The sequence below is a fragment of the Camellia sinensis genome, chromosome 1, assembly GCF_055761805.1.
Source record: "Camellia sinensis isolate YWXY chromosome 1, ASM5576180v1, whole genome shotgun sequence".
Classification (NCBI taxonomy): Eukaryota; Viridiplantae; Streptophyta; class Magnoliopsida; order Ericales; family Theaceae; genus Camellia; species Camellia sinensis.
This window is the reverse complement of record NC_138961.1, coordinates 81710381-81782469: the sequence shown is the minus strand read 5'-3', so window position 1 is coordinate 81782469 and position 72089 is coordinate 81710381. Positions and strand designations below refer to the sequence as shown.

The 72089-nt window shown below is 35.7% G+C and overlaps 1 protein-coding gene and 3 long non-coding RNA genes across 10 annotated transcripts in view; 2 read left to right on the top strand and 2 right to left on the bottom strand.

The window, feature by feature from the left end:
- The window catches only part of LOC145789088 (uncharacterized), a 13123-nt gene extending 4611 nt beyond the window's left edge, over nt 1-8512 (top strand). For 4 of the 7 annotated variants that reach the window (XR_014336689.1, XR_014336691.1, XR_014336690.1 and 1 more), the window contains 7 exons: nt 3655-3870; nt 3952-4357; nt 4450-4646; nt 4723-5066; nt 5154-5203; nt 7131-7551; nt 8203-8512. Coding sequence is in view for 3 of the 7 variants with exons in the window: in XM_082880408.1 (XP_082736534.1) it covers nt 3655-3870; nt 3952-4357; nt 4450-4646; nt 4723-5066; nt 5154-5203; nt 7131-7186; nt 8203-8262 (1329 nt within the window). In the remaining 4 variants the exon portion in view is untranslated. The remainder of the gene's footprint in view (nt 1-3654; nt 3871-3951; nt 4358-4449; nt 4647-4722; nt 5067-5153; nt 5204-7130; nt 7552-8202) is intronic. The other 3 variants (XM_082880408.1, XM_082880413.1, XM_082880404.1) reach the window with 1 other exon arrangement.
- Nucleotides 8513-33601: 25089 nt separating this feature from the next.
- Nucleotides 33602-41342, top strand: LOC114303413 (uncharacterized). Its single transcript, XR_003643725.2, has 3 exons — nt 33602-33736; nt 38674-38709; nt 40781-41342. It is a non-coding gene; the product is annotated as an uncharacterized LOC114303413 (long non-coding RNA).
- LOC114303414 (uncharacterized) lies at nt 34707-37366 on the bottom strand. Its single transcript, XR_003643727.2, has 3 exons — nt 37120-37366; nt 35502-35570; nt 34707-34964 (listed from the first exon to the last, which is right to left on the bottom strand). It is a non-coding gene; the product is annotated as an uncharacterized LOC114303414 (long non-coding RNA).
- A 21678-nt stretch (nt 41343-63020) lies between the features above and the next one.
- LOC114284789 (uncharacterized) lies at nt 63021-68313 on the bottom strand. Its single transcript, XR_014336685.1, has 4 exons — nt 67782-68313; nt 67505-67636; nt 65417-65497; nt 63021-63316 (listed from the first exon to the last, which is right to left on the bottom strand). It is a non-coding gene; the product is annotated as an uncharacterized LOC114284789 (long non-coding RNA).
- Nucleotides 68314-72089: the final 3776 nt, after the last annotated feature.

The following is a 72089-nucleotide window of genomic DNA, read 5'->3' as shown; positions in this document are numbered from 1 at the left end:
GTCCAATTGGTTAAAACCTATGAAGCACGTGTACAGGTACTGGTATTGGTACGATACGAGTACGTTGGTATGGTAAATTTTTTTAAAAAGTAGGATATGGGTATGGCTGGGTGTGTTCGTAAAATATATATATATATATATATATTTTATTTGGAGTAATGCAAAAATTAGTTAAATGGTTTAGTTTGTTAAGATCCAACCTCCAATTAACATTTAATGCCAAAAGTTAGGTATAAACCAAAATTAAATGTCATTATATTAAATAACTTACAAACCAAAATTTTAATTTAAAATCATGCTAAAAAAAAAAAAAAATTCAATGAAACTAACTTCACCTTTATATAGAAGCAAGTATCATTTAGGTTTAGATACGGCTTGTGTATATACTAGATATATCTAGAATTTAAGAAGATAAAATTTGACATGTTTCATGTACTCGATACGTATGCAAAAGTAACCATCCATAGTATCAATACCAGGAAATGCCCATGCTTCATAGGTACTAGTAATGTAAGGCCCCGAAATAAAACAATAAACCAACCAAGACGATAAGTAAATGACAATTAGAATCAGAGTATAAAGTCCTTCTATTACATGAGATTCAGTTGTACAAGAGAATGACATATGCAATTATACATTCATGAGCTTATCCCTGAATCTACAGCATACAACACAGTATGAGATAGAAACTGGAAGAAAAACAAATAATAAATGCTCTAAAGGTTTACAACTTTCCAAAGTAGATTCTTGGTTACAACAAAAATGGACTTTAGGTCCAATACATTTAAAGCCCTTGACTATACAAAATAATTACAACAAAAGAGAAGTTCTTGCTCCCAATCATTCCAAGTCATATCACCAATACCTGAAATGTTTTCCGACATAGGGTGAGCCAAAGCCCAGTAGAAACAATCTAACACAATCTATAAATTTTAACAAAGATATAAGTATGATATGCATATACAATGCCCGTGATTTAAACTCATTTACAATTCTTTTCCAAAACCATGCTATCCCAAGCTTCTTGTCTCAATTCATTAATCATGTCTATTTCATTCAATCAACCATACTGAGGATACAACTCATTGGGTCTCAAATCCATATAGTTGTCATACAAACACATCTATTTGCCATTTTATGGAAATTTCGTCCGTAGGAATCGGCACCCATGTAAATGCTCGGTTTTCGAGATTTTCACCCTGGACACACAGGCCAACTTAATTTACTGGAGTCCATCCCTTTTCTCCTCCCAAACATGGAGTACATCTCCTTTCTCCTCCCACACATCATACATATACAATGTATTAAAACACAGTCATATTCAATGACAACCGATAAGAGATTAGCTTCAATTTACTTAATCCTCATGTAATTTCTACGACAATCATAGCTATCCTCCACTGATAGCCCAAAATAGTTATTTCTAAACAGATATACAATCTCTAAAACAGATAAATTATTCAATTTCCATAGATGAGAGGTAATACATATCTAACTCCACCATTGATATAAAGTTCCTCCAATTTCATATTTTTAATACCAATTTCATTTATTTATACAAAATAACTATTTAAAACATTTTAGGGCCAAACTCAATTTTCTTCCAAAATCCATCCTGAGTATCAAATCAATATATTTATCACAACACAACCTCACATCTAATCCCATAACCAATTTCAACACATACATTTAAAAACTCCTCTTTTGATTTTAAACCAAAATCCTAGGTTTGTTCAAAATCACCTCAAGTTCTAATATTTTTTACACATCAACAAATAACTAAGTTAAAATTCATAGAAGAGTGTAGAAAATCCGTACCTCGAAGCTAGAGATCAAGGAGAGAGTAGAGAAACCTCAAATGAACTGAAACCCACTTTTGTGCGGATGAAAAGAGAGCTCACGGCATGCTCTACCTTTTTAACAAAGGGAGTTGGGTAAAGAAACCACTAGATCTAAATGAAAATGTAGAGAGAAGATAGGTTTTAGAGAGAGAGGGCCTCAATTTTAGGATTTTGAGTGGAAAGATATGAAAAAGTGATGTAAAATGTTACTTTCACGAACTGATATACGCACAGTCCTCTCGAGCGCAAAAAGTGACGCTTGAGCGCAGAATGCACACTCCCAGTAGTTTTGCAGACAATAGACCAACGCTCGAGCGCAAGAAAGGCCGCTCGAGTTGAGACCGCTCGAGCGCAGAAAGCACCGCTTGAGCGTAAAATACACTCTCCCAGTAGTTTTGCAGATCTGCAAAAGTACTGAGAGTTTGCAAAGCCTGCTCGAGCGCAAGAAGTGCCGCTCGACCGGAGGAGCAAAGTCCTGGGCAACAAAAGTTTGGAAACTAAGCAACCAACCTGTTCCAAATGCAACAACAACACCACAATAGCCAAATTTAAAGAAATACAAGGGAAACAAGATATGACTAACAATATAAAACCATGAAACCCCAAATCCAGAGTACAGCAAGGGTCAGGTCAAAACCGGAATCGTTATAAGTAAAATTTACTTGATTAACTAAAGTCAAGATGGTCAAAGCCTTCAAAGAAATGTGGGTCCCTTCAAAATTGTGGTACTTAACCCATTTCAAAATATGGTTGACACCAAGATACAATTGTCAACTGTTTTGACAGTTGAGTTAGACAATTGAATCAACCCAGAGATTCTGGTCCCTTAAGGACACTTGTGAAAATTTCTTAAGAAGTTGGAAATTGGGTTGAAATTTGAATTCAAAATACGAAATTGTACAGATTCATCATTTTCTAGAAATTTAAATTAATTAAATGCTAATTTAATGGGGTTACTAAAATTAACATCCCTCCCTTGAGACCATAAATAGAGGCTCTTATTATTAAGAAGGGGACCTTTTGGCCAATTATCTGCCAAGGCTCTCAAGTACCTTTTGGCCAAGAGTTCTCAAGTACTCTTTTTGTCAATATTTTTTCTTAAAGTTATCTCCAAAAACTCTCAATACTTTCTTGAAGAATCATCAAGCATTTCAACTACATGTTGATCCTTCCACGTTCTCTAACATCAAGTACGCCCTACGCATCAAGGCTCTCAAAGATGCAACTTCAAGCTCTTATTTTAGAGATTATTTTGAAGTTTGGACTGAGATCAAGCTATTCAAGCCCTCAATAAAGTCTCTTTTCCCTCATTCTCAGTTTGAAGACTTAAAGAAATCAATCAATTGGTTTGATTCAACAAGCTTTCTGTAGTTGTTGGGTTGCAGCCCTTTTCCGAGATCAAATCAGAGGATTTGTTCTTTTGTAATAGGATAGATCATATAGGATTGTATCTATACCTTTTAATTAATAAAATCAAATATTTGCGCTACTTTTTTGTGCCTTTGTTGCAGGACCCGGAATTTATGTGTACAGTAGTGACACTCGTGATATTAGAGAGGTTGCTAGAAGTCATTATGATAGCATACTTCCATAAGATAATGAAGCTTTTAGGTCCAATTCTTTCGTGCCTCTTAAGCGTCTTACTGAAGTATGGGAAACTGATATATTTTTAAATTTGTCAGTTTTTTCCAGCATAAGAGACACCTTCTGTATTTGCTGAACAGATCATTGAATCTACTGTATAGTGCTTGAAGTTACTTGATTTCATCATTGAAAGTGTATAAATGACGAATTTAAATTTTCCTGTTGTTAGGTTAAGACTGTCTATGTGGAAGGTTTAACTGATGCTGGGAATACAGAGAAAGTAAAAGAAATCTGCACACAGTATGGTGAGGTTGTGAAAGTTCAGTTACCTCAGAGTCTAGGCAGCAAACGCAAATATTTTGGCTTTATTACTTTTACTTCTCGAGAAAGTGCCCTAGCTTGTGTGGAGGGGATTAATAATGCTCATATTGGACAAGAAGTCAAGGTAGTAAAGTGTTATTTTTTTTCTTCTCTTTCTTTTCTTTGCTTAGGGAAACAATATTTTTACCTGTCATAAATGTCTCAGGTTAAGGCTAACATTGCAAAGCCCCATTTTAAGGGTCGGCTTCAAAAGCAAGGTACTCGTGGGGGATTTAAGGTTAAGAAAAAGAGTGAAGTCCCATCAATGAAAGAAGAGACTGAAAGAGAAAACATAGCTGCACCTTCAAAGATGAAAGGTCATGCAAAGTCCAAACGGGCCAAAAAAAAGGGAAAGATGTTGACAGAAGAGGGGAACGCTATTTCTGAGACAGAAATTGGTGGAGGTAAACCAAATAAACCCAAAACTGTCACTGAAGGTCAACCTGTTCGAGCATCATCCAAGTTGGAAAGGACAAATCGCAAGAGAAAGAATCAACGTTTAAAGGCTAAAGGTCATGGAAAGATAGGAGCTGAGCATGGTCATAATGAAATGCCATCGAAGAAAAGACACAGTAAAGTACCCTGTAGTGACTTAAATTAGTTACCCTTTTGATTACTTTTATACAAGGTTCTGGAGAAAGATTTTTCTTTCATGAATATGCAGGCAAAATGCGGGGAAGGCAAAACAATAATTTCAAGAAGACAGAGAGAGATCCTCATATTAGAAAAGGACCAAACTACTGTGCAGATTTCATTGAATACAGAAATCCATATGCACCAGGATATGTTGCACCTGCTGTTAGTTGCCAGAGCCATGCATACAACACTGTATCTGGATCTAAAAGGTCCCATGCAGATATGGTAACATTCTTTTTCATTCACTAGTTTTGAAATTATCCATTTTCTGTTTTGATCATGTAAAATGGTTGCTTTCCAGGAGCCGCATGCTGGGTATATTGATCCTGTTGCTCGTAAGCAAAGCCGAAGTTTTTCAGGGTACCTTGAACCTACTGTTGGAATGCGGTATCAACCTCATGTAGGACACCTTGAAAGTGTTGTTGGGACAAAAAGCCAACCTCACACAGGATACCATGTACCTGCTGTAGGAAATCACAGCATATCTAGTGCAGGATACCTTGAACCTACTCTTGGGACACGTGGCCAACCTCATGCTGGATACCTTGAGCCTGCTGTTGGAAGACAAAGTCAATCTCATGCAGCATATTTTGAATGGTCTGTTGGGAAACACAGTCACAATCCATATGACGTTGCACTGAGAAGGTTTTTTCCATACACATTTTCATGTTCCGCTTTGAGTTGCAATTTTATTAATTTGATCAGTATACTTGTCACTTGTCTTGTTGACAGAGCTGGCGGACATGATCTGCATGGCAGTGGTTACTCTGCTTATGGGGCAGGTAATCCATTTGTCACTTGACTTATTTGTTCAGGCCCCAAGCCGCCAAAAGAAGTACATATATAAATAAAACCCAAAAGAAAATAAAACAAAGGAAAAAAGAATCTGATCCCAAGTTTCTTGATGGATGTCAAATTTTAATGCAGTTGGAAGTACCATAATGGTTTTTTTCTTTATTATAGTTGTCAAACAGTAAGTAGTTTGCTTGCAGCGATTTTTGTGGGGAGTGTGAATGATGTGGTAAGATTTGAATTACCTGAAATTATAACTTTTGCCTAAAGCATAAGCTTGCCTGTTGGAACTTTGCAAAAATTGGAGGGAATACTAAAAATTAGGGGTTACTGTGGAAGAACCAGAAATTTATCTTCTACTGTTATGCTTGGCTTAACACACAATAAATTCTTTATAATTCTGTTTAAAATGATGCCTAATTGGGAAGTAAATATGTAATAATGTAAGAAAATAGACAACCAATCACTTTGTATTCATTATAAGATGACATCCAAAGAACATGGACCTGAGTTTTCACAAGAAATTTTGGTCACCAGGATTTGAATTTCAAGTTTGAATTCACAATTGAAAGATTGATTTTTATTTGGATTAGAACTTGTTTGATGCAATCTGGTATTCTAATTGGAGCACAGTTATTATTTGTGATCTTTCCTTTTGGATGACTGTGTTACATGGACTCGCCACTTTGGGGCGAAGTACCCGTGTCGACACGACACGACACGGGTGCAGGTGTGAGATCTGTGTCGGATTCGCCTGTTCTCATTCGGACACGGCTCTTCACAGACACAGACAGCAAAAGAAATGAAGGAGGAGAGAGCAAGAACCTGGTTGAAGCTCGAAGACCTCCAGTCGAAGCTCTATCCGGTCGATCCAGTTGAAGATCGAAGCTCCATCAGTCGATCGAAGCTCCATCCGGTCTCTCTCTCTCGCCTTCTCTCTCTCCCTAGCGATCGCGATCGCGATCGCTTCCCTTTTTCTCCCTCTCCCTCTCTGTGTCGTTTTCCCTGGCTCTGTCTTCCTTCTCCCTTTTCCCCTTTTCTTCTTCCTTCTCCCTGACTCTGTCTAATCTATCTATTATTGTAACTATAATAATAAATAATAAACTATTAATAGTTAATAACTATAATAATAAATATTATTATAACTATAATAATAAATATTATTATTATATATCATATACTAATTATTATATAACATATAATATATTTATTAGATAATATATTTATTATAATAACTATAATAATAATAATAATAATAGTTAATAACTATAATAATAACTATTATTATTATATATTAAATAATAATTGTTATATAATATATTTATAAGATAATATATACTTGTATATATTAATAAATAAAAAAAACACATGTATGTAAAATAAAATAAAAAAATTAATTAGAACACATTGTTTAAAAAATATAATAAATAAATTAAATAATTAATGTATATTAAAATAAAAATATATATATATATAATATAACTCATCTCCATAGATTTTTATTTGTTATTTATATAATATAACTCATCTTCATATAATAAATATATATTTTAAAAAAAAAATTATTTAACGTATCCCCGTACCCGTATCCAAATTTGGATACATATCCACGTACCCTTAATTTTTAATTTTGAAGTGTCTGACCCCTAGATACGCACCCGCACCCGCACCCGATACCCGTACCCGAGTCCGTGTAACCTAGTTGGATGACTTTAAACGTCTCTACATGGCATTCTATTCGGGTTTTGCATGGGTTTTTCCCTTTCTGGTGTGTTACTGTTTAGCCTGCCTGAGTGGATCTGTTTCTCCAGCATTTTTAGTGTTTTCTCATTTGAGTGGCATATGATATATATGCTAATGCTAGTATTGTATGCTGATAATTCTAATTTTTACTGATAGTTGATGTTTTTACTGTAGGATCTTCCCATACACCTTCCTATGTTCTGAATTACACAAGCTATACTGTATATGAGGTCTCTCTCTCTCTCTCTCTCTCTCTCTCTCTCTCTCTTTCACACACACACATACACACACATCCACATCTGCAGACAGGTATGACTAATCTGCCGAGGCAAAAGAGCTCACGTCCTTGATTGTGGGCTCTTTGTGATTTGGGCCGATCTTGATAAGTATTTACAAGTTGGAAGTTGTGGTTGGACGAAACAATTGTTTAGTGTAGCAAGGGTGATGGACCTGTTAAATTATTAGATCTTTGATCCCCGTCTTGGTTGATACTTGATCTAACATTGTTGTCTTCTATGAAGCACGGGTGCGGCTCGCTTTGGTTGATATTTGATCTAACATTGTTGTCTTCCATGAAGTACGGGTGCGGATGCAGGTACGGATACTGGTACGGGTACAATATGAGATACGCCGATACGGCAAATTCTTAAAAAAGTAGGGTACGGGTATGGGTACAGATACGGCTGGGGTATGTCAATTTTTTTTTTTTTTTTTTTAAAAAAAAAAAATTTATAGCTAAACATCCAACATACAAATCAAAGTTTCAATATCAAAATTAAAAAGAGAACAGCTTGTCTAAAAAGTTATATAATTCATTTTTTTTCTTTTTTGACTGTCTAAAACAAGATGCAAAGGAGAGTAAAATCACGACTCATGGGTAATGGAAATAAATTACTTGATATTTTTTAAATTGAAAAAAGAATAATAAATTTTAGTAGTCGCAAAAAAAAAAAAAAAAAAAAAAATCACCTTGCCGTACAGTGTCGTACCCATGTTGTACTCACGACGTACCCAAATGTAATTGCTATACCTGGCATGAAGTCGGTGTATCCGGTATGCGTATTTGCACTTGGTAAGTACTCGGTACTCGGACGGCACCATTTTTGAAGTATCCGTGCTTCATAGGCTATCTTCCTTGAAAATTTGGAATGTCGCACACCGAACATGCCCGAGGGCTACTTTTTTGAGACCAACACTTGTCTCTTTATGCGTTGAACATTAATCATCTGCTTGTTAATGCATGCAGGATGGTAGCAGTGGAGCACAATTACCTCAACGGCCCAACGGGCATACTACCAAAAGATAGAGAGAGAGAGAGAGAGAGAGAGAGAGAGAGAGAGAGATGATATTTGAAGATCAACCTATTCTTGGAGATCTCTATCTCTCTTCGGTGTCACCTGGTTATAGAATTTCGTTGTGTTCAGGTGAGGTGGGTGGTTTGTCATGGGAAGTGACTGATAGTCTGTATATGCAATATTCAGTCCAGAGATGGGTAGTTTTGTGACAGAATTATTTTACTTTATAGTTGGTATTACCTTCAAAATCAACTTTCTAAATCCCGTCTTTTGTTTGTGTTTGATAATCTGTGGTTCCATGGACTTATATACCAAACCTATGAATGGCTCTCTCCGTCTCTGCCTCCCCTTTTTGTTTACACTAGCAAGTTGGTCTTTGAGCTGTGATAATAACATAATTAAAAATAAAATATTATTCATTGATATGCAAGCTATAGAATCCAGAACTAATAAGACATGCAAGTAAATTTCAAGAAAATTTCCTGTGAAAAGGTTAGTGTTATGGGAATAGTAAGTCCAATGCAAGTCTACTTTCTGGAAGGTCCAAACCTGCATTGATTTTATTCATTACATTGCAAAACAGAGGCGTGAGTTATGTCAGATAGTTCTGGACAATATTTAAAAGAGGAAATCTCAAATTAGTTGGATAGTCGCAAAAAATTACATTTTTATGAGGTGCGAGTCTGTCATGTATTTGGTGCAAGTTCTAACAAGATTTTTTTGTTTGTTTGTTTGTTTGTTTGTTTGTTTGTTTGTCTGCCTTGCAACTAAAAATTTCATGTAATAGTGCAATTATTTTAAAACTATTTTACTGATGAGCAATTCTTCCTCTTTGAAACCCAGATTTTGTGTTGTATCTATATGCTCCCATCACCTACTTGATCCACATAATAAATTTTGAAATAACATTATAAACGAAGGCAACTTTGATTCAAATAACATTTAAAGCTTGAGAGCGCTTTTTCCTTTTTTTTTTTTTTTGGAACAATTAAACCTTGAGAGCTTGACATGGCACTTTTTCAAATGGTTTTTTTTTTTTTTTTTTTTTTTTTTTTTTTTTTTTTTTTTTGAACTCTCTAAAAAAAAAGTGTAAATTGCAACAGTAATCCCTATATTTTGGTCTTTGTGTCATTTTGATCCCTATAATTTCAATTGGTTTGATTTTGACTTTGACTTTATGATTTTATTTCAATTTGATCCAATTTATTACAATTCTTAACATTTTTTTGTGAAAAATATGTATATAAGTGGCATATGTCATATTTTTTAGAATAAAATTATAAATTTACTAAATTCAATGAGTTAAACTCAACTAAAGCAGTGCTTCTTTTTCATCAAAAACGCTAAAGACATTATCAATTTGACCAAAATGACATAATTTAAAATTAATGGTGAAAATTGAGCCAATTGAAAGTTGAGAGACCAAAATGTAAAGACTACCGATGTAATTTGTCCAAAAATATTTTGTGTTAGTTCAAAGACAACTAAAATATGTTAGTTTAAGGCTTACTAACTTTTTCTCCAAAATAAAACTACCCTTAGTCTAGTTTCATTATTCCAGTACTCCTATCTATCACTACCACCTTTAGTCATTGGCAACAACTTTTCAGTGACCACTATTGGTTGCCGATAACCATTTTCTAGCAACTCTCTAGCAAAAAGAAATTTTTCACTAACTTAACACAATGACATTTCTTAGTAATCAGTTTTGGAAACTCTCTAGTGAAGTGAAATTTCATTACAGTAAGTTAAAGAAATTTCAATTTCCAAAACAGAAATTTTTTCAATTAATTGCTTAAATTTTCAAAAATTGAAAGTCAATTGAATTTTACTATGTTAGGACATTGAAATTTTACTTTTAGATGAAAATAATCAAATTTCACTGAGTGGTTAAAAAGTGCAAAATTGAAAGTCAATTGAATTTTCACTATCTTAGGAAGTGGTTAGTGAAATTTCACTAACCAAAGCCAAATGGAATTTCACAAAATAAAGTTAGTAAAATTTCACTAACCAAAATGCAGTCATATTAAATAAGGTCAGTCAACAATACAAAGACAGTAAAATTTTACTATCAAAACTAGTGAAATTGCACAAGGTCAATAAAATTTCACTGACTTTTAGTTTAAATCAATAAAATCTTACTAACTATAGAAATTTAATTGATTAAACTTAGATAAGTTTTATTGATTATGAGATAGGGTAGAGAAAGAATATAGAGTAGTGTGAGACAAAACAAATAACAAAAAAATCTCTGTCAACAAGGAATATATAAAATAATAAATGAAGAAATAAAAAGAAAAAAAAAAGAGAATGAGAAATGACAATGAAGGCAAACTATGTCCAAATTTGGATTCGTAACATGTGTTATAGAAGAAATAGAATTGGTATATAATAGCTCAGTGATGGCAATGATTATTTCAAGAGAATATATCTGACGCTATATGATGTTGGATACTAAAAGACTGGTCGTGGAGCGGTGGTGATTTTGAGTGAAAAGAAATAGATGATAGTGGCGGTGGATGTGATTGATTGTGGTGGTAGTAGATGCTAAGGCGATGTTGGTAAACGTCGTAGATGTAGCACAAAAGGTACATAGAGAAAAGCAAAGAGAGTAACAATCAAACATTGGTGGATAGCGTTTGAGGCGCCACCGGTGGAAAACGCTACAAAGAGAAGAGAGTGAAGAAGAAAATGGTAGAAAGAGAAAAATCTGTAAAAAAAGAAGTGTTTTATGATTTTTTTAATTTTTATTTTATGTCTATAGGGATAGTTTGGTCCTTTTATTACTTTTATAATTTGAAAAATTACAAATTTTAACTAGCAAACAAGTTGTTAGTATTATCAAACTTTAATACAAACATGTAGAGAGGGCTGTAAGTATCCCTAATTTTCTTTTTTCTTTTTTTGTGATTTTTGAAAAAAGTTACTAAAACAAGATTTGTCCAACCTCATACTCTTTTAAGGGTGTTTACCATATGCACTCTATTACAATTGATGTAACTTTATCATAAAATTTTATAATATCAATTATAAAATGTGTAACCCCGTCACAAATTAGCGTAATAAAATGTTCAAAATTTTGTAATTCATGTAACAAAAGTTTGTGGCTTAATTACGATATTTTTTGTTACGCCAATTGTGGCAAAATTACTCATTTTGTAATTAATATTATAAAATTTTATGATAAAATTACGTCAATTGTGATAGGGTATAGGATTTCCCTAGATAATTGAAGTCTAAACATACATAATAGGTTCAATGTGTAAAGGGATTCATGCACAAAGTCACTCTTGCTAGCACACATGCATGAACAAAGACATTTTTACATAATCTTGAACGCATGCATGCATAAATATATATGATGTATGTATATATATGTCAATCTTGTTAATATGAAGTAGTGTTTGAAGAGTGCTGACCCATGCTGATATGCTTCCTGCAAGGATGCATCACCAAAACACCACATTCAAACATAACCCAATCTTTTTATATCCCCATGACTTGTCCTCTCATGTCTCATGACCTCCTCAACTTTTGTTCCTTATCTATTTTATGCATTCCAATTGCTGTTGCGAAGAAAAAAAAGGGAAATTTCCAGAGAGTTCACAAAATTTTAAAATGAAAAAAGGATTTTCAGAATTAGGATTTTGTACATAAAACTTATTTAAAATGACATGTTAGTGACATTTTTATAATTATGAGTCACTGCCGAATTGTTGACCAAAGTTTCTTTGGAAAAAACATGTGCAAAAGTATCTTATCTACAAATTAATTATTTATATTCTCTTCAGTTGAAGGTAATTTGGCTTGAAATAAAAAAATTACAAAAACCTTATTATTCAATACAAAATTTGTGTTTGTATAATTTTTGTTATGGGTTTACATTATCTCTGTTTGAATGTTTACTCCAGCATAATTAGACAAAAGGAACCATTATGATTCAAGATACACAACAAGATCCAAGACTTATATATATAGGGTTGGCAACCTAATTTGTTTTGAGTAATGACTCACAAATAATATATATATAAATTGTATATAGAATGATGTAGTTGCAATAAGACTGTTTATTTTAAAACAAAGTGTTCATTTAAATAATATTTAATTGCAAAAATTGTTGGAGAAATTATCTTATTCAACTTTTTTTTATCGGCAAAATGAAACTTTATTGATGAAAAAACAAGTACAAGGAAACAAGCTAAATACATCAATAAAGGGCATGGGAGTGCAACGCATCACAATGAGCTAATTGATCCCAACTAGGTTGGCACCAAAAAGATCATCCTATCATTTGCTAGCACCCCATAGTTGGTGAGGGACCAACGAAGAGAAAAAACACCACCAAGGCAGAGCAGCCACCTGAACAACCCAACCATTAGCAGCAGCATTCAACAATCAGCCAATCAGTCAACATTCAACAATCAACAAGCAGCCACATTCAACAATCAGGCAATTCTAAGAGAGACTAACCAGCTGAGTGTGTTGTGATAAAACCAAACAGATAATATGTCCCCAGATGAAGCCTTGAGTCTAAACCAGCTAGATTAGCAGTAGCCTTGTGAAAAAACCAAATAGATAATCTGTCCCCATATGAAGACATATCATACACTACTCCAAGACATAGCATACATAGCAGACCCCACCAGACTTGATCTAGGTCGGTCCACCTCCATGACTGCTGCTATACTTCACCATATTGCCAATCAACATACAGTACACCTACCCAATAGCTGATACAGCCCACCAAAGTTGATCCAGATCAGTATACTCCTTGACTGAAGCAATACTGACAACAACAATTCCAAAATCAGCCGCAGATAGACATGCTCCAACCTCCAACATTCTTTACTCAACAGACCCGAAAAATTAAGAAACAACAGACCAGACAACATAACAGTGGCAAATACACTCTGCAGGCAGTCCACTTCCAGACCCAAATTAACAGCAGCAAACAGAGCCAAAATAGAATAGGCAGCATAACATTACTCACCTAACATCAGTCCATCGCAGACCCAATTTAACAGATATCAACAGACCCCAGCAGCAGTCCGCCCCATACCAACCCAGAATTATAGATTAACAGATATCACCTATAGCAAAGTCTAATCTGATGTAGATTAAACATAATGTCATTTACTGAGAGGGGCAAACCTGAGCATGATGCTTTGACCCATATTGCAATTCTCACTTTGATCAATTCACAGAGTTCCTCCAAGCTGGGTTGGGCATTGTTGAAAATACAATCATTCCTTAACTTCCATACTGACCAGAGCACCGCCAACGGAATGATTCTCCAAATCTTCTTCTCCAATTTTTTGAACTTTGATCCTGACCACCAAAGGAGCAGCTCATCCACTGATTTTGGTATCACCCATTGAATACCCCACCATCTCATAATTTTGGACCATACTAACCAAACACAAGGACAATGCAGGAGTACATGGTTGTCTGTTTCCTCCTCCTCATTGCAGAACACACAATGTAAACTAGAATCATTCTCCAGAATCCCCATCCTTTGCAGGTAGTTCGAAGTCTTAATCCTTCTCTTCCAAGCAAGCCATCCAAAGAATTGGACTTTTGGGGGCGCCACATTCTTCCAGATGCACTATGTTATCTTGAAAGTAGAGCCCAAGGAGGATTCGCACCAATGGTATGCTGATGAGACAGAAAACACTCCTGAAGGGTCCGCCATCCATTTCAGTTTATCAGTGACATTCCCCCTTAACTCAGCTGCATTACGCAACATGCTCTTCAATCTATCTAATTCCTCCATTTCCCATACAAATAAACTCCTTCGAAACAATGAATGCCAATCATGTTGACCAACTCTAGCTCTCACTGTATACACAGATTTAGATTTATTCAGAGCCAATAAAAAGAGTCTAGGGAACAAAACCTTCAAGCAAACAGAACCAGCCCAATTATGAAGCCAAAACTTAGCCCTCAAGCCATCCCCAAGTTCAATTGTAGTATTTGAATTAAAAAAGCTCAGCACTTCAGGTTTAGATACTACAATTCCCACAATATCTGCCCATATCTTAGATATCATTCCACCTCTTACAAGTGCAGGTGACCACTCATCGGTAGAACCATAGTACTTTTTGCAAATCACATCCTTCCACAGGGCTTTCCCCTCTGCCCCAAACCTCCACCACCATTTTAATAGTAGACATACATTCATCAGATCAATTCTTTTCACCCCCAACCCTCCTTGGCTTTTACTAAGAGTAACCTCTCCCCATTTAACCAAATGGATTTTCCTTCTAAGGTTCGAGCCTCCCCAAAGAAAAGTTGATTGGATTTTAGCAATCTCTTTTGCTACTCCTGTAGGCATCTTAAACAGAGAAAGATAATATATTGGCAAACTAGACAGCACAGCTTTTATGAGTGTTAATCTACCTGCAAAGGAGAGAAACCTTCTTTTCCATGAGGCAAGCTTTAATTTAAACTTTTCAATCATAGGCTGCCAAGTCAACTTTCTACTAGGGTTAGCTCCCAAAGGCATTCCCAAGTACTTCAGAGGTAGTTTTTGATAAATGCAGTGTAATTTGGAGGCAAACTCTTGACATAGAGTTGACGATATACCCACCCCACATACCACACTTTTATGGTAATTGATTTGCAGGCCCGACATAATTTCAAAGCATCTCAATATTCTCTTAATATTTAATATCTCCTCCCATTCAGCTTCACAGAACAATATAGTATCATCAACAAATTGCAAGTGCGTGATCCTAAGATCAGAACCCACAACCGCACCCTTGATCAAACCCAGCTGCTTAGCCCTTTTCAACAATATATTAAGACCTTCTGCCATAACATTAAATAGAAAAGGTGATAACGGGTCCCCTTGTCTCAACCCTCTCTGAGGTTTAAATTCAGAAGTTGGAGAACCATTCACCAAAATAGAAATACTAGCTGAAGTTACACATTCTTTTATCCAACTCACCCATTTAGCCCCAAACCCAAAGTTTGATAACATTGAGAATAAAAATCCCCAATTTACTGAATCATATGCTTTTTCAAAATCAAGCTTCAGTATTACCCCCTTTCTTCTGTCCTTCTTCCACCCATGAACAACCTCATTTGCAATCAATATCCCATCCAGAATATTTCTTCCCCCTATGAAGGCAGACTGAGTAACACTGATTATTCTAGTCATTACTGTCTTCATCCTATTGGAGAGTACTTTTGCAAGAATCTTATACAAGGAACCAATCAGACTGATGGGCCTATATTCTGCAAGGCTAGAGGGATTCTCATTTTTTGGAATCAAAGCTATAAAAGAGCTGTTAATCCCGCGAACCAACTTCCCATTCTGGTGAAATTCAGTCATAAATTGGAGTACATCACCCTTAATAATATCCCAACATTTCTGAAACATGTTAAAATTAAATCCATCTGGGCCAGGAGCCTTATTACCCCCACAATTCCTAATTGCTGCCTTCACTTCAGATTCTGAAAAAAATGCTTCCAAAAATTCAGAGCTTTGATCTTCTCCAATTGTGTTAAAAGGACCTAGCAGCCCTGGTCTGTTAGACCAAGAATCTGAGAAGTGGTTAAGAAAGTGATTTTTCACTTCAGCCCTCACATCTTGAGGATTCTCTACCGCAGAACCATTAATCACAATAGGACATAAGGCATTCCTGTTCTTCCTACTACAAGCCATAATGTGGAAAAATTTTGTATTTCTATCACCTTTAATTGCCCAATTCAGCCTTGATTTCTGCATCCACACCCACTCCACCATTTTACTTAGTTGCCATGCTTCCCCTTTAGCCTCCCTCCTTCTAGCAGCCTGTGATGATGATAATGACCCTTCTTCAGCCAGTAGGTCTAGAGTATGTAATTCCTCTTCAACTTGTTTCAGCTTGAATTCAACATGACCAAATACCTCATTATTCCACTGCTTTAAAGTGGCTTTTAAAGCTTTCAATTTATACAAGCACTTGAACCCAGCCCAACCATCTAACATTGTTTCTGCCCAACATTTTTGAACTACCTTCATAAAGCCTGGATGAAGAAGCCATGCATTAATGAATTTGAAGGGTCTAGGACCCCAGTCCCTCTCATCCTCTAACAGTAGGATAGGGCTATGATCTGAAAACCTTCTAGGGAGACCCCACAATTTGAAGTTAAAATTACACACCCAATCTGTGTTAAGGAGAAATCTGTCTAATCTACTCCATCTTTCCCCATCCTGAGAATTACTCCAGGTGAAGTTTCGCCCGAACATTGGTAAGTCAACTAACTCTAGTTGGTCAATCATTGCATTGAATTCTCTCATCTCCCTATCCATTCTAGAGCACCCTTTTCTTTCTGAAATTCTCCGGATCTCATTGAAATCCCCCCCCCCACACACCAAGGATTTGGAAATACTGATTTCATATTTAACAGGATATCCCACACCTCCTTTCTTTTAATTGCATCATTAGGACCATATACATTCACCACCACACATTGAAAGCTATGATAAAGCGTACCTGATAGGAGAATGAAACTTTTATTACAGCAACGGTCTTTAATTTGAAACACTTCTGGATTCCATACACAAAGTAAACTTCCAGCAGCTCCTGTTGAGTCCACAGCCATAAAATCCATCATCTCTCCTGCCCAAATTGACCGAGCTAACTTCTCATTACTCACAGATTTCTTAGTCTCTTGCAGCAACACCATGTCTACTTTATTGTCAAGGAGCACCTTTTTTATCCTCCTCCTTTTAATTGACTTTCCTAATCCCCTCACATTCCAAGATAATAGCTTCATTACAGAATGTCCATGACTCTTTATACCTCCTAGAGATGCTATTCAGTTAACATTGCCCTCCCTCTCCTTCAGCTTTACAATATCTCTCTCTTCCAACTCCATTAATTTGCTTATAATCTCTTCCTCTTTACCTTTGCAGTCCATCCCAAGGACCTTACCAAGCTGCAGGTTTGTTTTAGCTTCATTAAGTTTGCTTATAATCTCCTCTTCCTGACCATTGCCGTCCATCCCAAGGACCTTGCTGCGCTGCGCATTTGTTTCAGCTTCATTGAGGACTTTCCTTCTTGACTCACTTGACATAGAGAGTGAAATTGCTGCTACTGCTGACCTGAAAACCGCCCCTTTCTTCAACTTCATCGACATTTCTTTCCTATTTTTTTCAAATTGAAGGCTGCCCTTCTCGTTGAAATAGTGACCTGAAACCCCTTTTGCTTTTTCCTTTCTTGAAGCTTTTCTTATTTGCTTAGAGTTTGATGCTTCTCCCCGTGAGCCAATTTGGTATGGCTGATTCATCTCTATATTTTGGGCTTGGTGCAATAAGTTACTGATAACCTGGTTTGGGTCAGAACATTTGGGCTGACCAACAACACCGCTAGCAGGGCCCATACCACAAGTCTGTTCATGGGCCTTGTTAAGAACCACTTCCAGATTCAACCCAGGTATGTAACGAATAGACCCACTTAAACTTCTCATGAAACCTGAAGTACTCACCCCTCCATCAACTTTTCGATTACCCCTCTGTTCATCATGCTTCTCTGCATGCGCCGCCCTCATCATCACGCCTGCTCTTGCACCCCCTGAGCTTGATCTTCCCAAGTTGCTGTCAGTTTCCTTGACCAGTGAAACATTTAAATCTTTGTCTCTGTCTTCCAGGTCAGCTCTGTCTTCATGTTCACTTCTCCTTTCTGTAATTGCCATGTTACTCATTTTGTCCAACTCATCTACTTGCTGGACATCCACGTCATCGTCATCATCGTCATCCTCACCCCGTTTGTTCCTCTGTTCTGATCTCTGCCCATCTTCTTGCTCATACGAACTGTAGCCATCGCCTTCATCATACTTCTTGTGACATTTGCATATCTTGGTTAACACCACCTTGGTAACAATTTGTTCCTCGCAAACTTTCACTGGATATAGAATTCCTTGACAGTCTAAATGCACAGTTTTATTGATAGATTCCATATATGTGGTGACGATTCTTACCCTTCCACATTGTAAGTTCTTCATGCTAAGAGTATCATCATCAAACTCAATAACTTCGCCCCATATTGTTCCTATACTGCTGAAAGTTTTGCTGTTCCAGAGATTTAACGGCACTCCATAGCAGCTCAGCCATACACATCGTTCCTGTGCAATGACCATTCCTTTTTTCCATTCATTGACCGATTCGCACCACTCCTTAATCCAACCACTCATTATGATGAGTTTTTCTTTCATCTCTTGGGCTGATTGAAATGAGATTACTAAATCCCTTCCACCTGCAGCTGTGACTTTGATATTTCCCACCTCCCTCTTGGTTAATTCCTTCCTGAAATCCTCCTCCGAGCATTGCGGTCTCAGCCGAGCGATCACACTCTCATACAACCAACCATTACCTTCTTCATAAGCTCTTACGGTTAAGTTTGTAGATTCTCTCCTTCTCCCTTCACCTACCACCTGGGCATATGATTTCTTTATATTTTCCAGAGTAGCATTTGCATAACTTGACATTTCTGCCTTTCTTTCCTGTTTGCCATATGATAGCCTTGGTTTAGCTCTCTGTTCCTTCTCAAAGTCTGCTGGTTTTACCTTCAATACTTTGTTATCACACCACAGGCCGTTTGCTTTCCGAACCGCCATTTGTGCCGCCACTGGGCAGTCGTATCTGACAAATCCAAATCTTGATCTTGCCTGTTTCCTCCTCTTGAACGATATATAAACATCCTTCACCACCCCAAAGTTATTAAATATTGCGTACAACCCTTTTGGATCCATTGAATCTGGTATGTCATCCACAAACAGTGTATACATTCCTACTCTGTGCTTTGAGAAACCTTTACCAGTTCTTCCATGTCTGCGCAGTACTGGCATCCAACCCCCTGCTCCCACTCCATACTTCTGTTGCCGTTCCATTCTTACCTGATAGATTATTCTATCTTATTCAACTTGATCTTCAACTTTGATGTTATCCAAAACTTCCACTGAAATAATTGCATTAAATATTTCAAGTTACACTACGACGTTGTTCTCCTAAAAATTGTATGATTGTTACCCTTTTGCCCCCACCAAATTGTGTCCGAAATTCCAAAAGACTATTTTTATTCCCACAAATGATGTGAAGTAGAGTATACTAGGTTGTTTGAATGAACCAAGTCGAAGGAATTGGGAGAATGACACTGTAACTTTAGGAGAAGTGGTGCTCTCCTATAATTTTATTAGGAAAGTGTATATACAAGGGTAGTGACTATTTAATAAAATCATATAGAATTCTCAGATAAGATGTAGCTATATTTATTGGGTCACCAAAAATGTTGATGCACCCATGCTAAGTGCAAAATGCGACCATCAAAGCACCATACAGCCAATGGGTGTGTGGTGAGTAGTATAATCTTGATGATGCATGTGTATGCAACCTAGCTTCCTTCTTCACAATTATATATTCAAGAGAATATATCATATTGCTCTTTATTAAGAGTTTTACTTTCGTTTTTTTCCTTTCTCCTCTATTTTCAGTGTGAAACATGTTCCCAAAACTTTGTTTCAAGCTTTCCATGGCAAACTAGAAAGGTTTTGAAAGTGCCCAAATGTTGAGGTAGTGTGTATCCTCATAAATACTAATCAACCGCACCTAAATTTAGAGTAAAGATATTTTCGTATTTTTGCACTCGTATCCTATTGTCTTAATTTCTATCTATTTATAGTTGAGGGGGAGAAAAATATCTTTGTATCTATAATTATTTGATCATAGTGAAAAAGATATAATAATCGTAGATATCAGTGTAATAGACTCTTATTTTTTAGGTGAATCGCGTAAATATTTATTCTTCGTATGTGTTTAATTTTTCATATTTTTATATTCCTGTTTTCATCTTGAATTCAAGACACCAAAAACTAACCAATTTGATTTTAGAAATCCCAACAGAAATGCCACCTAACAAATTGTGCATAAAAATCATCTACAAATAGTATTTTCCTCTGCTATTAATTGTTTGTAAAACAAGACCTCTTGTGGCATACCAGTCAACACTTGTATCCTTCAACATGGTGTTTTTTTAGTAATACTGTACATCATTTAATATATGACACTAGTCATATTTATTTCTTATAAACCAAACAAAAAGTACCGAAAGTCTCACTATATTGTCCAATAAAAATTAAATTGGGATATCATATGAATTTACCTCAAGATCACCAAATAATTTTCTATGATTAAGACAAGGCTGGGCTAAAAAGGTTTATTATGCTTAATTTTATGTTAATTAACTATGATAGTCTTACACTCTATTTGTTTGGATGAAAAATATTTTATGTATTTTCTGACGATTGATACAATGGAAAATGAAAGTCAACAAAATAAATAAATAAACAAATAAATAAAGGGAAAATCACAACCAAAAAAAAAAAAAAATTCTAAGGATTTGACTCTTGCAATAAAATAAACCGTGAGTTTTTAATTTTTTCAATTTAAACTCTAAATTTTTGATTTGTTTTCAATTTGAACAATTTATCTATTTTTGTTAAGTAAAATAGACAAAATGATCGGTATTTTAGTTATTAAACTCAATAAAAAATAGAAATTTTAGACATTAGATGTATAACATTGAGTTTAATGATTAAAATACTATTTTTTTGTTGGTTTTAGTTAAAGAAAATAGACAAATAGTGAAAATTAAAAAAAATTAAATATTGAGATTTAAATTGATAAAATTGAAAATTCAGGAGTTAATTTTGTTACAAAGATCAAACCCTAGGTTTTTTTTATTTTTATTTTTATTTTTAATTGTCCCAAAAAAAATCAGTTTGGGTAGAAAATACTTTTTCTTTTTTAAAAAGTAAAAAATATTTTCCGAACTAACATGTTATTATAATGTCATTAGACCACTGCCGTCACCACCACCATTGCGACCATTGCCACTACCTTACCATTATTCTACCATCTCCACCTCCACCTCCACCTCCGTCTTAGTACTACCACCACCAACGCAAATATAAAAAAATTTGAAAATTTTATTTTTTGCAGAAACGGAGCGTTAGGATATAGATAAGTTTTTCTTCTTTTTTTTTCTTTCTTTTTCTTTTTCCCTCTATATACTGTGTAACATAACAGAGACAAATTAAATAAGCACTTGTTGAAATATTTTTGCCCTAACTACTTTATGAACACATCTTAAATAGATTTCAAACAAATAGCACACAAAATGACTGGACACAAATATACACCGAAACTATTCACAAAATCGCTGACAAGACAGAAGGTTGAGGGTCTAAATTCTTTTTTCTTGTGCATGAATGATTTTTGTGCGAATAGATTGACTAGTATCCATTTTGGCTTATTTTTGTGCATAGCTATGATTGATTCTTAGGAATAACAATTAATTAATTCCTCTAATTCTAATGTTCTTGATCCTTACAAATGACAATTTATTCATCCGAACACTTACATTATGCCAAGATTATTTGCCTAATTAGTAGTGTAAAGAACAATTTTTATTCAAATAGACCGTACACAGTACCGATGAATACGTATTAGCATATGCTTTTATGTTCTAAATCCATAACTTAGACAAGTTTGTTGAGTGCTGGCAGATCTAACATGGGCTTCATTTGTTTTCTCTCCAAGAAATCCCAACCAAAATATATAAAAATTGCTACAGATTTCTTTTGTCTGTCTTGTAAAAAATTTTGGTTGACTTGTCCCTCTGATACACAACATTACAGCTATTTCATTTAGATGAATATTCAAGAGATGTTGGATATATTGCTATATAATATATGTTGTGTTAAATTATAATTTAAGTATCTACCAATAATTAAAAATGGTGTACTGATCCTTTAGCTGATGTGGAGCAAATTCAACAAAAAATTGTCAACCTATAGTTGATTTCTTCTTGTTTCATTGCTTGATGCATTTCTTATTTCACAATGCTACGTACTAAAAATATATATATCTAGAAAATTATCAAGAATTTGATAAGGATTAAATTTATTTTGGATGTAATTCATATCACACCAAATTTAAGAAATTAAACCATAAATTCTGTGCACTTTTCTTAGTATGCACTCATAAATTGAAATTGAAATTGAAATTTACACCATACACTACAAGAAAAAGCACCTTTGGCGACTAAATTTTTAGTCGCCAAAAGTCGACTTTTCGCTTTCCCCAACTAAATATTTTAGTCGCCGATTTTGTCGCGAATACATGGTCGCCGGAGGTATTGGCGACTAAAAAAGTTTTAGTCGGCAAAAAATAGGTCTTTAGCGACCAAAGCTTTTGTCGTCAATAGTCAATTACATTTTTGAAAATTATATAAACTCACTTGTTTTTGTTTGCTTATATATGATTCCAATAGGTGAAGCCATAGTATGTACCCTTATATATAAGGTTGAAGGACTTCCCTACCTCTCAACATTTGAATCAGAACATAGAGAGACACACACACAATACATAGAGTCCTGCTACGTAACTCGAAAGATTAGAGGCTCAAATGGCTCGAAATCCCAAAACGACGTCGTTTTGGTTTTTCCTTTTTTATTTATTTTTCTTTTTTCCATAACTTGCAGAAGAAGAAGAAAGAAGAAAAAGAAGAAAGAAGAAGAGGAGAGGAGTAGAGAGAGAGAGAGAGAGAGAGAATCGCCATCATCTACTAAAAATCAACAAATCATCATCAACACAGAGCGCGCGCGCGCGCACACACAGAGAGAGAATCATCATCAACCAAAAATACAACCCACCCAACACATCGTCATCATCACACATAGAGATCAACCAAAAATCAAACCCACATAGAGATCAACCAAAAAAAATGTAGAACCTGGAAAAATTTCAATAGCACATCATCATCAACAACAACCAACAATCATCAACAAATTTTTTTTTTCTTTCATCATCAACAACAACCAACAATCAAAAAAAAAAAAGTAGAATCTGAATTTTTTGTTCAACACATCATCATCATACACAAATCTATGTGTGCACCGTCTCCTCTATGTGTATACACGGAGATCGGAGGCGGCGAGAGGGTTTGACAGAGGGATAAGCGAGAGAAAGTCAGCTCTGACTTCTCCACCCAACACAAAGACGAGAGGGATGATAGAGGGATGAGCGAGAGAAAGTTTTGAAGAGAATATTAGGTCTGAGAAAGAGAAAAAGAAATAGAGAGAAAGAGAGATACAAAATAAGGGGGAAAGAGAGAGTGAGTCATGGAAAGAGAGAGTGTTGTAATTTTCAAGCCATGCGGGGCGGAGCATTTCGAGCTATGAAGCATTAGTGCAATATATATATATATATATAGAGAGAGAGAGAGAAATATGGCTTGCTGGTCTCCTGAAAATGCCACCAAAGCCAATCTCAGAACCTTGAAAATGGTAAGTGTCAACAACCTTTTATATTCTTACATATTTATGGTCATCGATTCTTTATTATCAAAATTCTTGTTCCTATGTTTCAAAAGGGCATGGGGTCACTGCTGTGACCCCTGTTGTGCCTAAAACGGCATAGTTTCACCCTCTTTTCATTTTTTTCTCTTTTTTTTTTTCCTTTTTTTTTTGGGGTCATGTTCTCACTATATTTTTTAGCATGATAAATTACACTTTGCCCCTATATTTGGTCATTTTTTTACTTTAATTCCTAAAATTTGTTTTTTTCTCCTAATTTTGATCTTTTATGTTTTAGATTTTTTCAGTTTAGAAAATAAAAGAGTATTTTTTTCTAATTTTGAACAGAAATTAACTGAAAAAATTTTGAAACATAAAAGATTAAAATAAAAAAATAAATTTTAAAAATATAAAGTAAAAAAATGACCAAATATAGGGGCAAAGTGTAATTTATCATGCTAAAAAATATAGTGAGAACATGACCCAAAAAAAAAAAGGAAAGAAAAAAAGAGAAAAAAATGAAAAAAGGGTGAAGCTGTGCCGTTTTAGGCACAGCAAGGAGCATAGCAGGGGGGTCGCGGCACAGTTTCACCATCTTTTATTTTTATTTTTCTTTTTTTTTTTGTCATGTTCTCACTATGTTTTTTTGCATGATAAATTACACTTTGCCCCTATATTTGGTCACTTTTTTACTTTAATTCTTAATTTTTTTTTATTTTAATCTTTTATATTTCAGAATTTTTCAGTTAATTTCTGTTCAAAATTAGACAAAAATACTCTTTTTTTTTTCTTTCTCTAAATTGAAAAAAATCTGAAACATAAAAGATCAAAAAATAAAAATTAAAATTAAAAAAAAAAACCAATTTTAAGAATTAAAGTAAAAAAAGTGACCAAATATAGGGGCAAAGTGTAATTTATCTCCCAAAAAACATAGTGAGAACATGACCAAAAAAAAAAAAGGGTTGAAAGTGTGCCGTTTTAGGCACAGCTAGCATGAAGCACAGCAGGGGTGTCACAGCAGTGACCCCGTATTCATGTCAATGAATAAAATTTTGGGTACAAAGAATTCTATGCCACTAAATTCATATGCCAGTACTTAAAGACTTACACCACATTCAATGATCTTTTTCCATCGTTTCTCATTTGGGTTTAAAATGAAACCTCTCCAATCTAGGTACCTCCCCATTAGACCTTTTGTAGGCACGCATCAAGAAGATGAAGATCAACAAACCCGTGGAGCACGTGGATCAGTCCGACCCATCTCCCATTGACTGTATTGTATTATCAATTGGCGCCGCCTGTGGGAAACCCTGGTTTGACAGTTGTGTTCATTGTCACCAGAGGAAATTCCACCATCACGCATCCTCTATGTCAGAGTGGATGGTTACGACGAGATCCATGACTTCACAACACAATGCCGGTAACCCTTAAGCTGAGTCCTCCAACCCAAACAACCCATCTCTGTATTTTGCAGAACTCACTAACAGCATCAACCGATTAACCGAACAAAACCAAGCCCTGATTAACACCTTGCTCCAGCGTGACTTATCTATCCCTCCTCCTCCACCACCACAAGAAATCCCCTAGAACTCGAAACAAGCCCATAATCATCACCATTTCCAACCACATGTGTCCCAAGGGTCGTTTCCACATTTCGTCCCACAAGCTCAACTATCTAATCTTGAAGGTCTGCACGCCCCTCCTCCGAACTCGTAGCTTCACCAAGAGCAATCCCCACTCTTCCACAATCACCTCCCACAGCATCGCGTTACTATTCATGAGGGAGAAACTAGTAGCGTTCAACCTCTGCTCCATGCCAGAGGGGACAATGCTTCTATTTGGGATGAACTACAAGCTATGAAGCTCCAGCTCTAAGGGGTCATGAAAAATATGTAGAGCAAACCTTCTTCCACCATCAACTCCCCTTCACTACTTCTATCAAAGCCAAACCTCTACCCCTTAAATTCAAAATGTCATCGATTGACACCTTTGACAGTATAACTTATTCGGTCGACTACGTAGAAGTTTATAGGACACTCATGATCCTCTACACCTTTCCAGACCAAATCATATGTCACATTTTCCCCGTCATATTGAAGGGGTCGGTGCGACTCTGGTTTAGTCAGATTCAACTAGACTCTATCATTTCCTTTTACTAGCTTAGTGAATTTTTCTTAAGCCATTTCATTGGTGCTCAGCGGCAGCGGCAGCGGCAGCGGTATCCAACAACTCAGTTGCCAAATATTCGATAGACAGAAGGGGAATCGCTGAGCAGCTTTGTCACCCATTTCAATACAGAGACCCTGCAGGTTGAAGAGAACGATGACAAGGTCATTCTAACAGTCTTCATGGCCGGCTTGTGCCCATCGGATTTTCTCTTTTCCCTTTCCAAAAATCCCCCGACCATCATGGCCACCCTCCTCGCCAAAGCCCAAAAATACATGAACGCCAAAGACGTTTTGGCGGCACGCCGAGATTCCACATCTAAACCCCCACAATCCAAAGAAAAGAGAAAAGAACCTGAGCCTAGACATTCACAATACACTTACCGACCTCCTCAATATATGACCAACCCCCACGATCCGATCGTCCGGCTCTTACTTGTCCACCTAGTCGGTTTGAATGATACACCCCTCTCAACTCTCCCATGGAACAAGTCCTGAACCAAATTCAACATGACTATAACTTAAAATGGCCCTAACCATCAAGATCCCTTTCCGTCCGACGAAACCAATCCAAATACTGTCATTTTCATCGAGACTACAACCATAACACTGAAGAATGCGTCAATCTTAAGGACCACGTTGAGGAATTGATCCATCAAGGGCACCTAAACTGATTCACCACAATCTGTCCCCACCAAAGATCCAAGGCCAACCCCCCAAGGCAACATAACAGACGCACTCTCCTTGGGCAGCCTGAACAACCTAGACGGAATGATGACAGGTTCCAATAACAACCCTGAGCCCTAAGAGGGCCCGCACCCTAGGGGTGGGCGCTGATCGGTTGCGACCACGAAACCTCCAATCCACCATCTATCCACCAAATTGGCGGATAGGAGAAAATCAATCCGCATCTGTCCGCCAATCCGGCGGATGCGGATTTGGCAGACTGGCGGATTAGCGGATGGATGCGAATCGGTTTGGCAATTTGAAATTTTACAAATTTTCAACACTAAAAAAAAAAAAAAAAAAAAAAAAAAAAACCCTAGACAATGCAATATTTATTCATTCACATCTATGAAACATGAAGGACTACAGCAAATTGATACATGAAGGACTACAGCAAGGACTAAAAATACATGAAGGACTACAGCATGGTCTATTTCAATCCATGGTCTACAGCAGTAAGTAATACATGAAAAAGTAATACAAATTAGATTTCAAAACAGAGAGAAGGGCTAATACATGAAGGACTAATGCATAAAAAAGATGATAAATATGAAAAAGTAACCAATGATCTATCCAAAAAACCCTTTATGACAGGTTGCTGTCCAAAAATTAATCTATTATTTTCATTTTGAATATCTCAAATGCCCTCTTATCTTAACTGTCCAAAAATTAATCTGTATGGAAGCACTGTAATAATATTAAATCAGTTCCTAAATCATTCATTTCCCAAGTAGTTCCTAAAGCATTCATTTCCCAAGCAGTTCTAAATAAGTTTATAACACAAATTGCTCAAGTCATTAACATACCATAAATCAGTTTAAGAGGTAAATGAGAATTCATATACATTAACATACCATCACTGCCCATTAATAGATCCAGAGCAAAATATTCAACAAAAAATTGGGTATTGTGTTTCATAGCTTGGCTATAAATTAAAGAGTATCCAAATTGATACATGCCCTAAATGTTTATGTTTCAACCAATTTGTAATCAACAATTTATGTGGAGTATCAACCAATATACGGGATATGATTACAAAATTCATCAACCAATAAACATTACCCAATGAATACCAGAGAACAAAAGACAAACCAGAGTGTGGAGTGACATACCAGACAAACATACCAGAGAATTAGAGAAGAGAATAAGGAGAATAGAAGAAGAGGAGAGAAGAAGAGCAAACACAGATATAAAATCACAGACAAACACAGATAGAAATCACACAGACACAGATACAAAATCAAAATCACAAACCTCTGGTTTTCTAACTCTCTGTAAACTTCGTCTCTTTGTAAGCTTCTCTCTCTGTGTGTGTAGAACCCTCACTCTAATCTCACCATCTCTTCGATTTCAGAACTGTAACAAAACAAAAATAAAATAAAAAAAAATAAAAACAGTTAGAGATTCAGGAGAAGAAGACAAGAAGAGGAAAGATGAAGACAAAAACAGAACTCACCACCACCACCATGATCAACGATCCTCTTTCAGTCAGAGAAAGGGGTAGGCCCTAACCGTTAGGGTTTTAATTTGAGATTCTCAGAAAATGGAGTAAAAAAAAAAGCAGATCTTCGATCGTCGATGGAGAAGATCGTCGGATGATGAGAAAGTCGCCATCTATAGATGGGTAGGGTTTTGGGTGGGGAGAGAGAAAGAGAGAGAGAGTACTGTCAAAGAAGAAGAAAGGGTTAGGTCTTCTGATGATGAGATCAGAAAAAAGGGGGGGCGTACAAAAAATATAAAATATCTGGAGACAAACGGCGGGTCGGGTTACATGGATATAATGGTGGGCCACCCGCCACCCAACCTGAATCCGCCAGAATGTAAAATCTTGCCCCGCATCCGTCCGCCAGCTACCACGCATCCACCTATTTGGCGTCGAGCCGGGTCGGGTCAGGCAGATTTGGCGAGTCGGTGGATCCGTTGCTCAGCCCTACCGCACCCCCATTTGGAGACATCATGGTTATTATAGGGGGCCTCATGTGCGGTGGACCATCTCGGTCGGTACAGCGAACCGAGCTTAGAAACATCAGGTAAGGTTCAAACAAAGAAGTGACGACGGTAGACCGGCCCCCTAAGCAACCCAAACAATGGTCAAAGCTGATCACCTTCACGGATGCAGACTGCACGGGAATCCGCTACCCACATGATAACCCTTTGGTCATTTCTGATCTCCTATCAAACTACAAAATCAGGCGTGTACTTGTCGATAATGGCAATTCATCAAACATTATCTTCCTCAACGCCTTCAGACAACTCAAGGTCGGGAAAAAAATGTTGTCACCCCTACAAATCCCTTCGATCGGCTTCATTGGGGATCAGGTGACCTCCATAGGCTCTATTGACCTCCCAATCACCATCGGTGGTTATCCATGATAGTTCACCAAACTTCTTACCTTCCTTGTTGTCGACTGTCTTTCTGCTTACAATATCATACTTGGACGCACAGCTCTCAATGCCATCCAAGCTATGACGTCTACCTACCATTTGGCCATGAAGTTTCCAACTAACCAAGGGATCGGCACTATGAGAGGCGAGCAGACAATAGCCATAGAGTGTTACGTAGCCTCATTAAAAAAGGTCAAGACAAGGGAGGCTATGATCATTGAGGGCCTTAACGGTAGGGACGAAGAGAAGTTGATTCGGGGGGAACTAATGGAGGAGTTAGTTGAAGTACCCATTTCCTTCTCAGACCCACGAAAACAGCTAAAATCGACAGACAGCTGAGCCCTCAAGCTAAAGCCGGCCTTATAGCTCTCCTCACTGAACACAAGGATGTCTTTGCCTGGACCCACACCGATATGCCTAGATCGACCCCTCTACTATCACTCACCGCCTTAGCATCGAGCCCTAATTCCGACCGATCCTCTAAAAGCAACGCATTTTTCATCTAGAGCTCAACAACCTCATCGCTAATGAAGTGGATAAATTGTTGCAAGCCAAGTTTGTTCAAAATGTGGACTATTCGAAGTGGTTATCCAATGTGGTTTTGGTTTGCAAGCACAATGGCAAATGACGACTCTACATGGATTACTCCGACCTCAACCGCGCTTGTCCGAAGGATAGCTACCCGTTACCCCGGATAGATCTTTTAGTCGATACGACGGCAAGCTATAAAATGCTTAGCTTCATGCACGCCTTTTCGGGCTATAATCAGATCCTAATGCATGCAGCCGACCAAGAAAACACGTCTTTCGTTACAAACAGAGGAATTTACCATTACCGCATGATGCCTTTTGGGCTAAAGAACGCGAGGGCCACCTACCAGCGCTTGGTCAACGCTATGTTCAAAGACCAGATCAGCCGAAATGTTGAGGTCTACGTTGATGACATGCTCGTTAAAATCAAGTGAACTTTAAATCACCTATAAGATCTACGTGAAACCTTCTAGACCTTGCGTAGGTACCAAATGAAGCTGAACCTAGAGAAATGTGCCTTTGGTGTTGGATCCGGCAAATTCTTGGGTTTTATGGTTAGCCACAGGGGAATCGAAGCCAATCTAGAGAAAATGAATGCCTTAACCGAAATGCGGTCTTCCACAACTGTCAGAGAGGTTCAACGGCTCACTGGCAGAATAAGTAGCCACTCTCAACCGTTTCATCTCAAGAGCAACTGACAAGTGCCTCCCATTCTTTAAGGTACTGAGGAAAGCTTTCATTTGGAACGCCGAATATAAAGAGGCATTCCAACAACTGAAACAGTGTATGGCCAACTCCCTTCTCCTCTCCCAAGCACTTCCAAGGAAAACTCTCTTCCTCTATTTGGTCGTTTCCCACACTGCGTTCAGTGTCGCCCTAATTAGAGAAGAAGACTCGGTCCAACGCCCGATTTACTACATCAACCACGCACTCAGGGGAGCAGAACAGAAATACTCCCTATTGGAGAAATTAGCACTCGCCCTAGTCATCGCCTTAAGGCGCCTTCGACCATACTTTCAAGCCCACTCCATAGCCGTTCTCACTTACCAACCCTTGAAGAAAGTCATGCAGCAGTCGAAATCCTCTGGGAGACTTATGTAGTGGTCAATCGAACTCAGCTAGTATGAAATCTCCTACGGACCCTGCATAGCGATCAAATGACAAGCCATCGTGGATTTCATCCTAAAGTTCACCAATGTCGACCCTCCTAGGCCTCTTCCTCCAGTCAGCACAACTCTTGATGAAATCGACCCTCATTCCTGGACTCTAAACATTGATGGCTCATCCAGAAAAAAGGGAAGGAGGGCTGGGCTAATCCTCACCACCCCAGAAGAGGAAGATCTCAAATGTGCCCTTCGTTTCCAATTCGCAGCCAATAATAATGAGGCAGAGTACGAAGCTTTGATAGCAGGCCTTAGGTTAGCTAAAGACATTGGGGTGGATCGCATCCAAGTATTTAGGGATTCCCAACTGGTCATTGGGCTAATAAATGGAGATTTCGACACAAAGGATGAAAAAATGAAATTCCCAGGCCAAACACATCAAACACATCCCACGGCCAGAGAATTCCCAGGCCAACAAAATGGCCTAATTGGCCTCGACAGATATGTCAGACCTCAGTCGCGGAGTTAGAATAGACTACTTAGCACACCTAGCCATCACAAGTGATTCGCAAGAGCTCAACCTACTTGAGAACGAACATATCCCATGGGCACAAGACATTATCTAATTCCTTGAGCAAGGAACATTACCAGGAGATAAGAAGGAAACAGACAAGGTTAAAGCCCGGTTGGCCAACTACATCATCATTGAGGACATCTTATACAAGCGAGGGTTCTCACGACCATACCTCTGGTGTTTAAACACTACCTAGGCCACCTATGTTATGAGAGAAATACATGAAGGGGTTTGTGGAAACCATTTTGGGGGACGATCAATGGCTCATAAGATCCTTCGCATGGGTTACTTTTGGCCTATACTCAACCAAGATGCCATCGTATTTGTACTTAAGTACAACAAATGCCAACACTTCGCCAACACACCTCACGCTCCCCCAACAGAGCTGATCACGCTTAGCAGTCTTTATCCCTTCACCAAATGGGGAATTGACCCGGTAGGCCCCTTGTCGATCGACAAAGGCCAAGTTAAGTTCACCGTGGTCACCACTGACTACTTCACTAAGTGGGTGGAAACAGAACCCCTTGCCAAGATTACTGAGCGTAATACCACCAGATTCATTTGGCAGTCTATTGCATGTCGATTCGGGGTCTTTAGGCGATCGTCTCAGACAATGGTAAACAGCTTGACAATGCCAAATTCAGGGAATTCTGTGAAGAGCTCAACATTAAAACTTGTTTTTCCTTCCCCGGTCATCCCTAAACTAACGGCCAGGTTGAAGTCACCAACCATTCTTTGTTAAAAATCATCAAGACCAAGCTAAAAGCTGCCAAAGGTCTCTGGGCAAAAGAGTTGCCGAATATACTCTAGGCATATCGGACGACGGCACGAACCCCCATAGGGGAGACCCCCTTCTACTTAACATACGGTGCCGAAGTAGTCATTCCTATGGAGATTGGCTTGCTGACCCCTCGAGTCATGCATCGGAACCCAAAACTCAATGAAGAGCTACTAAGGGTCGACCTCGACCTCATCGAAGAAGTCCAAGAGTTAGCCGCAGTCAAATTAGCTTCCTACTAGCAACGGATGCGACAACACTATAACAGCAAAGTCCAACCTACAGTTTTTGTCGTAGGAGACCTAGTCTTAAAAGAAGCAACTTTGGCCACTAAAAACCCAGCAGAAGGCAAACGAGCAACTAAGTGGGAAGAACCTTACATCGTCAAATATAAACCATGCCAAGGTACTTACCGTTTGCAAGACACGGAGGGTAGAGATCTTCACCATCCATGGAACGTCGAACACTTGAAGCAATATTACTACTAAAATGATTCTTCGTTTGTTCCCCCATCTTATTCAATTCCAGTTACTTATTGTATTTTGTCTTTTCCAAATGCAAGCAAATGTGTAATAACCCAACCTGTAATAAACTTAATTACGCATGTGATTATGTGTTTGATATAAATTTGTATGTTTAATTATGTGAGTTCTTATATGACTATGAATTTATAACTGTTGGGTGTAGGGAAAAAAAAATCTGTTGCAATTGGAACCTTGAACTGAAAATTTATAACCTTAGAGATGCCAGAAACCAAAACCAATTTCATATCTGTGTTTAGCATGATTTTTAGAGCCTACGGTGAAATTTGGCAAAATTACGATTTGTAATCAATTATTTGAGCTTAATTAGCTTAAACCTTAGATTAAGCCAACCTTATTATGTATGTGATTTTATGTTTAATTGATTAATGAGATTTGGATTCTAATTGATTGTTATTCTAAGATAATTTGGAATTTATAAGAATTTTGGAGTTTGATTCGTATTTGATTTTGATAAAGATTTATTTTGGAATTCAAAATTGAAAGCCTAAATGGCTCAAGAGAGTATAATTGGAGAATTGAATTATTTTAATTTCGCGTATCGGACCGTATGGGAGTTTAATTAAATATTCGATTTAGATTTGTAAAATTGAGATTTGATTAATTGGGTTTGAATTGGAGTTAATTAAGTTATGAGAATTGAGAATTAAGGTTATTATGAATTAAATTTATTTATGAGATATTCAATTAATGTATTCAATTGAGTATGTAATTTATTGGCGAAGATTTTAAAGTTTAATCCGAAATTGAAGGCCTAATGATTTAGGAAGACAAAATTGAGGATGGAAATAAGTTTAATTTAATATTTTGAGCCTTTTGGGAGTTCGATTAAAAATTTGATTTAGAATGATAAATTTAAATATAATTAATTGGGCTATAATGGAAGTCAAATTAGAGTAATTAAATTATGTGGAATTTGTCATTAGTTATGATTAATTTAATTATATGCTAATCAAGATTTATTAAGGATAAGTATTATTTAATTAAATTAATCTTAATCATAAATTGAATTATAGAATGATTTAGAATTTGAGGATATGTGGGTGTGTACGTGCTGAGAAATGTGTGTGTGCACAGAGAAATCTGTGTGTGTGCATGTAAGTGTTGTGTTGGAGCTCAAAGAAATGTGCAAGTATGTGCACGTGTTACACGAAGAGAGAGAGTGTGTATATGTGTCTTGTGTTGAGCCTTTTTGTCAAAAAAAGAGGGTGCTGGAGAGCTTAGAAAGAGAGAGAACTCAAAGAGTGTAGAGAGAGAAACCCATATTTGGGTGAAAGATTGGAAGAAGGAAGAGCAATTGTAAGAGGAGCTCAAGAAATTCTACAAAATCAAAATTTTAGGTAAGGATTCTAAGTTTGATTTAAAAGATTAATCTCCCTACACCTTGAAATCAAGAGAGTTTTGAAGTTATGTTCATGAATTAAGAAAGTTTTAGGTTCAATTTTATGTAATTGAAAAGAAATTAGCAAGAAGATAATGAAATTAAATTAGATTCATGATTATGGAAATTAATTTAGACATTAATTATTTTGGGTTTGATTTTGGAATATCATGCATGAATTGAATCTAATTTCTACATGCATGGACAAATCCTATAAGTCTTAATACTCTAATTGTACATGCATCATAGATTTAAATTAAAGGAGAGTTTATGAACAAATGAGTTTAATTTGTAAATTAAAAGAGTTTTGATATAAATAATTTAAAATTGATCATATTTTCTTGTTTAATTAAGAGTTTGTGTGGTTTTAGACAAGTCATGTATGAACCCAAGTTTTGAGATTATATTTTGAAAGTTCAATTCATGTTTTAGAATTTGTGGGTTTGAAATAAGGTTTGATATGAAGAACATGAATTAAATTTAAATTTGAACAAATATAGAAATAAATTGTAGTTTATATTTGAGAATCAAAGATTAGTTTGATTTTGAATTAAATTTCATACATGCAAATATTTTTTAAAGGGCTTTATAGCTTCAATTTATGTTTCATAAAATAAAGAAAGATGATTTTTGAAAAATGGAGAATTTGGCACCAAATCACATATGCGTACATAATTTTGTTGAATCTCATAAATTTGAGTGTCATTTCTATCATTTGAGATGAAATTAGAGTCTACATTTCACATGCATGCACAATCCATGAAAATGTAGAATTTATGTATCACGACCCAAACCCGCCCCTATAGGTTTTGCATCGTAACCGGCCATTAATCCTGCGATTACCGAAGGCCTCCGAGACAGATTAACATAATATTAGGGGCTAGCAAAAGTAAATAGCAAATATATAACGTCCATTGAGCTGTGCAGACTTGTATAAGACAGAAAAATTTTAAACTTTACATTCATTTTACACATCATCATTTATATATTAGCTAGACAAAAAAGAACTTAGCCCTATTTACAAAATAAACAAAAACTTGTTTAACCAATCAAGAAAACAAAACTTAAACTTTAATCACATAACCATAATCACTTGACATATCCAGAACCTCCACGGGAGGCACATAGGTTGGCTGACAAAACAAAGTCCAAGCAGAAGCTCTAGGCCTGGTTACACGTCTGATCACCTACATACATAAATAATACGGTGAGCTGGAGTCCAGTGAATAATAACAAAGTAAAGGGTTTTAATGAATGATGTCCATCACAGAGTCAGAAATTAAAGTTCATATCAAAAATAGATTCTTCTCAGAAATAGAGTCTTATGCATATTCAGATTTCAATCAAAACAGGTTCATATTCATATTCTTATTCAAATCATATACAAAAATCAGAGTTCATGCTTAATCATACATGGTACATCCATTAGCGTTATCATGCTTGTCAGTTCCATTAAGGAACCTCCGGTACCGGGGAAGCTTGAATCATACTTGAGCCACGGTATCATTACCCCCGGGAAAGAGCATTGAGACCACAGCATTATTACCCCCGGGTAAGGGCCATGAGACCACGGTATCTTTACCCTCCGGCAAGGGCCACGAATATATTTTAGAAATTTGGACAATCATTCATTCATACAAAACATCACATTTCAGAAAACTGATCATTTCATAGCATCAGAAAATAATTAAAGTTAAACATAACTTTACAGAGTTATTACTCACTGATGGCTTCGCTAGCAGACCAGATAGTACAAACAAATCAGATAGATCAGGCAAACGATAGTGCGTGACCTACACAAACCCATAACATATACACATTGAAACACAATATTAATTCCTTGATCAAACTTAACTTTTCTTGTCTTTTGTTTTAATAATCCGAAGGTCTACTACGCTTATTTTTTCTTTATTCAAACGAATCGGGTTCTCGTTTCACATATACTTTCATTGTTAAATTATTCTTTTTTAAGTAAACCAATTTCTTACTTGACTTCTTAATCAATTATTACTAAGTCAATGACTCATTCTTTAACCAACTAATTTATGTTGATTGGTAGTTTATCAATCTTGTTGAGTCATAATTCTTGCCTAAGAATGCTTGGAAGTGAAAGAGAACGAAAATCGAAATATAAAATGACTTTTTAAAATTTTTTGAAATAGGACTTTTCGCTTGAGCGCAACATTGGTCGCTCGAGCGGACCCCTTGGTCTGCAAAAATACTGGTTGCTTGCATTCTACGCTCGAGTGACAACTTCTTTGCTCGAGCGACGGTGACGAATTCTGGGTTTCCCATAACGTTATTTAAACTTCAATACACATTACCAAGGCTCCAAATTCATGCATAACTCACTCGAATATGCAAAAAGATTCCCAATTACATATATTTGTTTAATGAAATTTAAAATTGAATCTATAAGGCCCTTTCAACAATATTTGCATGTATGAAATTTAAGTCAAAATCAAATTAAGTTTTGATTCTCAAATATAAATTATAATTTATTTCCATATTTGTCTAAATTTAAATTTTATTCGTTTCATCCATATCAAACCCAATTTCAATCTTATAAGTTCTAAAATATGAATTAAGCTTTCAAAATATAATTTCAAAACTTAAGTTTAACATAGCTTGTCTAAAATAATACAAACTCTTAAATAATTAAGAAAACTTGACCAATTTTAAACCATTGACATCAAAACTCCTTTAATATAAAATTAATCTCATTCTTCATAAACTCATACTTTTTAACCCAAAACTTAATTACAGATGTTTCAAAATATGTTCAATTTGAATAAAACTTTTAATTTGAATTACATGCATGGATTCAAAATTAAAATTAAACCAATTCCTATCTTTCATAATAAAATCAAAACATTGTCTAACTTTAGGATTAATCCCAAATTTCCATAAACTTGATTTTTATAAAATTTCTTCCTTCTTTTCTTCAAAACATGAAATTGATTATCTTAAATTCTTCAAAATTCATGATGCATGTATAAAACACTTATCAAAATCCAACCAATTCTCCATTATCAAGCTCAAACTATAATTTGACTTCTTAATTTATATCACAATCAAACTCATAAACTTTAAAATGTGAATTAAATTCTAAAATTTTGAAGATTCACAATGCATGTAAGGATAACCTTCAAATTTATAAAGGATGACAAAGATCAAACTCAAATATTAAATTACAACATCAATTTCTTAATTATCAAACCTAACTCAAATTTTCTTCATTCTTTTCTTAATTTTTTCTATTTCCATGAAATTAAACCCATTTACTTCTTGATTTTTGTTGTTAAGTAATCAATCTATAAGGATTAAGCTTGAATTTCTTACCTAAACTCTTGAATTTGATGAATCTATGATAAATTCTTGAACTCCCCTTTAATTCCACACCTTTCGTAGCTTTTCCTTCCTTATTTCTTCTTCTTCTTGAACTCCTGAGTTGGATTTCCAGCAGCTAACTCTGTCTCTCGGTTCTTCTTGCTTCCATTAATTCCTATTCAACATATTGAGTTCACCTTTTTCTTTTTGTTTTTCTTTTGTTCTCATTGATTTTAGAACTCACCAGCACACACACACCTTTGTCTCAACATCACACGTATACACACACTTGTATGACCAGAATTCTCAGCACACCCACACAGGTTTCTCTCCACACCCACACACACTCACAATTCTAGATTCTTTCTTAATTTAATTCATGAATAAGATTAGCTTAATTTAAATAACACTTAGTCTTAATAAATCTTAATTAACACATAATTAAATTAATTACAACTAATCATAAATTCCACATAATTTAATTTGTCTAATTTGACTTTTTTAGAGCCCAATTAATTATATTAAATCTACCATTTTGAATCAAATTTTTAATCAAACTCCCAAAGGGTTCCAAATATTAAATTAAACTTATTTACATCCTCAATTTTGGTTTATTAAATCATTTAAGCCTTCAATTTCTGATCAAACTAAAAATTTCGTCAAAAAATTACATATTCAAATTAGGCACCACATAAATGAATTTAATTCATAATAATCTTAATTCCTACTTCGTATAACTTAATTAACTCCATTTCAGACCCAATTAATCAAATCTCAATTTTATAAATCTGAATCGAATATTTAATTAAACTCCCATATGATCCGGTACTCGAAATTAAAATAATTCAAATCACCATTTGTACTTCCTCGAGCCATTTAGGCTTTCAATTTCTAATTCCAAGATAAATCCTCAATGGAATCATATATGAATCAATCTCCATAATTTTCGTAAATCCCAGATTAAATTAGAATAATTGGCAATTGAATTTCAAATCTCCTTAATTAATTAAGTGCTAATCATTGTGCGTGGTGGGGTTGTTACATTATGTGCATGAGTTATGAAGTTATGGAAATGAATTTGAAATTGTTTGGGCTTGTATGATGTATCCTTGGAGATTTGAGCTTCAAATCTTGTAGAATTGGCATTCTATCATGTTACAAGTTATATGGTTGATATATAGGACAAAATATGTAATTTGTATCATTTAAAGTTATGTTTTGAAGCATAAACAACATTCTAGAAAAATCCATAAAGCGACTTCATCGCTCGAGCAGAGAAGTTGTCGCTTGAGCATAAAATGCAAGCAACCAGTATTTTTGCGAACCAAAGGGTCCACTCGAGCGACCAATGTGTCGTTTGAGTGAGGAACCCTGTTTCAAAAAAGTTTGAAAAACTGTTTCATGTCCCGATTTCTGTTCTCTTTTATTTCTAAGCACTCTTAGGCATACATTGAGCATTATAAATGAATTAAAAGAGTAAGAAAGAAGCCTAAGAGAACTAAACAAGTTAAGAACGGAATAAATTGTATTGTGACCCGCTTTCTATGTGTGTTATGAATTGTGTAGGGTCAACTACAAGGTTGAACCAGGCATCTGAACACTGTGAGTAACACTTTAGTAAAGATATGTTCATATACACTATTTTTAAATATTGCTCGTGTAAGTGTTCTGGGCTTGTGAATTTGAATTATGAATGGGCATTCTATTCGTCTGATTGTGCAAGACTATAATGAAATTGGTAAGTATGCAATCAACTGAATGGACCAAAGGTCATTTTGAATGAATATGAAATGGGCCTAAAGGCCGTTCTGTATATTTGATTACATAAACCAAAGGTCGTTTTGTAAGGATATGAAATAGGCCCAATGGTGAAAAATAAGAATGAAGTGGAGATTGCATCTTTATCAAAACGATTAGACAAAATAGAAGAAGTGTTAGAGAATAAGGTAAAAGCTATGCAATTTATGATATTGTGCAAATTCAGAAAAAGAAGTTAGGTGGGAAATCAAAACAGGAATCAAAGAGTAAGTCTAAGAGTTTTGTGGTTAGAAAGACAAATGGTTCTAAACAAGACGGTAGAAGCGTAGAACTGCCCCAATAGGTCCAACGTGTCATAAGCCTCATAGACAATTATGTCATCAACTTACGGGAGCGTGCTTCGAATGTGAAGCAATAGGACATCGGCTGCAAGATTGCCCAAGAGCAAAATGATGTCTCAAGTCACTTAATCAGAATGAAGGTCAGTACTTAATAAAGTGATCAATAAGAATATGTTTAGTGAATGTAAAAAGTCTTGAATTAGAATGACATCTTTATAAATGTTTGAATTGATAAATCTACTTGGGCATTTGGGACCTAGTATGAGATTGTTAAGATAAATAAAATGAAATTGTTAATTTGAGCATCTAAACTAATTGTGAGCAAAAATGTCTATACATTAATCGACTCATGGTCCGTTTTCTCATTTTGAACCAATTGTTATACATTGAATGTATCATTGGAAATATAATTATGTAATAAATGCTGCCTTGTTATTCAGAGTCATATTATTTGGGAATGTTGTACCATGAATATGACCCAAAACCCCGATATGGACCCTAGAATGTGAATGGACCTTCTGTCTATTAAGTGAATGTTAATCATACAACTAAGTGAGTTGTCTTTGACTTCTTAGATTAAATGTTTTTCTTGTAGAACCAATGGAGTAAATGGGGCTTATTTGACCAGATGACTCATGAATTGCATGAGAACAAATATCCAAATTATTATAGTCAAAGAATTTGTGGACGAAGAATTCAAATTAGTTATCAATATTGTATCAAATACATAATCTAATTTGAGGACTCCAAGTGACTATCAGCAATGAAATGTTGTGCTTTTTTTTTTTTAACAAACGAGTTAGATCATGAACATCATTGGCACTAATCTCTTGCTATTCAGGGTATATGAATTATGAGTCACTATCTGTGAGTAACAACTCCGTAAAGCTATGTTTGATTATAAGTATTTTCTAACTAAAATAATACGACTTGTTTTATGAAATGCTATTTGAGATTACATGAATGATGGCCCAATTCCTTGAAATGTGTTTACGGTATCCTTAGCAAAGGCCCTCGCCCAAGGAAGATAATATCGTGGCTTATGGTCATGAGGCCCTCGCCCGGGGGAAACAATGTTGTGGCCTACATATGTTATATGATACTTGATACCAGAGGTTCCATTATGGAACTTGATGACTTGATAAGCATGACCAATGTGATATGTAACGCTTAAAGAAGTACCACACATGATTTGAATATGAACATGAATACGACTCTGTTTTTATTACGAGTGCGAGCATGACTATCTTTCTTACTTGATAAAGGATTTGAAATCTGATTTCTGAATTGTTATGGACATTATTCATTAAAACTTTTACTTTGTTATTGTTCACTGGCCATCGAATCAAGGAATTGAAGTATGTGAATGTCAATGATAGAATATTTTGAATTCATTTGAAACAAGGAAGTATAGTCATGGGTATTATTTGAGATTGACCCTTGATTATATGGGAAGTATGTGAATTATTTGCAGATATGTGAATAGCTAAACAAAAATATATGAGTTTCATGAATAATGCATTTTATGTTTTGATATTATGAAGCTAACTATGAGGTCCATCGTTATATTACAGGATAATTTCTGGTGACTAAGCCAATTTGGATTATTAATCTATAAATAATGATGATGAGTTAAACATCTATGGTGAGATTTTAGTGATAAGGATGCTACTTGAAGACAAAGATTGAAGGAGACAAAACTATAAAATTTGATTGCGGTACAAGCGATACAAGTTTGGAGGACCAAACTTCCTAAAGGATGGAAGAATGTGATAACCCAACCAGCAATAAACTTAATTACACATGTGATTATGTGTTTGATATAAATTTGTATGTTTAATTATGTGAGTTCTTATATGATTATGAATTTATAACTGTTGGGTGTAGAAAAAAAAATTTGTTGCAATTGGAACCTTGAACTGAAAATTTATAGCCTTAGAGACGCCAAAAACCAAAACCGATTTCATATCTGTGTTTAGCATGATTTTTAAAGCCTATGGTGAAATTTGGCAAAATTACAATTTGTAATGAATTAATTGAGCTTAATTAGCTTAAACCTTAGATTAAGCCAACCTCATTATGTATGTGATTTTATGTTTAATTGATAAATGAGATTTGGATTCTAATTGGTTGTTATTCTAAGGTAATTTGGGATTTATGAGAATTTTGGAGTCTAATTCGTATTTGATTTTAATAAAGATTTATTTTAGAATTCGAAATTGAAAGCCTAAATGGCTCAAAATAGTATAATTGAAGAATTGGATTATTTTAATTTCGAGTATCGGACCGTATGAGAGTTTAATTAAATATTCGATTTAGATTTGTAAAATTAAGATTTGATTAATTGGGTTTGAATTGGAGTTAATTAAGTTATGAGAATCGGGAATTAAGGTCATTATGAATTAAATTTATTTATGAGATATTCAATTGATATATTCAATTGAGTATGTAATTTATTGGCGAAGATTTTAAAGTTTAATCCGAAATTGAAGGCCTTAATGATTTAGGAAGCCAAAATTGAGGATGAAAATAAGTTTAATTTAATATTTTGAGCCTTTTGGGAGTTCGATTAAAATTTTGATTTAGAATGATAAATTTAAATACTATAATTAATTGGGTTATAATGGAAGTCAAATTAGAGTAATTAAATTATGTGGGATTTGTCATTAGTTATGATTAATTTAATTATATGCTAATCAAGATTTATTAAGGATAAGTATTATTTAATTAAATTAATCTTAATCATAAATTGAATTATAGAATGATTTAGAATTTGAGGATGTGTGGGTGTGTGCGTGCTGAAAAATGTGTGTGTGCACAAAGAAATCTGTGTGTGTGCATGTAAGTGTTGTGTTGGAGCTCAAAGAAATGTGCAAGTATGTGCACGTGTTACACGAAGAGAGAGTGTGTGTATATGTGTCTTGTGTTGAGCCTTTTTGTCAAAAAGAGAGGGTTTGGCTTGTGAAGGGTGCTGGAGAGCTCAGAAAGAGAGAGAACTCAAAGAGTGTAAAGAGAGAAACCCATATTTGGGTGAAAGATTGGAAGAAGGAAGAGCAATTGTAAGAGGAGCTCAAGAAATTCTACAAAATCAAAATTTTAGGTAAGGATTCTAATTTTAATTTAAAAGATTAATCTCCCTACACCTTGAAATCAAGAGAGTTTTGAAGTTACGTTCATGAATTAAGAAAGTTTTAGGTTCAATTTAATGTAATTGAAAAGAAATTAGCAAGAAGATGATGAAATTAAATTAGATTCATGATTATGGAAATTAATTTAGACATTAAATATTTTGGGTTTGATTTTGGAATATCATGCATGAATTGAATCTAATTTCTGCATGCATTAACAAATCCTACAAGTCTTAATACTCTAATTGTACATGCATCATAGATTTAAATTAAAGGGGTTTATGAACAAATGAGTTCAATTTGTAAATTAAAGGAGTTTTGATATAAATGATTTAAAATTGATCATATTTTCTTGATTAATTAAGAGTTTGTGTGGTTTTAAACAAGTCATGCATGAACCCAAGTTTTGAGATTATATTTTGAAAGTTCAATTCATGTTTTAGAATTTGTGGGTTTGAAATAAGGTTTGATATGAAGAAGATGAATTAAATTTAAATTTGAACAAATATGGAAATAAATTATAATTTATATTTGAGAATCAAAGTTTTGTTTCATTTTGAATTAAATTTCATACATGCAAATATTTTTGAAACGGTGTAGACACCCCATTTTTTACCGTCTTCAAGACGTGGATGTCACCGTTTGAACACTCGGTGATCATCCCTGTTCGTGTTCATCCTGAGTTCTCGGAGGTCTCGGCCACGCGCCTTGTCTCAAGACCTCTCGGCTTGTCTGTTTTGTGTTTGGTTTTGCACCAAACACTTGTGTTTTGCTTTTGAGGGGGAAGGGAATGGCTTGCTGGCCATCCCCAAACCTCACCGGCCAGGGCTTGAGGCCACCGGCCATTGTTTTGTTTCCATCGGCCAAATGTTTGGTCGGTTGGCACTTCTGTTAGGTGTATCGGCTCTTTGTGTGGTCGGCCGGCCATTTATTTGGCCGATGGACTCCTTTTCTGGCTGGTACCACCTTTTTGCCTTTTTCAGGCATTATGCATGCCAGCTGTGCCAGCTAGAGTGCACGGATTTGTCCTCCACTGTATGGAGGAATTGCACCCTTTTGGTCATAGCTTCCTCAAGAAGCTTGGACCCTTTGCTCAAGCTTCTTGAGGAAGCTTGACCCTTTGTCTTAGCTTCCTCAAGAAGTTTAGACCTTTGGGTTAGCTTCCTTGAGAAGCTTGACCCCCTTGACCCTTTTGTTTAGCTTCTCTTAGAAGCTTCAAGCCTTCATCTTGCTCTATATAAGAGGACCTTCCTCTTCCTTTGAAGAGGTTAAGCAAAACCAGAGATAATACATATATATCTGATATATAAACCACTCTCTCTCTATATCTCACTCTTTCTCCTCATTTGTGTGTGTTTGAGAGTCCAAAAGTATGTTTTGTTCTTAGTTTTGCACTATGACACATAGTATTACACCATACTTCGGTTCTTGAGGTGTTGAGAGATTGTTCTTGGAGGTTTTGGGTTGGTTTTGATCAAAAAAGGGGGCTGGACTCACTGTTCTTCAAGGGTGAGCATAGTTGCTTTATATTCCCCATTTTTACACTAGTTTTTAACCTATCTTGCATACTGATTTAGGCTTTGTGTATAACTGAAAAAATTCTTGTATTTACATGCTTAAGATCTTTTATTAAGGTCTCTTTTGTGTTTGGGGTCAACTTCCCCCTCTTAGGCCTTGTTTGGCCCCTTTTGTGCCTTCTTTTGTTGAGCTTTGGAACCTTTTGTGTATTGGCCTTCTCACCACTGAAATCCAGTGGATTTTCAGTGGTGGTGAAGGGGTCTTGAAGTCTTGCATAGGAGAGGGACACCCCTCTCCCTTGGTCTCTCATTTGTTCATTTTTTTTTGGCTCACAAGGGTGGCATGCATGCTTAGTTGTTTTTGGCTCCATTTCAGAGGTTTTTGGATGTTATTTGGTCATATTATATCACTGTTTTTGGTCGGATTAATGGTCCATTTCATGCATTATATGCTTGCCTTATAATCTCATGTTTTGGTCTAATATGTATTATGTTATGAGATGACATTCTAGCATGATTTTGGTTTGGTTCCAAGAAGGTTTTAGCATTATTTTGTCATGCTTAAGGTCTGTTGGGTACTGATTTGGCCATGCTTGCCATGATTTGTATAGCCTCCATGCATTTTGGCTTGTGAGCCTTGGGTGTGTGAGTCATTAGCATGCTTTAGTTGGGCTATTTCAGTGATTTGGAGTCACTTATTATGCCATTTCAGTTCATGTTTTATGCTTACATACTTGCATTTGTTACCCTTTCAATGCCTTGAAGAGATGTGGTCTTATACTCCATGTTTGGGGCTTCTGTGCATGCCTATGTGTTTGAGGCTTTGGGCTGCCATATCAAAGGTTTTTGGGGCTCATTTTTGCATGATGAAACTCTATTTTGCATGGAAAAATCCATGCCATGTTTGCTTGGGGTAGGTGTTGAGTAATGCTTTCTTTGTGGCCTTGAATGTCTTCTATCTCGCCCCCATTCCCTAGCATGTTTTGGCATCATCCTTTGTATGTTTTTCAGAGTTTAACATGAGTATTTAATGTCCATTTTTGTCACCTTTGAGTGTTCTTGAGAGCTGCCTTTCATGCCTTAGTCTTAGGCCCTTCGGTTGGCATGTTTATTTTGCATGATTGGCACCATTATTTTAGTATTCTTGGCCACTGTTTTGGGATGGGCTGAGGCCTTCCCATCTCGGTTTAAGTCCATCTTTGTATATAATCGCATGTTTGATGTGTTGCATTGCTTTGGTATCATGCTTGCATTGTATCATGTTTGCACATTTGCATATTGTTTAGCCAGTTGCATTTCATATCCTAGCTTGCATGATAGATTGCATGGCATTGCATCTTGCATGTTTAGCACATTGCATTTGGCATGTTCATTACCCTAGTCCCATATGGCATACTTGAGCTACTTCGCATGTTTGAGCCATGTTGCATACATGCATTACATTTTGCTTGGTTTGGGGTATCAAACCAAGCAAGAGGGTTGAGGTGTGTTCGTACTCCAAGTGATGAAACACGTCTCAACCCTCGATCGCCGATGCCATTGATCTCAACATGATAGGGCATGAAGCATTCATTTGTTTTGTCGCATGCATTTACATTGATTTGCAAGCTCGGTGCCTTTGGCCATCATGCATCGAAATACGTGATTGGTGGCCCGAGGACCAAGGGCCACACTCCCTTGAGTCCATAGCATGATTGGGAGAGTGACCATGCACACATTGCTTTGAAATTTCCATGCCATGCACTGTCTGTCCTCTGCTGCTGTCAAAACAGGGTTTTGCAGGAAGGAATGGCCGACCAGCCACTTACAGCGCCGACCGGCTACCAAAGTCCAGCCGGTGGTTCAATTTTTGGCTGATGGCCACATTCTCATAACCGGTAATGCTCTATCATCGCCGGTTGCATCCCACAACACTCAGGGAGTTATTCAGAAAGGTCCTGGAAACTTTCATAATTTTCAGAGGAGTAAGGCAGTGTAAATAGAGGCAACAGTGGCATGGTACCGGGTTTCCGAGCAAGGCGAGTCAAGCATGCATCATCCACGCATTCCGAGGCAGAGCTACGGCGGTCTCTTTAGTTTCATATTTAGGCTTTTTTTTGTAATTAATTTGTTAATTAATTAGAAGTTTTGTAATAATTAATTAGCTAGGAGTTAATTCATTATTCGGCCTGTATTATTATTTCGGACCCTCCGAGTGAGGGCAATTGTGTAATAAGTGTGCGTGCGTGCGTGTGTGCGTGTGTGCGTGTCTTCCAACCCCATTTCTTTCTCCTTTTTACTTACCTGCTTTAGATGGTTAGTATTAGGGCATATTTAAATTAGCATACCTTATGCTATGCATGCGTGCATCCATACATTTGTCTTGCATGCACCGGGCTCGGCACATCATACTAACTGCATTGTATTTCAATTCCAAGTTGAATACGTGTTAGCTGTAGCATCATCATATGTCATCTTAGAATAGTCGAGCCTATCTTAGTTTCATTTTGCATGTGTTGCATTAGCCATCTTGACATAAACTAGGATCATGCATTTGATTACTAACTAGTTTCTGTTTTGGCTTGGAGTACTAGGTAAGCATTTATGCTTTAGCATCTTGCATACGTGTGAGTGTTGCCATGACAGTATGCTTACCATGAGGCTACTTGCTTATATGATATAACTGCTTGAATGCCTGTGGGTGGAGGTTGAATTACCTGAATCGGAATAATGCATTAACTGTGAGTTTTAAGCCCACTAGATAGCGGCAAAACCATCTTTTCTAAACCCACTTGAGGGTGGCAAAACCTGCATTTTAGCCTACTTGCGAGTAGCAAGCTGTTTTTCAAAACAAACACGAAATGCTTTGTTCCAATTCAGGCGACCCAGTCTATATTTGTTTTGTTGCGCGCATCACATAGTAATTCTAGGCTAGTAACCAGAATAAGAGCACATAATGTTTTCAAAACTAGATATCATGGTTAGTAGAGGCCGATCTTCGGATCGGGCGAGCGGGGGTACTCATAGCTGACCTTCCCCAATCGTACCTAAGTTCCCGAGCTGAGGCAACTTTGGTGATTACGGACACGTGGCCTTAGGCAAACAAGTCAGGGTTTCCTAAATTCCCCCAAAATAAAATATTTAGGTGGCGACTCTGTATCTGGCAAAGCAGTCCATGTTTGGCACTTCTTTACAAAAAAATCTGTTTTCAAAAATGATTTTTCGGATTTGGACTCTTTGGTTCAGATTTAGAACCGTGACAATTTGAGTCTGAACTGTAGTGAGCCCAATATGAACAGAACGGGATTTCCCTCCCAAGACGTTCGGGGGACGTCTACAAAGGGCTTTATAGTTTCAATTTATGTTTCATAAAATAAAGAAAGATGATTTTTGTAAAATGCAGAATTTGGCACCAGATCACACATGCATACATAATTTTGTTGAATCTCATGAATTTGAGTGTCATTTCTACCATTTGAGATGAAATTAGAGTTTACATTTCACATGCATGCACAATCTATGAAAATGTAGAAATTATGTGCATGAGTTATGAAGTTATGGAAATGAATTTGAAATTGTTTGGGCTTGTATGATGAGTCCTTGGAGATTTGAGCTTCAAATCTTGTAGAATTGACATTATATCATGTTACAAGTTGTATGGTTGATATATAGAACAAAACATGTAAGTTGTATCATTTAAAGTTATGTTTTGAAGCACAAACAACATTCTAGAAAACCCATAAATTGACTTTATCACTCGAGCGGAGGAGTTGTCGCTCGAGCGTAAAATGCAAGCAACCAGTATTTTTGCAAACCAAGGGGTCCACTCGAGCGACCAATGTTGCGTTCGAGCAAGGAACCCTGTTTCAGAAAAGTTTGAAAAGCTGTTTCATGTCCCGATTTCCGTTCTCTTTTGTTTCTAAGCACTCTTAGGCATACATTGAGCATTATAAATGAATTAAAAGAGTAAGAAAGAAGCCTAAGAGAACTAAACAGTTAAGAACGGAATAAATTGTATTGTGACCCGATTTCTATGTGTGTTATGAATTGTGTAGGGTCAACTACAAGGGTGAACCAGGCATCTGAACACTGGGAGTAACACTTTAGTAAAGATATGTTCATATACGCTATTTTTGAATACTGCTCATGTATAAGTGTTATGGGCTTGTGAATTCGAACTATGAATGAGCATTCTATTCGTCTAATTGTGCAACACTATAATGAAATTGATAAGTATGAAATCACCTGAATGGACTAAAGGTCATTTTGAATGAATATGAAATAGGCCTAAAGGTCGTTCTGTATATTTGATTACATGGACCAAAAGTCGCTCTTTAAGGATATGAAATGGACCCAAGGCCGTCTGATATGTGTGTCAAGGACACGAAATAGGCCTAAGGCTGTTGAATACGAATGTGATCGTGATCATGAATATGAATATGCACATAGATACGAATATGAAAATGATGGACCTGAGATCGTTCTGTAATGTGATTGGGCCCGAGGCCGTTCTATGTCATGATTGGGCCTGAGGCCATTCTGTAATATCATTGGACAAGTATTTTGGACCCGAGGTCATTCTGTGTGAATGAATACTTTGGACCCGAGGTCGTTCTGCCCCTCTGATATGCCTTGAGCATGATGGATTGGACTTAAAATTGTTTTGAGTTAGATTTACATGTATTAAGTATAAATATGAATTACTTAATTAAGCATCTCATTCGTATAACATCTTTACTTTGGTGTTATTCACTAGGCGTTAACTCACTCTTAAAATATATGTGTAGGTGGGCAATTGGAGAATTAACATTAGAGTTTGCCCCGGAGTCCACCTCTTTGTCAAGCCACCCAAGAAGTGCCTTTGTGTAGAGGCTTTGTTTTATTTTGTCAAGCTTAGGTTAACCTTTGTATTTTGTTAAAAGTCCATCATGTAGTGTGTGAGATATAAAATATGTCTTTGTACATGTATATATGAAAGTGTGTTAAGAATATTTTAATTACTGCAGTTGATCATGTACACACAGCTCAATGGACATCATCATCATCATTTTTGTTTTGCTTCTGCTTTAGGCCTCGATAAAATTAAATATTTTGAAATATTGTCTTTGAGGCTGTATGTAACCTACAGATTACTGGCTGGTTACGACGCTAAACCTATAGGGACAGGTTGGGGTCGTGACAAAATATCTAAAGCTGACCTTGGCAGCCTTTTGTATTAATGAAAAAGGCATCCTATTTTTACTATCTGTGTTCATATTTTGCAAGTCCTAAGCCCTCAAAGCCTCAGACAGACTGAGAATGAAGAGCCCAACCAAACTGAGCCCTCGTAGCCTCAGCCAGACTGAGCATGAAGAGCCTCAGTCAGACTGAGCCCTCAAAGCCGTAGCTAGACTGAGTATGAAGAGCCTCAGCCAAACAGAGCCTTCAAAGCCTCAGCCAGACTGAACATGAAGAGCTTAGCTAGACTGAACTCTCAAACCCTCAGCCAAACTGAGCATGCAAAGCCTCAACCAGACTGAGCCCTCAAGGCCTCAATTAGACTGAGCATGCAGACCCTCAGGCAGACTGAGCCCAAAAATTGGCCTAAGTACTGGCCTAAATATTGCCCTAAATACTGGTCGTTTTTGGTTCAATTCCTCTTCCACTGTCAGTGGATTCTTATGAAGGTTCTTCAATCATAATGTCGGCTCTCCAGTTATTATTTTAAATAGCCTCATTATGCTAGATTAGTCTACTTAAGGGACAATCAAATGTTTAAATTTTTCACAAATTGCAACTTCAACAAAAATTGAAAAACACACTTCTTTATTATCACCTTACAAATTATAATTTTCATACATTTTTACAAAGACAAATTAAAAAAAAACAAACCAAATAACACAACACTACACTCCCAATGGCTCAGCTCGCATCCCCTCCATCTCCTTCTTCTTCGCTAGACACCAAGTCTTCTTCATCAATGTCCTCGTCCAGCGGAGTGCTGGCGATGTCTCCATCTCTTGGCTTCACAAGGTTGAAGTCAATGCCTGGGAAGGTCTTTTCTGTCTTTTTCTTCAAACTCGCCCACCAGCTATCCCAGTACCCCCTCAACAGATGCTGGTAATAGTCTGACTGTTAGAAGTTCTGGATTATTTATGACTTCATTTGCCCTTCCACCAATTCGGTAGCACCTATATTTGATGGCCCTGCCTCCCCCTCCCTTGCTATGTTCCTAGTCACAACAGCGTCCACTATTATTTGGTACTCAGTTTATTGCTTGAACTACTTCACTGCCGCACGATAGAGGTCAGGGTAAGCTGCCCTCTCAGAAGCCATGATTCTGGCTAGCACTGCAACTTCGCCCTTCTCCTCCTCTACAGCTCTCCTTTCTGCACTAAGCGCCCATTCTAACTCCACAACTAGTGCGTCAACCTCATCCTTCTCTTTTAGTGTTGCCTCACGTAACTCTTCATTGTTAGTTAGGGCCTCCTGCAGTCTACCCTTGGCAGTGGTGCAAGCCTATTCCACTTCCTTACCCTTCTTCTGTTTAGAAGCCACTTTGAACTCCAACGACACTACCTTATGGCGCACAGCTTCTAATTCAATTTTAACCTGGCACAGTTCAACTCTCACGCTTGCTAACTCAGCAGCCACTTCCGTTTTATCCACTATGGCTCACTCAGCTATGAACCCTTGCACCACTGCCAGCACTTTCATCTTTTTGGCTCGCTCAGCATACATAAGGTCTTTAGCACAGGCACTTTATGCCACTTTCTGCCACTGCCCATTCTCTACTCTAGCTCTCTCTAACTGCGCCTTCAGGGGCTCTACCTTCATTCTTATGCTCAACCCCTTGACTAGAAGAGCGGCTGCCAGTGTTAGGGACTACATTTACGATGAGCAGAAGGCCCTCATAAGCTCAATCTCCCAGAACCTGGAGACATCCCTTACAACGGCATCTTTTATGGTTCCCAACAGGCGCTCTGCTGTCGCTCGCATAGTCCGTGTCATTTTGGCCGACTCCCCCCTTTGGCCAATGACCGACCGACCACTACACTTAGGTGGCGAACAGTAGTGCCCATTGTCCCCACAGTTGGACTTACTCTAGGAACACCTTCCTATGCTAGAGAGGGGTGCCTCATTTCCACCTCCTACTCTGCCACCTCATCTTCCTCTGTTGTGGGGGCGGCCACTATTGGCTCCATTCTACCCACCTCTACTTCTTGTTCTAGGGGGCGATCAATAGTCTGCTCCACTTTATTTTCCTTCAGGTCTACCATCTCTACAACTGAATGGTTTACCTTTTCTCTTTCAATTGCCATCCCAGGCCTTGTCACTCCCACCTCCTCCACTGTTGATCCCACCCCCTTACCCCTTTTTGATTTCCTCTCCTCCCTACCCTCTTTTGGTGGTCCCATTTTCTTCAAGACTTGTTTCACCTCTGCCTTGCTCCTCTCTTTGATAGGGTCCACAAGCACTTTCAGCGGTACTAATGCCTCTCAATCCCATTCCACCAAGCCTTTGGGAATGGCTGAATAAACCTCTTTGCGAGCGGCTTAGGAGCGGGGCCCAACTCCTTCTCCTTGTACTTCTTTGCCACTGCCAACACCCCGTTAGTCTTCCGCCTCTTAGGCCTTCCTCATTGCCTTCACCTTTTCAAGAACAAGATCTCCCTTGCGGGCTCAGGTCCCAATTTCAAGGCAAACAAGGCCGAAGGCTTGAATAGGTCATCCGATCTGACCCCTTCTTTCTCTCTATACTCCTTCACTTGCCTCACCCTTCTTTCAATCGCCACATCTAACTTTGGCTCCAATGACTTGGCGAGAGTCTTCCAGATCATACGGACTCAGCTCCTTACCATTCGCCGATATGAAAAACCATTTTGTTCGCCAGCCCTTAACGGACGAGGGCAGCCCCGCTACCAACCCTTTTCCCGTCACTGCTTGCAGGATCACCCATGTCTCTTGTTGGCCTAAAGCTTTGTAGCACGAGAAAAACTCATCCACAAACATCACTTCCTCATCGGTCGCCCACGGCCACGAGATCGCACACACGAACAGGATCTTCCATGCGTTCGGTATTAATTGGCCTGAAGCCACCTCTAATCGATTTAACACGTCGATGGCTAGTTGTGGAAGTGGCAATCTCAGACCCCCATGGAGTGCTTCTTCATACAGCGCGAACTCCATCGGTCTCGCATTAGACGCCCTCTCCATTGCTATTGGAAGTCTCAACCCCATATCCGCTGAAACTTGATATTTACTGCGTACTTCCTCTAAATCCTCAACCGTTAAAGTAGACTTGTCTGCCTTGTTATGCCAATGGTCAAGCGCCACTTGGCTAATTGGCTTGATGGCCAAGATCATCGTCGACGGAATGAGTCAGGACGGTCGCTCCCCCTCCTCTCCTCTAACCTTTCTACTATGTATTTCTCACCCATGGCCACTCTATCGTCCTCTCCCAACACATCGGATGCCATGGTAGGAGCTTTGTCTTGCGCCATTTCACTCACGTTCCTATAGACAGCTTCGGTTGTAGGGGCAAGGAAGTTAGCAAAGTAAAAGATAAGGGAATCGGGTGCGAGGAATGAGGTGAAATTTGGAATAAATTGATTTTTCCCAATCAGGTATGCAAATTGCACAAGTCCAAACGCCCAAGGCTTTCTTGTATTCCAAGGGTCACGGTCGAAATTTGCTAGTTTGAAAACAATTTTGCCAAGTGTGGAGGAAATGCAAAAAACAAATACCAAAAATCATACGACATATCCAGCCTTTTCACCTCCAACAAACGATTCAAAATTCCTATCAACAACCCAGGCTGTGCCACATGGACGGCCTCGATTACTTCTCCCACCACTAACTCTTTCTTTTCCTTCACGTCTGTCCCCCGTTATATCATCACGCGCCTTCTTGCACATCGAGCCCCATGTACCATCAATGCCATAAGAGCCAACTCACCCCATCCATAGTCAGCCACCTAGGCGGTCAGCCACCCTCACGGTTGGCTACCTAGTTGATCGGCCACCCGCACGGTCAATCGCCTGTCGATCGGCCATATCCACAGTCAACCACCTCCACGGTCGATCACCCTTACGGTCGGCCAACTGGTCGATTGGCCACCTTTACGGTTGGTCGGCCACCTCCACGGTCGGTTATCTAGTCGGTTGGCCACCTTCACGATTGATCACCCCGCTGGACGAGGTGTCCCTCTGCCGGTCAGCTGCCCAGACGACCTTCCACCTTCGGCCGTCCTCATCTAATTTTAAGATTAACTCCAAATTTTCATAAACTTGATTTTCATAAAAAATTCTTCCTCTTCTCTTCAAAATATGAAATTGCATGGCTCAATTCCTAAACACTTCATTGTGCACGTAATTTATAAGGCTTAATTTAACTATAACTTTCAAAATCAAACTCAAAATTGATGAAACTACAAATTATATTCCATGAACATGCATGTAGCTCAATTTCTTACTCAAAACCCAATTTCTTACAAATTCTATAAAGTAATCTTAAACTCTTCTTAATTTCAAGTATAAGATAAAGATTCTATATAAATTGAGCATAAATTTTCTTACCTTAAGTTTTAATTTCAGAAATTATAGTTGATTTCCCTTTGGTCTTCTCATTCTCTTTCAATTTCTTGAGTTTCCCTTGATTTCTCTATTTCTTCAATCCTTTGGGTTTCTCATTCCCTCTCTCTAGACTCTCAAAGTTTTCTAGCACAACAAATGAATGATCCAATACTCTTAAATTCATCAGATATACATCCACATGCACCTCAATTCTTGACAATAGAACACGTGTACACACTTACACCTTCTAAACAATTCTATAATTTGAATCATAAATGGAATTAACTTAATACATAATTACCCAATAGTTTAATTAATCGTCTCTAGATTTTAATTAGTTATGTATAATTCTCATGCTAATTAACTCAATTAATCATATCTAATCACAAATTCTACATAATTTAAGCATCTAATTTGACTTCTATTAAGGCCCAATTAATTATATTTAAAATTTATCAATCTGAATCAGCTTTTTAATCAAACTCCCAAAAGGCTCCAAATATCAAATTAAACTTATTACCATCATTAATTTTGGTTTCCCAAATCTTTAATGCCTTCAATTCAAATCAAACTGAAAATCTCCGTCAATAATTTACATACTTAAATTGAACACCTCATAAATAAATTTAATTCATAATAATCTTAATTTTTAATGCCCATAACTTAATGAATTCCAATTCAGACTCAATTAATCGAATATTAATTTTTACTAAGCTGGATTAAATATTTAATTAAACTCTCATATGGTTAGATACTCGAAATTAAAATAATTCAAGTCACCAATTATACTCTCTTGAGCCACTTAGGCTTTCAATTCTTAATTCCAAAATAAATCCTCAATAGAATCATATACAAATCAATCTCCACAATTTTCATAAATCCCAAAATTAAATCAGAATAATGGACAATTAAAATTCAAAATTTCTTAATTAATTAAATGCTAATTATTATACATGGTGGGGTCATCACAAGCAGTATATTGGCAAAACAAGAAAGATAACATACAGAAAATAAGTGACAATGTCAAAATGATTGCAAAATTAGAGGCATCACACATAAAGATCGAAGAGCACGTGAAAAATGTATAGATTATACAAGTCAAAGGAAAATAAAGTCAGTTTATGACAAGTACACGGCAAAAAACTCTTTCGATTACAAAAGTAACAAAGATAAAGGAGTCTATCAGATATAAGAGAAGTTTCCACTTCTTCTCACTTCGATTGACTTAAGTGAAAACTTGGGGGCAATTGTGGAGGGATAAAAATTAACCCATATGAGGTGGGCCACTAAATGCCTACATGAAAATAGAATTGAGGTAATAAAATATTACATTGCAATATAACTTGCCAAATTGCTCTGACGTACATGCATTAGAGGGGATTTAGGCCATACAAGTGATTCATTTTCATTGGACCAAATTAGTGGCTTAAGCTCATTAGACAAAATGAGTAGCATGTTAACCTATATCAAGGAATGTAATTTTCAACTCCGAGGGAGGTATGCCAAAACCAATCTTTTTCTTATTCAATCTCATTTAGATATATGTTATCTAACTTGATCGTCGGATTGTCCCTCAACTGGTAATCGCCGGTCGGGAGGCATTAAGTCGAGAGGCATTAACTATATTTTTTTTTGTAGATTCGGAACGGTGTGGATCAATTCTTTGTTGATCTCTCGATTAATATATGTACGACAATTTTTACTTCCACAAATTAGTATAAAAATTTCCAAAATCAAAACAAACAATACGGTATGAAAAACATACTGACAAAAAATAAATAAAGCGATTGGTTTTCTTTGGCTCTTACTTTTCTAGTGACAAAATTTTTGGAGACCCATTATTTTTCTCTTGAGTCTGTCAATTTTAGGTGCAGAATAATCTGACTGGAAAATAAGAAATTGTGCCTATCCTGAATTTTGTTTGGCACGTTCGGCCCATAAATACGTATTTATTATTCCAAACTTTATGTCACGCAACCCAATTTGGAACAAACCGGGCCTGCATTATGATTGGTTCTCTATGGGTTAAACAGATTCAAAACACGAGGCCCATTAATAAACCATGCTAAATCCAAACCCAAAAGCAAAAAATTACTCACGTGTCCCCTTTGAAATATGTGTAGTCTTCCACAATTTTTTTTGTAGTCCAAAAAATCTTAAGACGCATCTTTGTTCTTTTTCTTTCTCTTTCTAATATACTCACCAGCGACTAGCGACCACATCCTTTTTGTTCTCTTTCTCTTTCTATACTCACTAGTGATCACCATTGATTAAGGTTCATCGGCAACCATCGACTCCTTGCTTCACCCTCACTGAGGGCGAAGGAGATGAGTTTCCGACGATATTCTTAACATAGATCTACTTAAATCTGGCCAAGATCACGAGATAAAACTCACCGGATTGTTCAGATTTGGAGTAGATTTACATCAAATTTAACTAGATCTAAATAAAAAATGGTTGTCGAAGTACAATCATTGCTCTATATCTATCTCTCTCCTTTGATCTCTCATTTTTCTTCTTTTCTCTACTATATACTTCTATTTTATTGTTTTAATAGAGAAAATTTTCAAATTATGAACAATTTTTTTTCGAGCTTTACTTACAGATGGTGAAAACTATAAAACTTTCCAGTTACAATTTTTTGGAAACTGACATGAATCATGTTTTAAAATTGCAAAATTTGTGTAGTTTCATAACATGCTTTAAAACTGTAAAATTTTGCAGTTTCATAACATGCTTTTATTGCAAAATTTTACAATTTCAAAGAATACTTTTCAATTTGGAAATTATTTGTTTAAACCCTACAAAAATTGAAAAATAATTTATGTTTTTTTTCCTATTGTTGTGGTTTCTTGTTGTTGTGCTTCTCTTTGTTTTTTTGTTTTTTTTCCGATTGTCAAATTTAGCAGATTTTGCTTCCTTTTTTTTTTTGGCTCTAATTTCTCCATTTATTCTTTTTTTTGGCAATATTCTAGACATTTCAATGAGTCTTCGATGACATTCTTGACGTCTAGAACACTCCAAAAATACTCTGGAGATTTCCCGAAGATGTTGAACATTTCGGTAAGCCTCCAGTGACTATATGGTGGAAGTTCGACAAAAGTCCGATGGTAGTGAGATGTGTAGCATCCTTAATCTTTTTTTCTTTTTTTTAAAAAAAGATTTTTTTGGTAACAATTAAAAATGTGTTGCATTAATTGGTACAAGTGTTTTGTTTTCAGAAAGATGGGTTTTGAATTGTGTAGATAGGACCAACGTGTCAATGCTCCATTTACAAGTTCAACATTCTCACTCAAAAAAATAAATTAATAAATAAAAATCTCAGACCACAAAACAAAAAAAATAAATTACACTGACTTCCTTGAAGTTTTAAGTAAATACAACAAGTTTCATAATTTTAGTATAATTACACCGATATCTTTCTTTCAGTAAAATTAAAGGGGTAAAAAATAATACAAATGTTGTGAAAACACAAGGGTAAACAAGAAAAATATACAATTTAGTATAAAAAAATATGACAATATTTTTTTTTCATATATATGAAAAATTAATTATTGATGAAAAAAAGGTCAACTATTGTCTGATTTAAAATATTGAAAAAATCAAATATAATCATGTAAAAACTATAAGAAATACTTTATTATTTTCAAAATTTTGGACAAAGTCAAAAAATTAGAAAACTTCCACATTCGTGTACTAATCCAAGTAAATAAAAAAGTAAATAATTTATTCAACATTTTTGTATCATAAAGTGATCTCCAAGTTTTTATTCGAATTTTTATTATTTTTAAATAAAGAAATTGGATAAAAGCTTAATTTCATATAAATCGTTGTAATAGGTAAACTTAAACTTATACATAAATTCAAGTAAAGATTCACTAATGGCACAAAATTAAAATTGAAAGACAAAACATAGCCTTGAAATTTAAGTAGATATTTGAGTTTCCCTTTATTTGAGTAAAAATTTAAGTAGAACTTAATTTTGGTATAAATTTGGGTCAATAAATGTATGGTACTTTGAGTGATTTTTATTCAATTTTAAATTAAGAAAGATGTGCAACAAGAACTGTAGATGTCTTAACAAAGACCACTTTTTCTTGATCGTACATTGTTTAATTTTATTTTAATATAATTACTTTATATATATATATATATATTTTAAAAAAAAGATCACTTTCAATCACAATCAAAATTATAGCTTATCTTATAACCAACATCAATTTATTAATAATTGCTGGATACTTTCGAAATACCATGTGTTACTATTAACAAATGAAAAATTACAACATATATAAATAGGAAAATTTACCCATAAGTCCTAATTTTTGAAACGTTGAACCATTTAGTCCTAAAAGTTTTCTTATGCTCCATTTAGTCTCATTTTTACATCAACATGATGTGAATGATGTAAATGATCTGATGTTTCATTTTATAATTTCAAAATTTATTGAAATCTGATGAACATTAGATGTTTTTCATCCTATATTTTCAAACATTATTGAAATTTGATGAACATTAGATGTTTGAAATCCAATGTTTGTAACATGACTCTGATGTTATTAACATTGTATATTAACATTGTAATGGGACCTTTCAGTCTATAAGAAAACTTTTAAGACTAAACAGTGCATAAGTTATTAATTTGAGATTTATTGATGCATCCCCCATATAAATATGTAAGTTTTTATCTCTAACTATCTAAGTAAAAGTGAGTCAGTAGATTCCATCTATAAAAATGTTTTGTAACCTCATTAGTTTTGGAACACTATACGTAATCTGACAAGACATTTCAAAACTTCCTTTCTTAAATAGGGTCTCTTGTTGGTGTGAATTGTATTGGGTCAGTTATAAATAACACTAACACGTGATGCCTGGATTGAGTTAGATCTCAGTTGGACGAGCGCCTTGTTCAAAGACAAGTTTGGTGCCATGAACCAACATGAGACGTGCATGATACACTTGCGGACGTCAAGTCCACTTGTGGCAGAAAAGCTAGAACTTCCTTATAGGAGCATCTTTAAGGGGATAGTTAAATAAGATTTGTTAGGTATTTTAGTTAATGTAAATCTAATTTTGTGTTCTAATGGGATAGTTATTGAGCTAGTTATTTTACCATCCTATTCTTTTGGTGGCTACAATTGAAGAGCCCAGGGCTCTCCAAACAATTATGTATGTATATATTTTAGATTTTTGTATATTTATGTCTTGAATTTGAGATTTTATATTATATATATATGTGTGTGTGTAGCAATTTTATATGTTCTTTCAATTCTGTTTGATGAATTACGGAATAACTTATTTTGTATTTTGTATTTTTTTTCTCCTCATTCTATAGGTTTTGTATATTTGTATGGGCAAATTTATTATTATTGCAAATTTATATTAGTAAAATATCAACAATTAGTATTTTTTTTATTTTAAAAATTAATTAAGTTAGTTTAAATGATTAGCTAAAATAAAAAGCGTGATCGGAGAACACAATAGTTAAAGTAATGTAAAATAAAGAGCGTACTTTTTTTTGTACTTTATCTAGTGAAAAGTAGAGAGTGTTGCTGGCTAGAACTTTCATTTGACAAAACAGTAAGATTCAATACTTGATGATTAAGGAGAGTTTAGGCGAACTTGACACATGGTGGAGTTCAAGGCAGACAAAATATACTTTCCTAATAAGAAAGTATATTTTGCGCCTCTAAATGCAGCCGGCCATGACAGTGCTAAAAATAACACCAAATAGTCTTAAATGCACACTTCTTTGTATACTTTCCTAATAAGAAGAAGAAAAATATTTGAAAAAAGCTGTAACAAGATTACAGTTTCTCAATTAAAAAATGATGGACAAGATTTTTCAGTTAATATTTGGATTAGTAACAAGATATTTTATCTTCTATATAAATATGTTGACCAATAATCAAAAGCAATTACAAAATATAAATAATTTTTAAACTCAACTCTAACAATTTATTTGATAAAATAGCCTGAGAAAATGATGAATTTCTGAGTGTAAAATTTGAAAATAATTATAAATTAATGATAAATATGTATATATATATATTTTTTGTCAGCAAAAAAGGGAAACTTTATTGATGACGACAACATGCATAACATATGAAATTACATTAATAAAGAAGGGAAATGCATAAAACAACACAACAACCTAACCCAATCCCAACTAGGTTGGCATTGAGGAAAAGCTTAAGGATGTGCTATCACAGGCACAAGACCAACACAAAACAAATAGAAGAAAAGCATAACGGAACCACACTGCTAGCCTAAACAAGACCACCCAAGGCTATCATACCAGTAGACATCAGGAGCACACTGCAGTAGAACCAAGGCCAAGGCCAGACCAAAACAAGGTCACTCCTTAAACACACCAGACACTACCTGAATGCTGTTGCTGCTCCTACAACCCCGAGATCCTTCTAACCTGTTGCAGATTATCCACCACATCATGGACAGAGTAATGCAACATACTAGTATTAGTTTTTACCCACAGGTTAATTCTAGTCTTGATCTAATGATAAATTTTATTGATATTAATAATTAAAATGATAATTTTTTTTTTTTTTTTTGTGCATACTCCTATGTAATAATTCTTTTAAATTACCACTCAGATAATTTTTCCAAAAATAAAGTATTTCTCATTTAAATAAAAAAAATTATAGTATTTTCTTAACATTCTGTCCTTATAAAAAAAATAAAAAATAAAAAGAGAACTTTTTTTAAGGTCCCTAATAATAACAATTTAGAAGATAAAGGACACTAAAAAAATGGATGGTGCCTCAAGTCCCTCAACCAAAACACGTGCGCTTTTTTTTCATTTCATGGACCTAAATACCCTTCACAATCAACCGAGAAACTCAATTGTATTCCGATGACCGGAGTTCCAATCCTAATATCCAATTATCTTCACGAGCAAGAAAAGAGCGACATTAGGATTCCACAATCATCTTCACGATCGACATTAGGATTTCATTATCTTCAACGAAAATCTTTTCAATTCCTTCCTCACAAATTTCTCTGATGCATTTTCACTATTCATTGTCATCTCAGTTCATCTTCATCACAGTGTATCTTCATCTCAGAGTATATCAATTCGTAATTAGGGTTTCATCCTCACTCAAGTAATTTTTTCTACAAACCGACTAGTTTTCTCTCGAAACACAATTAATTGCATTTTATATTAGCCTTCCATTAATTAGGGTTTCAATTTCGTAATAAAAGCCACATAAATTTGAAAAATGTTATTTCTCTGCATTTTAAACTTATTTTTGAAGCTTGTTGTGTGATTGTCTATAATTTTCTCTAGAATTTGAATTTCTTTTGCATTTGAATTTCTCTAGCATCTGCTTGATCTATGTTTCTTCTTTGAATTATCTCTGGCATGTTTATTCCCCCATTTATTTCTGTGTATTCCCTTATTTTCTCTACCATGTGTAATTTCTATGTATTTCTTTGTGTAACTTTCAAGTTCAATTCATTCAATTTCTCTATTGTGTAATTTTCTCTAACTACATTAATTCATGTTGCTTTGCAGATTTTCTCTGGCTAGTTGTGTACTTGTATGTTTAATTTTCTTAGTTATTGAAAATTTCTCTAGGAATAGAAATTTTGGTTAAAAAACACTTAGTACTCTCTTGTGTGTGTGTGTGTGTATTTCCTCTAGCATGCATAATTTTCTTTGTCATGTTTGATTTATTTTGTTAAAAACCACTTAACACTCTCATGCGTGTAATTTTTTCTGGCATGTTTATTTTTGTCTGCCATGACTAATTTTCTTTGGATGAGTAATTTTCTCTGACATGTTTGATTTTCTTTACCATGTGTAATTTTCTTTGCCATGTTTATTCGCCCATTTATTTCTGTTTATGTGGCTACTTCGATTTTCTCTGGCTATTTTGTACTTCTATGTGTAGTTTTCTCAATTATTGAAAATTTCTTTGTATTTTATGTGGCTAAATTTATTTATTTTGTTAATTTAATGTGGAATTTATTTTTTCTGGCATGTTTATTTGGTAGAATTTACTGTGTAATTGATTTTATCTCTTGTGGAATTGATTTTCTATTAAAAATTTCTCTGTGGTTTTTAAATTTCTCTGCTCCCTTACATTTTTAATATTCACCAATCTCTCATTCCTTCAAATTTGATTCAAGTTCAATTCATTCAAATTTTGATTAAAAATCACTTAGTACTTTGTTGTGTGCGTGCAATTTTCTCTACCATGTTTGATTTATTTTGTTAAAATCACTTAACACTCTCGTGTGTGTAATTTTCTCTGGCATGTGTAATTTTTTCTGCCATGTCTAATTTTCTTTGGCATTTGTAATTTTCTCTGGCATATTTAATTTTCTCTACCGTATGTAATTTTCTCTGGCATGTTTAATTTTATCTGACCACTTTAATTTATGTAGCTTTTATTTTTTTATTTTCTCTAGCTAGTTAATGTGCTTATAATTGTAATTTTCTCTAGAATTTAATTTTGACATCTTTATGTTTTCATTGTCTAGAAAATGACAAAATGCAATAGCAACAACAAAATACCAAAAACACCAAAAAAGAAACATAAAGTCTCTGAGTCTACCACTTATGATCTGAGATCAAAACGTAGCAGTAGCTGCAAAACACCACAAACTTGACACCAAAAAAAAAGAAGTCCAAGTCCAAGAGGCAACAAGCATCAAAAAGAAGACATTAACTCCAAACGCCTCAAGCTCAAAGGAAAAAAGACTTGTGAAACTTCAAAAAAGGAGAGCTAATTACAGCATTCAATACTGGTCAAACCTGTCATCCGTCGTGTCCTTTTTTCAAGCACTTCAATTCAATTTAAACCATGTTGTAGAGCTTCAAAAGACACAATTTTGGTATTTAATCCAAGCTCTCACCATGGGAATGATGGATCCACTACAACAAAAAAAAGCTTTGGTGACAGACTGATTGTCTCCAAACATCAAAATTTCGTCACTAAAGTGGTCTGTGACGAAAAAAATTTGTCACCACATTTGTGGCCTATACGTCGTCACTAAAAGTACCTAGTGACCAAAAACAGTTTTGTCGCCTATTTTTTTATTTTTGGTGACGAAATGTTTCGTTTCCAAATGTTGAATTTTTCGTCCTCTAAAACATCAATTTCATAACCAAAACTAAATAATGTTTTATTTTAATTATTTTTTGCAACGAAATATTTCGTCACCAAATATATTTTAGTGACGAAAGTGTTCCTGACCAATGATATGGATTAAGGTGACAAAAATTCGTCACTAAAATGAAAAAAAAAAAAATTATTCAATGATAAAAAACATTGTCACCAAATATTTCAATTTAGCAACAAAATATACAGCAAATGTGACAATTATTTGTTTCGTACTATATCGTTAGTAACAAAATTATATGTCATGTTTATTGAAAACTAATAGCGACATTTTTTATTTCGTCACTAATAAAAATTAAAAATTTTGAAAATGAGAATACTATTTTCTTCCAAAATTTTTTCTTTTCAGTAACAATTTCATGCGCATTTCAATAACCTGTTCATTAAAATATCTATTACAAATCAATACAAAAATCTGTTCATTTTCATAAACATCACAATCGAATTTTAGCACTATCCACAAAAATACAATATGAACTGCATACGAATTATAAACATGTCTCCTAATATTCACAAAAAACGTCTACTAATATCCACAAAAATATAATATCAACCGTATGCAGATTACCAAACACATGTCCTAATATCCAACAAAAAACATGTCTACTAATATCAACAAAAATAAAATATCAAAGGCGGATTACCAAACATGCCCCGTAATATCAACAAAAATATAAAATTTACAACACAATCAAAATACATGTAAGGTAATATGAACAAAAACACAAAATGAGCTCCCATCTGCCCTTCAAATTACCAAACACGTCCATATCAAATCTCGAATCTGCAAAAAAATGAAACACAAAAAAAAAAAAAAATGCCAGTTACACAATTATTATCTTATCCATAAAATATACAATTTAACAGGCATTTTTTGAATTAGTTTTCAAACCGGGAGTCTCGTGCTAGTTTCGTAAGTTTTCACAACTCACATTGGTCCCTTCCGAGGTGTTTGAGGTGTTTCCCGAGCCTTCTCGTGGCTGTTGTGCGATTTTGGCTCCCGAAGACCTATTTTCAAGCTTAAGTGTGAAAAAGTGTATTTTTGGACTTAGTTTTCAAACCGAGAGTCCCATGTTAGTCCCATAATCTTTCACAACTCACATTGGTCCCTCCCGAGGTGTTTGAGGTGTTACCCGGGCCGTCTAGTGGCTGTTGCACAATTTTGGCCTCCGATGGCCTATTTTGAAGCTTAAGTGTGAAAAAGTACATTTTTGGACTTAGTTTTCAAACCGGGAGTCCCGTGCTAGTTCCGTTAGTTTCCACAATTCACATTGGTCCCTCCCAAGGTGTATGAGGTGTTCCCCGAACCGTCTCATGGCTGTTGCACAATTTTGGCCTCCGGTGACCTATTTTGAAGCTTAAAGTGTGAAAAAGTACAATTTTGAACTTAATTTTCAAACTGGGAGTCCCGTGCTAGTTCCGTAAGTTTTCACAACTCACATTGGTCCATCCCGAGGTGTTTGAGGTGTTCCCCGGGCCGTCTCATGACTGTTGCACGATTTTGGCCTCCGATGGCCTATTTTTGAAGCTTAAGTGTGAAAAAGTGCATTTTTGGACTTAGTTTTCAAACCGGAAATCTCATACTACTTCCGTAAGTTTCCACAACTCACATTAGTCCCTCCCGAGGTGTTTGAGGTGTTACTCAGGCCGCCTCGTGGCTGTCACACGATTTTGGCCTCCGATGGCCTATTTTTCAAGCTTAATTGTCGCTGAAAGTGCATTTTTTGACTTAGTTTTCAAACCGAGAGTCCCGTGCTAGTTCTGTAAGTTTTCACAACTCACATTGGTTCATCCTGAGGTGTTTGAGGTGCTTCCCGGGCCGTCTCGTGGCTGTTGCACGATTTTGGCCTCCGAATGCCTATTTTCAAGCTTAAGTGTGAAAAAATGCATTTTTGAACTTAATTTTCAAACCGGGAGTCCCATGCGAGTTCCGTAAGTTTCCACAACTCACATTAGTCCATCCCAAGGTGTTTGAGATGTTTCCCGGGCCGTCTCGTGGCTGTTGCACGATTTTGGCCCCCGAATGCCTATTTTCAAGCTTAAGTGTGAAAAAGTGCATTTTTGGACTTAGTTTTCAAACCGGGAGTCCTGTGCTAGTTCCGTAAATTTCCACAACTCACATTGGTCCCTCCCGAGGTGTTTGAGGTGTTTCTCGGGCCATCTCGTGGCTGTTGCACGATTTTGGCCTCCAATGGCCTATTTTCAAGCTTAAGTGTGAAAAAGTGCATTTTTGAACTTAGTTTTCAAACCGGAAGTCCCGCACTAGTTCCGCAAGTTTCCACAACTCACATTGATCCCTCCCGAGGTGTTTGAGGTGTTACCCGGGCCGTCTCGTCGCTATTACACGATTTAGCCCTCCAATGGCCTATTTTGAAGCTTAAGTGTAAAAAAGTGCAATTTTGGACTTAGTTTTCGAACCGGGAGTCCCGAACTAGTTCCGTAAGTTTTCACAACTTACTTTGGTCCCTCCCGAGGTGTTTGAGGTGTTACCCGGGCCGTCTCGTGACTGTTACACGATTTAGCCCTCTGATGGCCTATTTTCAACCTTACGCGTTGGAAAAGTTCATTTTTTTACTTAGTTTCATGCCTACGTGTTGAAATAGTGCAAATTTCAAAGTAGTTTTCAAATTGGGAGCCACGCGCTTCTTTCGTACGTTTGCACAACTTATGTTGCTCCGTCTCAAGGTGTTTGTGATGTTTCTCGGATCTTTACATGCATATTTCACTATTTTCCTGTGACCTTTCGCCCTTAAATGTCAAAATTTTTTTTTATTCTACCCTAGTTGATTAAGAAATTTCTACTAAATTAACATAGAAACATAATATACTAACACAGCCTACTAATCCAATAAAATAAATTAGTAGAACGCACCGAGCTGTATACCTTGACCAGGATTGATTTTGATCCACATCGATGTTTTGTCTTCATTTGCATCATATTATTCACATTAGCTAGTGATTGTTCCTACACAATTGAAACACCAATAAAAACAAGAAAAGATAACATTATTAAGAAGAAACTTAATTTTTGACAATCAACATATATAAAACATTTTACCTTGAAGTTAGTCATTCACTATAATTTTTGACTATACCAGTCATGGAAAGTCATTCACTATATCAGTTTTCTCCCTATCCCTTTGTATTGGTATTGAGACATAGGTTTTTAAATAATGAGTAGGAAGGGAATAAGTCAAAATGGAGTTGGGACACATTGTTCATATGGAAGAAATTAGATGGAGGCAGAAGGCAAGGGATTTATGACAGGAATATTCAGTCCTTTCACAAATTGACTAACACCCATAGGACACAAAACTATGTAAAAGTTTAGAAATTAATGGGGTGGAGAGGAGGGAGGGGATTAAGAGCGAAGTGATTCAGTTTTATGAGAGGCTTTATGCTGAGACCAATCATAAAAGGCCTCGTCTTGATGACTTGGCTTGGAGAGGCAGTTTACTGAAAAGGAAGTCATGGGAGTCTTGGAAAACTATTTTCTTTTTACTTCTATTTGAGAAGTTTAATTTAAAAAATTCGAATTTGTAGTTTGAAAAATTATACCCAGTATAGTCCAGTATAAAAAGCACAATATTTAAGTAAAAACCATTGACAGAATTCTCACAATTTTAGGTCTCCATTTTATCATTTAGTGGCTTTGCATCACCTCTAGTAGCCAAGTTGTACTAATTTTACAGCAATAGAAATTGAGGGAAATTGAGTAATACTATTCACTTCTTTTTTTAAAATAGAGAATCATTTAGGGACATCTAAGGAAGCATGGGTTTCCAACATGACAACCCCTAGAATCAAGCAAGGGAACATTTTATACATAAAACATATATACACACTCTTCTTTGTACACTTAATTTCACATAAGTTCTATTTGAGAAGTTTTTGTTCAAACAAGCTTTTTTATTAATACAATCAAAGTAAAGAAACAAGATAAATTTGTAATTTTACATGCTATAACCCAAAATTATAATACATTGGAAATAAGCGCAATGTTTGAGTGAAGTTCATTTAATGTGTTTACATTGCAGGTTTCAATTTTACCCTAACATGGATTGGCATTATCTTTGGCCAACTAGTAGTAATTTTAGAAAGACATTGAGGGAAATTTAGTAAAACTATCCATTGACTTCTGAAAATGGAGAATAATTTAGGGACATCCAAGATGGAGCTATGAAATATATATCACATGGGAGTAAAATTGTGTTACATTAAAAGTTAAGTTGTCTTTATGAATGTATTGACATCTACTTGTAGCCAATGTTATTGTCATTTTAGCATACATTCTAGAATTCGTTTTTTAATTTTTAATTTATTTTTAAATAACCAAATTTTTTTTCTTTAAAAAAAAACCATCCTTTTTTTTTTTTTTTTGTGTGTGTGTGTGTTGTAAGATCCAACCACTCAGCATTTTATCAAACACCTAAAAGGCATAAATAACATGTATATAGTTTTCTTCTCTACGGGACAATAGAAACAAAGTAGAGATATATAGAGATACCTACACAAACATAACCAGCCAAAGACAACAAAGAGAAACAAAGACAAGCAATCATCATACACATAACACAAATCATCTTGATATGAAGTCACGATTTTGGGTATATGTTAATATTTAGATACATACAAACATGTGCAAACATCACAGAGAGACGAGGAAGAGAATCACCCTATACAAATTTTCTATCCAACAAAAACCTAGCAAAAAACTTGGAACAAAATGAATGGTCAAAGTAAAATAGGAGCCATTAGAAGTAAAAATCAAAATTACCTGAAAAATTGGCAATGGCAACAAAATCATAATTTTTCGATCAAAACCCCCAATTAAAAACCCTAAATTTTCAATTTAAAACTTAACTTCTCAAAACTTTTTTTTCCCCCCCAAATCACTAGACATATACATGAAATAGAACAAATGATGATAGAAAAATCTGAACAAAATTTCAAAAGAAACAGAAAAATCTACCGTCGTTCAATCAACACCTCTTGACATGGTGGTTTCGAAACCCTAGCTTCGTAGAGAGAGAGAGAGAGAGAGAGAGAGAGAGAGAGAGAGAGAGAAGCAGCAGCAGCAGTTTACCATAAAAAGAAAGATAATCTGCAATAGAGAGATGAAATCGAAATCGATGAGAAGAGATGATCAAAATCGAAATAGAAATCGAAAGCAAAACAAAAGAAAAATGAGTGATCACTTTAATAGAAATCAACAAAGACAAGAGGAAGGAAAGGAGGAAGCAATGTACCAGGTAACCCTTCTTCGATGAGACGAACCCTTCTCCTGATTTACCCCGGCAATATTTGCTTCCATCACATTCAATCTCTCTCTGACTTCTTCCATCTATTTAGAAGGGGAACCAGAATGTTCCACCGTCTTAATCGCAGACGCACACAGTGCTTCACACGCACAGTTCTCAAGCCCTAGATCGCCCAAACAATTCTGAGTAAAAACCTCCAAATTTTCATCATCAATGGTAACAATAGCTACAGACATCAGGAAATCAATGAGCAATTGAAACCCTAGAAGACAACGTATTCTAGAGAGCTTCTCTCTCTAACCCATCTTTTGAATTTAACTTAGTTAAATGGAAGTCCATTCTATTCTCCCTTCTGATGAAACCCTCTGGGTTTGTTTTCATTAGAAGCCAAAGCCTAGTATTTTGATTTTTTTTTTTTTTGTTTTTTTGGGTGGGCTGAAGAGCTAGGGCTTGTGATTTTACTTTATTTTAAATTATTTGGTAATCTATTCGGATTAGAGGAACACAAAATAGTTATGTTGGAAAAAAAAATTTCTAATATATATATATATATATATTTTGGTGATTGGTGTCCAAAATTTCATATTGGCGCTTTTTTTTTTTTTTTTTAAATCCTACAATTCACGACATGCATTGTGCGTTATAAAAAAGCAGTACTTTTAATGGTAGGCGATGTGTGAGTCATAAAAAATGCAATACTTTTAATGGAAGGTGTTACGTACGCCGTGAAAAGTATTCACTTTTCACGGCTGGCGTATGTACGTCGTGTGTAATTGATGTATTAACAGCATGTCATATGCACGTCGCGAAAACTTTTATTATTTACGGCGTAAATTGCAAGCCGATCGGCATAAATTGCAAGCCGTAAAAAAATTATCGTTATTACCATTTATGGCCTACGCAATAGACATGCCATGGTTGGAAAAGTATTTACGACGTGCAAAAAAAGTAAGTCGTAAAAGTGAGAAACTACAGCGTGCATTTATTATATGCCATTGATGTGGTGCCGTAAAAAGTCAGTTTTGTTGTAGTAGAGGAGGGCAGATCCGTGAGGCGTGAGAGAGAAGAGACATAGAGGCCAGAGGCGTGAGGCGTGAAAGAAGAGAAAAGAGGAGGTGAGGTCATGTAGGATGAGGTTTGGTGGTCAAATCTGTGTGTGAGAAGAAGAACTGATATATCTAAAGCGCCAATATATCCATTTCCCTCTAAAAACCTTTAGCAACTAAACCATTTATTTGGTGGCAAAATTATTTCCTCACTAAAAGATAAAATTATTAGCCACGAAAATAGTTTTCTCACTAAATAATATTAAAATATTAAAAATTATTTGTGACGAAAATATATTCGTCATTAATAATTTTATTATTGGTGACCAATTTTTTCCTCACCAAAAGTTTGAAAATTTTGGTACCATCCGAAAAATTAGCGGGAAAATCTTTAGTGACAAAAAAAATTTAAATAATGACGAAAAATAATTTCGTCACCTAATTTTTTTTATTATGTATGCAGATTGGTGACGAAATTTTATTTTTGTCTCTAAAAATGGTACATTTGGAGACGAAAAATTATTTTCTTCACTAAAAGGTGCGTCTTTTGTGACAAAATTTATTTTCGTCATTAGTTTTCGTCTCCAAAGACACTTTTTGTTATAGTGATCCAAGGAAATGTAGGAAGTCAGATGATGATGTAGTTGCAATCATCTAATGATACAATGAAAAAGCCAAAACATTCACAATTGGTAAGAAGAATTTGTCATTTACAACCAATGACATGACCTTGATTTTTGCCTTGGAAGGTGGTAAAGGTGCCATGTCATTAAGATACTCAAAGAAACCAAACACACCATTCCTAACGCGAAGATTCCTAAAGGAAACTAGGCTAATTGGTCTTGTATTGAAGAAGGCATTGATCAAAGAAATAAAAGGAAGCAACCAAATGACTTCAAAGACGTAGCGATTATTGTTACTTTGTACTTGTGTCTCTCTTTGTTTTTTGCAACAAGTGGGAACTCAATAGGGTGGGTTTTTATCAAGTATGTGGAACCGCTGAATCAATAAAGAAGTATGATTGGCCAGAAGCAGTAACAGCAACATTGATTGATTTTATAAGAGCATAGCACAAAACTCCAGAGAAAGTTACAAGGTGTGTCATTGCATTGTTGGTAAGTAGAATTTCCATTTACATTAACACTTATGATACTTGCAAATTTGTGTATTTAGTAAAATTTAAATATTTGAATTTCCATCACATTATTGGCTATGCGAACATGCAAATATCATCGACTGGAAAGATAGTAACACAACCAAATTCTCTAGATGTGCCAAGTGGAACCTACAAAGCTTGACCAAACAATTACAGAAGATGCCAATCCAATCTCTTGCACCTCAATAGGTTCGATTTCTATTGCCACTCAAGTCTCAGTGAAATTCCAATATTTCTCTGACCACTAGTTTGTTTCCCTCATTGTGATGAATTTTATATGAGATCAAAATTTCTCTGACCACAATTATAATCACATTAACTTATATGTCTTGATTGATTGTGATGAATTTTTTCTGAGATTTCAATTTATATCACTTGTTTGATTATCACTGGTTCATTTCTGTCCTTGTAATGAATTTTCTCTAGAATCCAAATTTCTCTAACCACAATTATAGTAACATTAACTCATGTGCCTTGATTGATTTTCTCTGATACTTGAATTTTCCCTCCGTATGTATAATTTTCCCCTTGAGATGAATTTTCTCTAGCATTACAGTTTTCTCTAGACACTTTGGATTCACTTTGGTTTATGTGCTTTGCTTGATCTTGTTGAACCTAGTAGTTTGGTTGAGAAGAATTTCTCTGAAATTTCTTTCCCATTAGTTTGATTGAGATGAATTTTATCTGGTATTTGGTTGATCTTGTTTGAATTTTTCTCTTAGTGAAATTTTAATATTTCTCTAATAAAAAACCCTTCTATTACAGGTACATAAAGAGGAGCTAATTAAAAACCCATTAGAAAAGTTTTGTCTTGGTAAAAACAACAAGAAAGATGCAAAAAAAAAAGCATTGGCTAAATTCAAGAAGACACTAGAAGATTCATTTGAAGAACAGAGAGAGGGAATGAAAGAAGGAGAAACCAATGAAAAAGAATAAGAAGCAAGCAATGGAGAAGAAGAAGAAAGCAGTGCAGAAGAGGAAGCCAAAAAAGAAAATGAAGAAGTAGAATGCAAAAAAGAAGATAAAGGCACCGAATCTGAAGAAAAAGAACAAAACACTGAGGAAATTGATGAAGAATAAAACAATGAGTGGATGAACCAACATCGTGATATCATTTGTGGCTCGACAATGCAACAATCTCAAGAATCTAAGCAATCAAAGGATACTCAAACTGCTAATCTACGTGAAAGACTAAGGGCACTTTCTAACTGCAAAATAGAAAAAGAGAAAACTTGTAATCAATTACTTGAAGGGAAGGTCATTGCCATAAGAACTTTGACATCAAAAAATTCAAAGCTTCACAAACCAACTGAGACTAAGGATGTTGGAGGTTGAAAAAGAAGATAATGAAAAAGCAGCTGAGGGATTCAATTTCAGAGCTTGAAACTGAAAATACTAGATTGCATGAACATATTCAAGAACTATCAGTCCAACTAACAACACGACCTTACTGGACACCAAAACAAGTTCACCCCCAAGGTTATTGAAAATCTTGAACCACAAAAAGTTATGTTATTATGTCAACATAACTCAGACAAATTTCTATTTACTGAATTTTTATTGTGCAACAGTTGGAATTGTTGGAACAGAAGTGTAAGAGGCAAACCAACAACAAGAACCACACAAGGACAAAGACAATGGTAATTTTCTCTGCACTTTAAATTTCTTTGACCACATTAGTTTGACCACCTTGATTTTTGCAGCTTGTTTGTTTTTCTCTGTCTATTTGTTTCCATAAGTGTGTAATTTTCTCTAGATTTTGTAATTTCTCTAACCACGTTGATTTTTGGGACTTGTTTGATTTTCACTGTGTATAATTAAAATCCAAGTGCAACAATAGCTAAGAGTCCAAGAAAAAACAGTGGCAAACAAACAACAAGCAAAACCAAAGACAAAAGTCTATGGTAACCGAAAAATATTGAATTAAATAAATTTACAAAATGAAATGTGATTCTGTTACTTCAAAAAAATTTATGTTTTACTGAAATTTCACGGTCTTGCTACAGTGAAAAAAGATCCTACATCAATCATAAAGAATTAGAAGGCAGAGGAAATGAAAGGAAAGCAAGACTCGGACTTTGAATATCCCAGAGT